Source organism: Sarcophilus harrisii, chromosome 3 (genome assembly GCF_902635505.1).
Source record: "Sarcophilus harrisii chromosome 3, mSarHar1.11, whole genome shotgun sequence".
Lineage (NCBI taxonomy): Eukaryota > Metazoa > Chordata > Mammalia > Dasyuromorphia > Dasyuridae > Sarcophilus > Sarcophilus harrisii.
Genome location: NC_045428.1, coordinates 543700988 through 543773076, shown reverse-complemented (window position 1 = coordinate 543773076; position 72089 = coordinate 543700988). Strand labels below are relative to the sequence as shown.

Genomic DNA, 72089 nt, shown 5'->3' with positions numbered 1-72089 from the left:
ATACAAACATAAAAAATAGTCCTTACCCTCAAGGAGATTATAATTTGACTGGAATCTGACTTGGAATCAGGATGATCTGAGTTTGAATCCTGCTTCAGAAACTTATTAGTTGTGTCATTCTGAGTAAATTATTACATGTTTTTCAGCCTCCAGTTTCCTCATTTGTAGAATGGGTACCTCATAGAGTTGTCATGAAGATAAAATGAGATAATAGTTATTATTAACTGAAATAATAAGCAACATAATGGTTATTATTAATATCATTAGGACTATTATGATGACAATGCAGACTACTTTCTCCTCTTTTTCCTCCTCCTCCTCCTTATGTACACCACCAACATCACCATCACTAATTTGAGGGATGTATAGTCTGTATGATATACTAGTGTAGTAATAAGAAAGTGAGAAAAGCCTCCATCCTATTGAATGGAGCTTCTATGGTGAATTCATGGGACAGCATGATGTTGCAGTGGCTAGAGTACCAAGTCTGGAAACAGGAAGACCTAAGTTCAAATTTGGTTTTAGACACTTCCTTGCTGTCATTTAATTCTGTTTGCCTCAGTTGCCTCATTTGTAAAATGAGTTGGAAAAAGAAATGGCAAACCACTTCAGTATCTTTGCCAAGAAAACCCAAACGGGATCACAAAGAATCAGACATGACTGAAATTACTAAAAAACAACAATGCATAAGTGGCTTGGTATGAGCAGGCATGGATAGGTTATAATCTTGATCATTGGAAGAAATCCTTATGTTGATGAGCTTGCAGATTTTTGACATTCTTGTGCTACTCATTTCAATTAATTCTTGTAAGGAAAGTACACTGGAAGACTAAAATTCCTATAGAAATGGTAGTTTTATGATATTTGAGTTCTACAATCAATGTGATGTAATTATAAAATATGGATTGTTTTTCATGAGGTAATTGAGATCCCTCTTCATGGAATGTCAGCATTCCCACTGGTTCCCTACTAATTGGACAGCTTCCCAAATTATAAGTGAGCAGGTAGTTCTCTCTAGCTCTTTTTTTTAGGACTTTCTCTTTGATTTTTAACCTGGAATTCAACAGTGGATAAGGAGAAGAGATTTCTTCTTTGCCTCTTCATCCAGAAGTATTACCTCTGCTTGTACTCTGCCTAATACAGATCCTGAGCATAGGCTTCCCAAGTTTAATAGATTATTGACTGACTGAATGACTGATTGACTGATAAAGAAGGAAATGCTACTGTTAGCATGGAGCTGTCCATAGATGAAGAAGCTCATGAAAAATAAGAGGGTAACAGCTTCAGGCACTAAAAGATTTCTTGCAGATAAGTTATATCCACTTTGCCTGAAAAGGGAGTTCTAGCTTTCTCATAAATCACCTCAAATTTGAAAATTTCCAAGTTTGAGAATTTGAATACCAGACTTTCTAGAACAAGATCATAGTTTAGTTTGTACTCCATGCAAAAAGAAGACGATATTCTATGCAATCCTGTTCAGTGTCCTTCTTATAGGAAAAAGTCAGTGAGCTGACCAAAACAGTGAAGACCTAATGAAGGACATTGATTGTTTAGCAGTCCCCAAAGTATGTTTACCTTTTGGGGGAGTTTAGACCACAGGGTGGCACTATGATTCTGGAAGGCACTGTATATTGGGAGAGGGTTTTCACTGGAATGTCAAGGTTTGGTCCTGATAAGCATCTCCTAATTCAATTCCTTCCTCGGGGGAGCTGATGGAATATTTGAATACACTCTTATTTGTGTATGTATTATTTGGGTCCTTTGCATCTTTGTATGTTTTTTTTATGGGGTGAAATAAAAGTTATTTTGTGCATCATCTACACATATATGTATTTATACATACATGGACACATACATATATGTATTACATTAAGTATATATATTGGAACTGAGGCTACCCTTACCCACATTTTGGAAAACCTAGACATAAGGTATACCATGATTGTGTAAAGAGATTTTCCTGTTACAACTCCAGGTGGGAGCAATGAGCTAAAAAGACAAACTGATCCTCTTGGAATCGGATCCCTAGGATCAGCCCTAGCCTCCGCCTGTATGACTCCATTGTACTGACTCATTTACATCTCTTACATCTACCATCATCATCCTCACTATCATTTTCTATTTCCACATTAAAATGTAAATCCTTTGAGAGCAGGGACTGTTTTTGTCTTTCTTTGAATACGCAGAAATTTGCACAAGTGTCTGGTACCTAAGGAGCATTTGATAAGTCCCACTGACCCATGAACTGATACAGAGAAATAATAGTGGTAGTTTGGAGCTGTCCACTGCTGAATTCATTCAGATAAGGAAGGAGGATAGTAGCATCAATGCCTGCCAAAATGTGGAAGGAGTTCATTATACAGAATGAAATACTGTAGACTCAGAAGACCTGCACACAGCTTCCAAAGGTGTCCTAACAATCTATGTCACTTAGGTCGAGTCCCATTTTACCACCTCTCTCCCCTTCCCCCCCTTCCCCGGGTTCAGTTTACTCACCTATAAAATGAATCTGTTGGATTAGATAGTCTCTAATATTTCTTTCTGCTTTAAGGATTTTGGATTCTGTATTCTAAGTCTTTAAACAACTTCATGCTTCTTTGAATACTTAGTTTGTTAATTCTTGGTTGTCATTGAATATCAGCTCTCACTACTGCCTTATTGTAATCAGTTCTTCTGGATCTTTGTCATGTCTTCTGCCCCTTTTGCATATTGGCTTGGTAATATTGGTCTGTTGCTCTGATCTCTGATCCATTTTTATGAATGAACCTACCTCTTGCCTTTAGTCTTTCCTAAATATAGCTATTACTATAACTCCTGAGCCTATAGCATAGACTCCAGTGTAGCATTCTCTGCTTTTCTTCCTCCCTCCCTTTGGAAATTAATTTATGACTTGTTTCATTTCTTTTTCATTCACACACAATTGGCTACAATCCTTTGCTAGGTCCTGTTTTTTGGGAGAGAATAGTTTGGGGATATAGATTGTAGTGGAGGGTGGCAAATTGTTGTTCAAGTGAGTCACTATTAGATTGCCATGAGTTCTGCTCATATGTGTGTAGTGAGACTAAATGAATAAAATAGGGATTTTTGTATTAAGCATATTAGAGACATGCTTTAATCAATTAATGATTAAAGATTTAATAATGAATATACATCTAAACACACATGGCTATATTCACATATTTGTACACACACATATATACATTATATATATAATATACAACACTTTTATGTGCACATATGCATTTATGAGCTTTGCATAAGATTTCGCTCTATAAGCTTCCAATCTTACTAGTTACAGTAACATCCATTTTTCAAGGTTATATAAGTGAAGCCCCACAAGGGTAAAGTGTATGACATATTTTCAAGACCAGACCTGGGCTAAGGCGCCCCTCCTCCTTATCCACTCACTTGCTTTGCTCCTTAGTCAACCAACTAACCAATCAACAAGCATTTATAAAGTGACTACTCTGTGTCAAAGCGCTGTGCTAAATACAGGTTAAAATAAGGAGATGAGAATATTTCAGAAGTTAGGAGCCCTTTTCCAAATCAGCTGTAATGCTAATGGCATTGAGAGGCAAAAGACAGAATTCCCCCAAGTTCAGGGTATAGACTGAGCCAAAGACTGAACCACTCAGAGCATTGTTTTTTTGCTACTGATGCCTCTGCTTTGCCCTGACATAGGGTTCCACAAGTCTGGAGAAGGCGTGTTCTGTTGGGAATATTAGAAAATACATGTAATGGTGGAGGGGACAAGACCATAAATCCTATTTTGAAGATTGAACACTGCAGATAACCAATGTACTGTTGAATTTAACACACACATATAGAGACAGACAGAGAGACAGAGAGAGAGAGAGAAAGAGAGAGAGAGAGAGAGAGAGAGAGAAAGAGAGAGAGAGGCAGAGACAAAGAGAACCAGAGACCCACACAGAGAGACAGAGAGACAGAGAGGAAGTAGGGAGGTAGGTTATTTCTTTGCTAAAAGGGAGCTTTAGATATGTTATGCAGAGTTTCCTTTCATTAGGGGGAAAGATCTCTAAATGGAGGAAAGGTTACTTAACATGCTGGGGAGCCTGGATGAAGAGATTCATTCTTTAGACAAGGATTGGTCTAAATGCCCTCTCAGTTCCCTCCCAGAATTGAGATTCTAGGATTCCATGATTCCTTTACTGATGTTATCCTCTCTTATTACATCATGGAAGTTACCTAGATTCCCAAAATTTCATTTCATGGAGGGCAACTTTTGGCAAATTGACTGAGGCTGGCAAAGCTTCTAGTATGTTTCAGTAACTGACTATGGGTGCTTGTGGCAAGAACTAGTTTTGCTAAATGCAAAAAAGTTCATGTTCAAAGTGTTGGTTCCCAGATGTTTATTATTATTATTATTTTGGATACAATAACTCATAAACACCATGTGTATATAAAGGGAGAAGTGACAGGGTATAGACTAGGTGATAGGGGTAAATAAATCAATATACCAATATAAAACATGAATATCTGTATATGTGGATTTTACCTACCTAGGGAATTCTTTCACATATGAAGGTTTCATCTTGGTTAGAGAGTCCAGTCATCCTGGGGAGCTGTGGGCTACACAGGGACGGCATATTCTGCCCCTAAGCCTGCTATTTCCCACTTCCTCCCCACCTCAGGAGCTCACTGAAAATCCACCTGAGCCCTGTGAGCTACTGGAGTATTCTTTCTGCATCCTAATGGAAACCTTCCTGAGGAAGAGGCACGTTTGTCTGCCTTTGCTTTACATGGGGATTACTAGAGACTAGGAAAGTGCTTTAAAATGATATAATGTCTCTGCACCTCATCAAACCCTTCCCCTTCCACCAATTTCTGCCTGATTTACAGTTAATATCACACACTCCCATCACCCTGCACTGAGAGGCTGTGATTATTTCTCCGTTGCCATAAAGAATATAAAGGAGATGGAAAAATCAGGTGAATTCAGAGAAAGTTTAGTGTAAAAAAAGTCTAGGGCAAGAGGGGCTGGTGTCAGGAAAGGCAGAGTAATGATATGAGCCAGACTATTCCTGTAAGCAGTTTTAGAGTCGAGAGATCAGTTGAAGGGACTGGGGATGTTTAGCTTGGAGAAGAGAAGACTTAGTGGGGGGATGATAGCTGTTTTCAAGCATTTCAAGGATTGTCATATGGAAGAAAGATTGGACTTGTTTTACTGGGCCCCAGAGAGCAGAACCAGGTACAATTGGAAGAAGAGATGGGAAGAGAGAGAAAGAGACCGAGAGAGAGAGAGAGACAGAGAGAGAGAGAGAGAGAGAGAGAGAGAGAGAGAGAGAGATAAAGAGAGAGAAAGTTCAGTTGGATATAAGAAAAACCTTTTTAAGAATCAAAGCTATCCAAATCAGGAATGGTCTGCCTCAGGGGGTACTGAAACCCTCTTCATTGGAAGTTTTTGAGAGGAGGCTAGAGAGCAGTATGGAGAGATGATGCAGACGGTGATTCTGACCACATAGAGATTGGACTAGATGGTCCGTGAAGTTACCAGGGAGAATTTCACAGGATCATAGATCATCATAGAGCTAGAGCTGGAAGGGGCTTTCAGAGGCCAACTAATCCTACCCTCTTATTTTATAGATGAGGAAATTCAGACCCAGGGAGTCTTAATCAGGTCAAAATCACACAGATAGAAGTGGCAGAATCTTAGCTGAGTGCCCAAAGATAGAATGTACATAGAGCGCTGGGCCTAAAATCAGAAAGATCCGAGTTCAAATGTGATTTTACATTCTTGCTAGCTATGTGACCCTGGATGAGTCAGGTAATGTTTGTCTCAATTTCCTCTGCTGTAAAATAAGGATAATAATAGTACCTGCCTCTCAAGGTTGTTGGGAGGATCAAATGAAATAATATATGTAAAATACTTAGCACAATGTCTGGCACATAGTAGACACTTTGTAAATGCTTCCCTTCCCTTCCTTTCCTATTCCTTCCCTTCCCTTTCCTTCCCTTCTCTTCCCTTCCCTTCCCTTCACTTCCTGTAACTTTCTTTTGAGATAATTTTCCATTTACACTATATAGAAGATATAGATTGTAGATATTGTAGATATCTCACTTTTGTCCCTCCCATTAGAATGTGAGCTCCTTGAATGAAGTGATTGTATTTTTACTTTTCTGTGCCAGTATTTAACCCAGTGCCCAGATTGAATGACATGGGAGATACTAACAGCATGGCGTGCCCTCCTCAGAGAAGGTTCTGTGCTCTATGAGCAAAGCAGAATTAAATTAGCTCAGAAGAAATGAAAGCTGCTCAAAGTTAAAGAATCCACCCCAGATGTTCACATAGCCTACTTGTGCCCAGCCTGTGGTAGAACCTTCCGAGCTCATGTTGGACTAATCAGCCATAGTCAGACACACTGTAACTAGACTTCCATATAGTGATGCTATTTTAATCCTCTTCGAGAAGGAAGGACAAAAGCAACAATAACAACATAGTAGGTGTGTATTTAGTACACAATTGTACTAAATACTTGTTGACTGACTTCTTTAATTTAAACAAGGCAGTGGGGTAGAGCAGAAAGAGCACTTTCTGAGTCAGAGGGTCTGCATTCAAACCTCAGCTCTTTTACATGTATATGACCTTTGACAAATCCCTTCTATAGGAATGAATTTCCTTACTGGAAAAAATAGAGGGATGAACTAGATGGTCTTTGGTGGTCTCTTGTACTCTATAAAATTATGGTCTGATGAATCCCATGATTCTGTTTCTATCTGATGGCCTAATGCTGCAATCTCTGTGAGGGTCTTTTTGTGTCTTTAAGCATCCACGTCTCTGTGATTTCTGCCTCTCTATGAGGTTCATCTAAGAGAGCATCAGTGGGAGCATGCTGACAATGTATGTCCTTCTCTAATCCCAGAGAGTTAGCTGTCTCTGAGTTCTAGTAGTCTATGAACAATGGACTCAACCCTAAGTCTCCATTATTAACTAGCAGCAATAGCTTTTCTCATTTCTCCTTTAAATCTCTCTGTTACATGCCCATTCTATATACCATGATGCTGACCTAGTTTGCAGTTCCCAGTTTTGCCACCTTTCTTGACCATGGTGTTGATAGATCTTTTCAAATACTCTTCTGACTTTCTTCAATTCTATCTTTGTTATTCTGGTTGCTATTACTTTTCTTTATGGATGAACTCTGGAGAGTGATGTGTTTTGGTCTGGACTATCTGGTGAAGGGAAAGAAGGAGGAGTTGCTGAAACTGTATTAGGCTATCATATCTACAAGACAAATATGTAGACAAAGTGTTTAATGAACATTGATTAAATGTACAGTGCTAAGCACTGGGGATAAATACAAACAAATAAGATAATCTCTGCCCTCAAGAAGCTTATGTTTTTATAAAAGGAAACAAAACATCCAGGAAAACTAGAAAGTGAGTGAGGATAGGAAGGACCAGAAAGGCTACCTACATGTGAAGGCAATACAGAAGAGGGATAGGAAACCAGGGATTAACTGTTGTTTACCCCGAGTTGTTATTCAGTCATTTCAATTTTGTTTGATTCTTCATGACCCAATTTGTAGGATTCTTGGTAAGATACTGGAATGGTTTCCTATTTCCTTCTCCAGATAATTTTACAGATGGGGAAACTGAGGCAAACAGGGTTAAGTGACTTGCCACACAGCTAAGAATTGTTTGAGGCTGGATTTAAATCAGGTCTTCCTGATCCTAACCCCACACTTCACCTAACTTGACAACTAGCTGCCTTGATTTCTGAGTACAGGAAGACAAACATGTTATGGAATATGAAGGTCAGGTACTCTCTATACCTTCAGTCAGGGACCAAAGTTCAAGAAGTAATAAAGTAAGAGAACAAAGAGTCTTGTGATCAAGGGCAAGATGACCTTGGATCTGTCCAGAGGAATTGAAGTCGCAACTTGACAAACATTTTCCAAGCCCTATTCCAAGCTCACACAAGGCTAAGGGTTATGGATAGAAAAAAAAAGAGAATGAATAAATTCCTGTCCTCAAGGAAATTATATTCTACTGGAAGCCTTCAAGAAATGGATATAGAACTGATGGAGACTGAATGCAAATTGAAACATATATATATTTTTACTTTCTTTATTTTTCTTGTTTTTTGTGTTTTTTTTTTCTGGTCTGTGTTTTCTTTCTCAACATGGCTAATATGGAAATATGTTTTGCATGACTGCACATGTATAATCTATATCAAATTGCTTGCCTTCTCAGGAAGGGGAGAGGGAAGCAAGAGAGAGGATTTGGAGCTCAAAATTTTAAAAAGCAAATGTTAAAAAATTTTAAAATACTAAAATGAAAAGAAGAAATGGATATAATCAGCAAATTTGGAATTTAGAATTGGGGACTGTATCCTACGATGCAGTCTCTTACAACATTTCTCTTTGTCCTTCATCATTTCTGGATTTCTGTCCATGAACAAAGTTCTCCACATGTGATTATTTTATTATATAGACTTCTTTTTTTTTAGTTTCCATTTAATCTCCCCGTCTGTCTCTCTCTATCTCTGTCTCTCAGCATCTCTATCTTTGAGCATATTCTCTATATGAGCATACAAGTGTCACTTTAAGCATCCCTGTTTCCATCTGTCTTTGAGTATCTTTTTCTTGAGCATCTCTTTGTTTCTGTCAGCATCTGTATGAATCTATAGCTGTCATTTTGTCTGTCTTTGTTTATGAGCCTTTCTCTCTACTTCTTTCTGTCTGAGAGTTCCTTTCTCTCTGTCTTTAAGCATCTTTCTCTCTGTCTCTGTCTGTGAGCAACTCTCTCTATGTTCATCTCACTTTCAACCTATGAATTTTTTTCTGTTGTCTTTCAGCATCTGTTTGAGTGCCACCCTGGGTGGGCATCTGTGTGTGAATCTCTGTGAGACTCTCCCTATATTTATCTTTGAACACCCCTCTCTCCATGTCTGTGAGCATATCTATCTGTCTTTGACACACATTCTCTCTCTTTTTCCTCTTTCTTTCTTAATACCATTCTGTATGAATATCTGAGTCAAAGTTTCTGTGAGCATCTCTTTACATTTGTATTTGAATATTGCTCTTTCTGCTTCTATGGGCATTTCTCCCTGAATTTGATTATCTCTTCCTTCTTCTCCCCTTTTCCCTCCTTTTTCAATGCCATTTATGAGTCAAAGTCTCTGAGCATCTTTCTGTATCTCCTTCTTTGTATTTTTCCATCTCCAACACTTCTTTTCATGAGCATCTCTGTCCATTTGTGTATATGGATCTTTGCCTCTGCTTTTGCTTTTCTGTGAGCACCTCTCTTTGCCTCTAAGCATATCTTTTACCTGTCTTCCTGTGCATGAGTGTTTTCTATTTGTCTATGACTATTTCTCTGCCTCTGTCTTTGAGCATTTCTGTGAACATCTCTCTCCATATCTCTGTTATGGAGCATCTCTCTCCTCATGACCATGAAAAACTGGATTATATTGGGGCATTGCTGGAACAAGGGGACTTCTCATCTGCCTAAATGACTTCAGTGTCTTAGTGCTTGGAAAGTGCTGTGGGCGAAATACTTAGGTAGGGAAAGAGGGATTCATCTGGAAAAAATTGCCCAAGGCACATCTTATTGGTTCTGCCTTGAGCATAGAAAGTGTTCAGACAGATTTTCTTCATTTAATCTTTATGCTTTTGTGTAATTCATAGCTTGCTAAATTGTTCTCCTGCAGCCTTTGGGTACACAAGCTCCATCATAGCTTCTCATGACCAGGCCCAGCCTCAGTGGAAAACTTGTTCACGAAGAAAGAATCAGATGCACAATCCTTACTTCAACTAGTTCAGCCCATAATGGAAGTCACCACCGCTGCTGATGAGGGATGGACCTTTCTGAGTGAAGGTGCCTTTATCTTATGACATGTAGCATTTTAAGGATAAACTTTGCATTGAGGTAATGGAAAGTCAAAAGGATGCTTTGTGGAAGACAGCTGATGGAAGAGTGTACTGGGTGGGGGAGGGCTAAAATATAAATCTATACTCCTGCTAGGATGCCAGCTGGATGGCGGCAGGCTTCCAGCATGGCTGGGATCGTAGCCCACTTGGGATAGGGCCAATGGTGGAGTCCTAGCCAATGATAATAGGGATGGGGATGGAGATTGGACCTGGATTTCATTGATATAAGAACTCCTGGATAAGAAAATAAGGACTAGATAAGGACTCTGTCAATGCAGGTTGTCACCTTCTCTGCAACTTAAGACCTTATAAAGTGACCTAGAGTATGAAGAGGTTAAGTGCCCAGGATCACATAGTTAGTATGTGTCAGCAGTGAGACTTGAAACCAGATTTATTTTTTGGCTCTAAGACCAGCTCCCTATCCATTGTACCATTTTGCCTCCCAATGGCACTTATAAAGATTTGTAATTGGATGTCTGTTCACCATGTAACTGCTCTGTAACCAAAACTCTTCTAATGTCAATTAGCATATAGCCTACCACAGGGATTTTATTGGAAATCTTTCTAGTAGGAAAGGTAGAACCTATGAGAAGTTGTACTCTGCTGGCTCAGCTTTCAAGAACCCAAGGTCTCCTGGACACAATGAGGTACAAAAAGTCTCACTACTACTATGATTATAATAATGATCTCTTTTTTCATACTTCCCCCTAATAACCTGTACAGTAGAGTATAAGTATTATAACTTCTCAGTTAATAGATGAGGATGCTAAAGACTCAATGAGGGCAATTGGTTTGCCTAAGGCAGGCTCTAAATATCAAACTTAAACCTTGTGTTATTGTTACCACGTTTCCTCTGGGAAGGTGTTTGAAAGTGAGAGCAAGACAAGATATCAATCATAGAAGGTAAAGTTGAGGGGACTTAAATCTTAGGTGCAACCTGAGTACTACCTAAGAATCTTAGTTAATTTTATGAGAGTGCTTCTCCCACCCCCAGTTTGTGAGACTTCATGGATCACAGATTCATAATGTTACATATGAGTCACTTGGATTTCAGGAGACTTTAGAAACTCATCTTGCTGAAACAACACATCTCACATCACATTCCTTTCCTCTTCTTCTCTTCCTTGACCACGACCATAGATCAGGCCTCATTACCTTTCTCCTGAATTGTAACTGTCTCCTAATTGGACTCCTAGTCTTCAAATCTTCCCCCTAATTAATCCATCTTTCATACTATTGTTAAGACCATCTTCCTAAGGTACAGATCTGTTCATGTGACTATATTGCTCAACAACATCCAATAACTCCCGATTGCCTCAGTGATAAAATACAAGGAGTCCCAAGGAGTTTATTGCTGAGTAGCTTAGCCTCTCTCACATATGGTTCCCAGAGAGCAGTTCAGCAGCCTGACTAAAACATACCTACTTAGGATATTCTCCTTCCTTCCTTTCTTAGAATTTTTTGCATCCTTCAACACTCAGGTCAGGATTCTTTCCATGAAACCTTTCCTACTTCCCCTTCCTGTACATACTGATCTGTCTATATAATATCCTCCTATATCCCCAGTAAAATATAAACTCCAAGAGGATAGGGATTGGTTTTGAACTTTTCTTTGTATTCTTACTGCTCAGTATATCACTCTGCACAAAGTTGGTATTTAATAAATGCTTGATGGATTGCACCCTATCCAGCATTATTCATTTATCTGTGAACACAGATATGTTATGAGCAAAATAATGTTTTAGGCAGCTAATGTCATAAGGACAAGATTACACATATTGTACGCTGATAATTGAAATTTCTTTTTAGGATGGGATTCAGTTATAATTGATTAATTATGTGCTTAAACAATATTGGTAAACAATAAACAATAAATGTAAAGACTGACTTCCTCCGGGTTCAAAAATTCTACTGGACTAATATAGGATTATGCTACTAGCTAGATGAGATTTCATGTTGAAAATAACTGGGGAGTCTTAGTAGACTCAATATGAAATTAATAGGGTGATAAGATAGTCAAAATTAATTTATTTTATTCATTCACAAAAAATTAATATCCAGGAAGAAGTGACAAGTTTTCTGTCCTCTGCCCTGCATTTGGAGTATAACTTTAAGTTCCTGGGGTCACATATTAGGAAAAATGATTGTAAATTGGAAGAGAATGGATGGAGGATATATTAGAGTTATATCAATATAAGTATTAATAAGCATGTTTATCCAAGAGGGAAAAAACACATAGGGGTGGGATCGAGAGGAAGGGGAAACCCAATTGCCATCTTCAACTAGGGTAAAGGTTCTTTTGTTAAAAAAGAAAGTATTTGAGTTGTTCTGTCTAGACCCAGAAGACAGAATTAGGAGCAATAGGCAGAGGTTACAGGAGGACAGCTTATGATGAAAACTTCCTGGCAGCCAGAGCTGTCTCAAAGTGGGATGGGCTTCTTGGGAGGTAGCAAGCTTTTTCCTTGTCCCTGGAGGCTGGATGACCACTCAACAGAGATATTACAGAGAGGATTCCTGCTCTGGCAAAGGCTGGCTTTGATATTTCCTCTTCTATCTTGTGTCGAAAGTCTGTGATTTTCACTTAAACCTTGAATAATTCCACTTTTGGGTCTCAGTTTCCCTATCTGTAAAATGAGGGGACTGGCTAATTGGAATCAATAATCTGATGTAGCAAAGAGAGTTTTGGCCTCTGAATTAGAAGCGGTAGGATTCAAATCCTACCTTTACCATTTATTAGCTGTGTGAGCCTAGATAAGTCAGTTCTCTTCAAGGAGCCTCAGTTTCCTCATCTGTAAAACGAAAAGTTGGATTAGATAGCCTCTACATTCTCTTCCAGATCTAGGATCTATTTTGAGCTTGTGGCTCCTCTTTCCGGCCCATCCTGACAAAGGGCTAGCTATCCGGGATGCTCTGTTTGGCTTTCGCATGCTCTCCGGTCTGTTTTTCTAAGTGCAAATGGTACAGCTGCCCAACGGCAGCCACGTCTTCCGCCTGCGGCAGATCAAACAGGACTGAACTATAACTGCCCTTTAGCATTAGCTGCCCAGCTGCCTGGCTATATGCGTAAATCATCTCCCCGACTCTCTTCAAGTAGCATTTGAAACACACCCAAGGAAGCTGAGAGGATAAATATTTCAGCATTTTTTTTTTTAAAGGAAAAGAAAAACGACACCAAACACGTAATCACTATTTTTAACTTCTCTTGCTGCAGCTCCCCAGTGATTTCAGTGGGAGCTGATGGGATAGGATGACACAGATCTCTGATGTTACAGAAAATAATAATAATAACAGCAACAATATCAGTATCAGTAACAATAATGCCCATTTCTAAAATGACTTGATAGTTCCAAAGCATCTTCCAATTGGGTAGCAAAGTAGATAGAATATGGGCCAGGGTCAGGACAGACAGGATCAAATTCAGCTGCACACATTTATTAATTGTGTGGCTCTGGGCGAGTCATTTAAGCTCTGTCTGTCTCAGTTTCCTCAATTGTAAAAATGGGGATAACAATATCCACCTCACAGAGTTGTAAGGATCAAAAGAAACAATAGTAAAGCACCTAGCACAGTACCTGCCTAGTGTACTTAGTAAATGCTTCCTCCCTCCCTCCTTCCCCCCTCCCTTCCTTCCTTCCTTCCTCCCTCTCTCCTTCTCTCCCTCCTTCCCTCCCTTTTCTCTTCCTTCCTCTCTCCCTCCCTCCCTCCCTCCCTCCCTCCCTCCCTCCCTTCCTTCCTCCCTCCCTTCCTCCTTTCCTCCTTTCCTCTCTTCCTCCCTCCCTTCCTTTCTCCTTCCTTCCTCCTTTCCTCCTTCCCTCCCTTCCTTCCTCCTTCCCTCATTCCCTCCTTCCCTTCTTTTCTCTCTCCCTCCCTCCCTTTCTTCCTTTGTTTCCACCAGAGCACAATCCCTCTGGCCCTGTCTCAGAATGCTGTTTATTCTGACTTTGTGCTGTGTGTACATTGAATTGTCTTTCTTCAGAAGCAGAGGGACTATTATAAACCCTGACACTTGAGTATGGGCATATATATTCATGTGTGATAGGGAAGTCATTGTTATAAATGCGGTTTTGTACACTGTCCCAAGACGTTACTATGTGAACTCTTCTCTATTTCTGAGGGTTGTCTTAGAAAAAGGTGTGGGAATCAGGAGTCCAGGATCTATTCCTATCCCTGCCATCAATTTTCTGTGGGCCTCAGTTTCCCCATCTGTACGATAAGGGGTTGGACAAGATGATCTTGAAAGTTTATGCTAAATAAGCAAGGATATTAATCAAGTTGACATTAAGGATTGGTGTGAGTGGCTAGATATAGGAAAGAACTCACTTTGGGTTCAAAAGAAGTCTAAGATCTCCTTGGAACCGTTACAGCCTCCTACCAACAGCCTTGGAATATTGTTACTTTTAGAAGATTGGAGGAAAGAAATCTTTAATACTGGGTCAATTTCGAGTCTTTTGCTCTACAGAGGGAAAAAATCCACTTTGCCTAAAAGTAAAGCTGGTTCTTAGTGAGCATGTGGGATGAGGCAGGAGGAGCCATTGTCACATTGAGTTAAGTTGGGGAGCAGGATGGGGATGGAGATGGTAACTGGAAGCAGTAGTAGATGAGTACTAGTTGAATAAATGAGGAACGCTGGTCCTGGAGACAATATTTTGAGGCAGAGGATTGGTATGATTTTGGACAAGTCAATAATTTATTTGATTCTCAGTTTTCTCATCTTGAATAGGGGGAGCTTAGTTTAGATGACCTTGAAGGTCCCTTCCAGCTTTTAATTTCATGACCCTATAAGATTGAGATACTATTAGCAGGGAGTTCTTTGGGGGTCAGGATGAAGGAGTAGTAGAAGAGCTTGGGGGGATGATACTTATGTGCATCCTAGGGGAGAGGGAGTTAGAAAGAAATTATAATAACAGCTCATATTCCTGTGACTCTTTATAGCTCACAACAACCCTGGGAGGAAAGTAGTGAAGGCATCATTACCTCCATTTTACTGATGAGGAAATCACAGTTCAGAAAGGTTAAGTGACTTACCTATGGTCACACAGCTAATTAATTCAGTCCTTACAACTGTGTGTGTGTGTGTGTGTGTGTGTGTGTGTGTGTGTGTGTGTAGAGAGAGAGAGATTTTATTATTATTCCTAATTTATAGAAGAGAAATCTGAGATTAACTAGTTAAATGACTAAGCATCATATGGTCAGTAAGTGTTCAAGCTGGGATTCAGCTTTTCTATCTCAAAAACTAAAGGTTATCACCTGGAAAAGGCATTAGAGATCCTTTACTTGTCCTCAAAACCAACAACAGAGACAGAGGCAGATTTAGGCTTGAAATCAATAACAACTTCTGAGCATTTAGAATTGTCCATGTCTGAAGAACTTGTTTGGAAAGAGGGGGATTCCTTCTTTCTATTGTTGTTGATATTCAACTGTTGCTGACCCTATTTGGGATTTGCTTGACAAAGAAACTGGAGAGGTTTGACATTTCCTTCTCTGGCTCATTTTACACTTGAGGAAACAGAGGCAAAAGGATTAAGTGACTTGCCCAGGGTCACCCAGCTTGGATCTTCCTGATACCTAGTCTGGTGATCTCTCTACTGAACCCCCAAACTGCTCTTTCTCTAGAGGTCTTCAATCTGAGACAGGATGCTTACTGGCCAGGAAGGGCATAGAGGGGATTCTCGAACAGGTGCAGGACGAACTAGTTAGTCATTGGGATTCTTTCTAGCTTGAAGATATTCAAGATTCCATGATTTTCAACCTGTTTGTGTTGTTGATCAGCTTAAATAGCTTAAATTCACAGGCTGAGTCAGTCCCTTTAAGCTTTGATATTATGTGAGTCTGCAACAGTATACCTGAGAGTCTTGAAATATATATGTGAAATAACTATATGGGGAACATCACATGTTTCATTCCTGAATTTAATCCCATGCTATGATCCTGTGAGGACAAAATACTGCAATTGTGAATATTTATTACGTGGGAGTGCACAGTCAACACAAAATCACAGGGCATCCTGAGTGGTGTTGACACTTGGGAGTAGAAGCAAATGAAGGGAAGGGTAAAGTGACTGAATCTGGTATGGAGATTTCCTTTTGTTCTGTGGCAAGGAGTGTAAGATCCTAGATTCAGACCTTAGATAACCATCTACTTAAACTTCCTTACTTTACAGATAAACTGTAACCCAAGAGGTTAAAGTGGTTTGCTTAACAAGGTCAGGTAGGCAGTGAGTGGTGGAGGTGAGATTTGAACTCATCTCCCTGCATTCCCCATCCTCTTTCCATTGTAGCATACCATTTGAACACTGTCTCTACCACTTACGACGTGTGGAAACAGTATAGTATAAAGGGTAGGGTGCTGAACTGGGAATCAGGAAGACCTGAATTTGAATCTTTGCTCTGAGATTTGCTATTTTGTGACTCTAGGCAAATTACTGAATTTCACTGAATCATAGTCATTCAAGGTTTAGACCTTGATTTAGGTTACTTCACTTCTCCCTAATTCTCAATTTCCCATGCTCCAATTTCTGGAATGCATTTCTATCTAATTTCTTCCTCTTAGATGCTCTAACTTCCTTTAAGGTTCAACTCTAGAGTCATTTCTTCCAGGAAGCTTTCCCAGATTCTCCCATTCGCACCTCCTCACCACCACCACCACACTCATAGGTGCTCTTGCCTTCCTTAAAATAATCATGTACACACTCATCTTTTTACATATTGTATCCTGTCAATATGGGATAAGTTTTTTGAGGGCAAGGAAGATATTAAACTTTTGTTTTCATATCCTCAGCAGCTAGCTGCACAGTGGCTGGCACATTTTGCAAATGCTTTCTGGATTGCATTAAATGGGATTGGACCCAGTGGTCTCCTTGCTCCAATTTGATGTGCATCTTTGGATTATACAAGGTCATACAGACAAGAAGGAACTAATAGAGCTGAATTCAGATCCAATTCTTTTTGAATTCACATGTAGGGCTTTCTACAATGCCTCATCTTGTAAAATTTTGGGTGCTTTTAGTATTGTTTCAGCTGTTAGAAGGAAAAGAGATACAGGCAGATTTGGTGTGAGTCAGACTCCTGTCTATTCATTTATTCAGCTTATATTTCTTAGTATATATACTAAGTGGGAGACACCAGGTTGAGAGATGATCTATGTGTGACTTTGTAGTGATATTTTGGGGGGAGAAGGTCAATTTTCTTGGAAGAATCCAATTTTTTTTGGGGGGGGGTTGTCAGAATTTTTTTTCAAAAAAGATGATGATAATACAGCTTACATGTATAGTGTATTATTTTTATTTCAGATTTGTAAAGCACTATACACGGTATCTGATTTGATCCCTACACAACATTACTGTGAGGTAGGGACTGTGATCAAGCCTAGGCCCATGCAAACAATAAAAAGCTGGGGCATATAGCTAACACACTGTATGGCAGAATCAATATCCAAAAGTGTCTTGACAAACTGGAGAATGAGGCTAACAGATGGAATTCAAAGGGATAGATGTAAAGTTTAAAATGTGGGCACAAAAAATCAACACTACAAGTATGAGTTGGGGGAAGTAGATAGAAAAGAGTCATATAGTAAAAGATCTGGAGGTTTTAGTGGATTGTAGCCCAGCGATGGGGTATAGCATCTATAATAAATTAATGCCATATTAGCTGCACTGAGAAGACCACAGCTTTTAGGCATGTGGAGGTCTTTATGCAGAGGCTTCTGGGGAATATGTGCCTGTCCAGGTGTGGGTTGGAACCAGGCATGTTGTGAAGTCCTTTCTGGCACTGAAATTCTGGTGATAATCAGGCCAGAGCTGCATCCTTCCCAGCAATGTTGTCTGGATCAGAGGCTGGGGAAGCCCTTAAATCTGAACTGCTGTCATTAAAAGTGATGGGACATTTTATTTTGAGAGCAATAAAAGTGGAAGGCTTGTCAACTGTTGGCATTTATATCTCGTGCAGGAGGTTGGTAATATAGATAGCATTTTGTCCATTGGGCAGATGAGTAAACTGAGACTTGGAGACATAAAGTGAACTGCCTTTATGTCAGTCCCCAATGCCTAGCCTGGTGCTTGGCACACAGTTTAATAAAGGCTTGTTCAATTGAATTGAGATAAATAAGCAACCTTGCTTTCTGTGTATTTTACATCAACTTATTTGTGTCTTTGGTGTAATTTAGCCCCAGTAGAATATAAGGCCCTCGATGGCAGGAGCTGCCTTTTTTCCCCTGCTCCTTTTTTTGTATCTCCAGAGCTCAGCCCTCTGCCAGGTGCACTGTAGTCACTGCATAAATGTTTGTTGCATGCATGGATGCATGAACATATGCATGCACACTGACATTTGCTGGCTGAGCAGAGGGAGAGGTGGTGGGCTGTGGGCAGCCAGGGGTTAAGCAGCGACTGGATGCCGGTTCATTACAGACACATGGTGATGTGTCCTTGCAGAACTCACCCAGAGCCGGGGGCCCTGCCAGGCAGCCTTCGAGCACAGTGTCACAGCCGTGATTTATGGCGCTGCTTAAGTGAAGGCCGGGCTGGCTCAGGCTCCCAACATGATGATTTGTTTCAACTTTTCCTCATCTTTCTTTCTTTCTCTCTCTTTCTTTCTCTCTCTTTCTCTTTCTTTCTTTCTTTCCTTTCTTTCTTTCTTTCTTTCTTTCTTTCTTTCTTTCTTTCTTTCTTTCTTTCTTTCTTTCTTTCTTTCTTTCTTTCTTTCTTTCTTTCTTTCTTTCTTTCTTTCCTTCTTTCTTTCTTCACCACTTCAGAAGTTGATTCTTTCAGGAAACTGAGATCAGAATTCTTTCCTGAATATTGTGCTCTGAAGTGGTCTGGGAATATAATCCGGATTTGAATTCAGAGGACCTGGGTCTGAATCCTGATTCTGTGGCTTATCACCTATATTAATATACAAAAATCACTTAACTCAAGCCTCGGTTTCCTCATCTGTAACATTAGGGATTGAAGTACAGACCTCCATGTTTTTTTTTTTTTTCTGAATCTATGATTTTATAATCTGGGGAGAAGGGTAATAGAGGCAAACTGTTGAAATTAGAAGATCCTTAAAATTTATTTGGCACCTGAAGGCTTGAAAAATACACACATTATTTCATGATCAAAACAGACCTCATGGTATAGTGCAATGGGAAATCTGACTTGACTGTACTTGGTGTATGACCCTAAGTAAGTCACAATCTCTCCCTATCTCAGTTTCTCATCTGTAATGTGAAACTCCCTCCCAGTAAATTACTACCTCCCAGGTACTACCTTCCAGGATCAATTAAGACAATAATTGTTAAAGCATTTGACACAGATATGTGTCAGCTATTGCTGATACTACTGAGCAAATCACTTCACTTCTATTTACCTGAAATAAGAGGATGAAACTCAATGATTTGTAGCCTTCATGATTTGTAATTGCCTTCATGATTTGTAATTTCTTTCCAGATTCAACTCTACTTTTATTATCTCCATTTTATAGATGATGAACCAGAGGTTCAGAGAGGTGACTGACGGCTGGATCACACAGTTAGCCAGAGGCTGCCTGAGGCAGGATTAAAATTCAGGTCTTCCTCAGTGCAGATGAATCTCCTACACTCTATTGTGTCTCCTCAGCTCTGGGTCTCTGGAGGGAGTTTCTCTAGTGTTTTTCTGAGGAGGGATAAGAGCAAGGGTGGAATCCAGAGGTGAAGAGCAAAGTCTCGAAGCTCTGCGTGGCTGTGTGACTTTGGGTGCCTCTGCGGCCTTCAGTCTCCATTATCTGAAAAGTTAGGGAACTAGATGGGATTTATAGTCCGGACAATGGCTCTGCAAAGGGGAGAAGGTAAAAATTATTCCTCTCGATTTATAGATGAGAAAATAGGGGCTCAAGGAGAGTGAGAGTAGAATGGAAAAAATGTCAACTCTGGAGTCAAGACTTACTGTCCCCTTCCTGAGTGACCTCTGCCAAGGCATTTCCCCCTCCAGCTCTTCATTTCCTCATCTGTTCCTCATCCTTGAAATGGAGTTGTTGGATTGGTGGTCACTGTCATCTCTTCTAGCCTCATTCGCATTATTCTGTGATTCTGTCTGTCTGTCTGTCTGTCTGTCTCTCTCTCTCTCATTCTCTCTCTGTTCCTTTCTCTGTCTCTGCCTGTCTCTCTGTGTCTCTGCTTGTCTCCTCCTCCTCCTCCCTATCTCTGTCTTTCTCTGGGTCTCTCTCTGTAGCGCTTTCTGTCCCTGTCTCTCTGTCTCTATCTATTTCTCTTTCTGTGTGTGTCTCTTCTCTATTCCTTTCTCTCTGTCTGTTTTTAATCTGTCTCTTTGACTGTCTCTTTCTGTGTCTCTGTCTCTGTTTCTGATTTTTTCTCTCGCTCTGTCTTTGTCTCTGTCCCTCTCTCTTTCTCTGTCTGTCTGTTTCTATCTCTATGCATGTCTCTGTCTCTGTTTCTGATTTTCTCTGTCTTTGTCTTTCTTGCTTTTTCTTTCTCTCTATCTGTCTCTCTCTGTCTCTCCTCACAATAATCCTGTAAAGAAAATGTTCATTCCATTTTACAGATGATGAAACTGTGGCTTAAGAGACTAACTGATTTAGTTAGATAAAATGATAAAGGAAGTGTTCAAGGAAAGATTTGAACTTACATCTCCTGGGTTGGGTGAGCACTTTTTTGAGGGGATGGGGTGGTTGAGTTGTCTCTCAGTTTGGTGTAAATATCCAATTTCATTGGTCCAGTTTGGGGTAAATGTCCAATTTCATTGGTTCTAGTCTTTAAGCTGTATTATTCAGAACTGATAAATGACAGGATTGAAGACCATTTTCTGATCCCAAATCTGGACTGAGGGATTGGGGAGAAATCACTCTTGCTAGTCCTTTGTCCTCTTCTTGCTTTTTTTCCTCCCCAGATTCCTTGTTGTCCCCAGAAAGCCAGCCCTGACCTTCCTCTCTGACTGTGGATAGAAAGGACATGTGAGCCAGGCTTTTCTTCTAGGAACAAGGATGCCTTCGATTTGGTCAGTAATTCAGGGCATAAACAGATACATAAAACTATCCATCCTGAGAAAGCAGGTTGTACTGAAAGGAAGAATAATGGTGATAATATGAGGCAGGGCAAGCGTACTTTCTGGGCTGGTTCGCGCCTTTTAGCTATAAAGTGAGCCTCTATGAGGACCCTGTCACATCTAATGTGGGCTACAAAGAGAGTTAAATTTATTATGCCCCATGTACCTCCCTTCTCATCTCCACCTAGAGCGACCTTCCTGTTCTCGAGGTCAGACGTCTGAGTTCTTTCAAGACTTCTTGTCTGGTCTGTGGCTCAGATGTGTTTCGAAGGTTCTGGGCCCCTCTTCACTGGGGAAGGCCAGCCTGGCCTGTGGCAGGTCACTGGAGCAGCCAAGCCCTCTATTGTGTTAATAAGGCCAGTAGGGAGGTGAGCCTATTCATCAGGCAGGCTGGCTCAGGGGGAGCTATCCATGAATAAGTGATTGGTGATCAGCTCTTGGAGCTGGAGGGAATAACTCAAGGGATCCCTCTGTGTGGCCATGGGGCCGGCCTGCCTGCCTGGGGTCTATGCCTGGAATTAAATGTGAAAGGGGAGGGGTATGGGAGGTCAGCAGGAAAAAAGAATGCATTAGATAAGCATTGGAAATTAGAGTTATTGAAACCATGCCATGAAAGATCTTGGAACAGAGAATGTTGGAGCTGGGAGGAATCTTAGAACATAAAATGTCAGAACTGGGAGGGCCCTTAGAACACAGAGTGTCAGAGCTGAGAGGGGTCTTAGAACATAAAATGTCAGAGCTGGGAGTGACTTAAAGATTAATAAATTTTAACATAGGAGAAAACAGACCCAGATAGAGTTGTCCCTGCTCAGACCATATCTGGGTTATTGTGTTAGGTTCTGAGTAGCACATTTTAAGAGGGTCAATGATAAAACGGTGATTATCCAGAGGAGAGACCAGGATGGTTAGGGGTCTATATTTATGCTAAGATTCACTGAGATGAAGATATGGAGAGAAGGGAATGATTGCCTGTCCTGGCATCCCATAGGAACTCTCTACTGGTTCCTCTATGAGGATGGACCTAAGGTTCAAGGCTCTCTGTAGATCTGCATCTGTTTAAAGCCATTGCTAACGAGCCTCCAGTAATGTATTTACTTTTTCTAGTCACCCAGTGGAAATAATTTTCTCAACAAAAGAGCATTTAATGAAATGGTGTAAAAAGAAAAGAAACAAAAAAATATTTTCCACTAACCCTTGGTCACACTCTTCTTCAATTACACACACCACCAGAGAAAAGAAGGGACACTCCAATCTTCAATCACTGGTAATTATTTACATTTTTGGTGGTATCTTTTGTTTTCACATTATCTAAATTTCTCCACATATCCCTTCCATTCCTCCTCTCACAAAGTCATTCCATATATCAAATAATTTTTCCAAAAGAAAAAAAATGAAAAAGAGAAAGATGAGAAAAGCAATGATCAAAGTCAATCAACATACTCTCCCAAATCTGAAAAGCTGAGTAGTAATTTAAACCTTTGTGGACTTCCAAACTCTGGAAAATAGTTTCAGGAAGGGGGGAGTCTTCTCATATCTCTTCTTTGGAGCTAAGCTTATATATTACAATTCTTCAACATTCTTTTTTAAAAGTATGTTTTATGGTTATTCTTTCCTACATTGTTGCAGTTGTGTTTATTGTTTTCTTAGCTCTGTTTACTTCAAATTGCCTCAGTTCATGTAAGTCTTCTCAAGTTTCTCTGTCTACATCCTATTTATCATTTCTTACATCACAGCAATGTCCTAATACATTCATGTACCATAAATAGTTTATCCATTTCCCTATTAATGGACATTTACGGTTTCAATAAATAGTTTTTAAGCATCAATATGTCCAAGCACTTTGTACATATAGGAAACACACATGGAAAGACATAAATTTAGAGACCGTGTGTAATTAAAGAATATATTTGAAGGGGCTACATACACAAGGAATATATGTAGCCAGGGCACATATGTGTCAACCCATCTCTTCAGGGCTACAGGGCTACCAGTGTCGTCTTCTGGTGATGTCATCTTACTGACCTCACTGAGATCACTCCTCACTAGTCTAGCTGGTCTACATTCTCTACCAAGCATGAAATCTCTGCTGGAAAGTGTTCTTTCCTGGTCTTGTCTTACCACACCATTCTTTGCGGGTTTTGTGGTCACTGCTAGATGTGGATCTCTTGGGTGTGGGATTGTGAAAGATTTGGACTAACTGGTCTCTAAGTCACTTCCAGGTCTAAATCTTAGGAGCCTCTTTTTCTAAATCCCATTCAAAACAGCAAAGTGTATCTAATCTGCTGAGCATCCTGTGTGCAGGGTCCTATGCAAAGGCTGGATAAGACAAGATATGAAGTTTAGGAATAGTCCCTGATCTCTAGGTGATAAAGCTCAAACATGTAATAAATAACAATATGATAAGTAAGTATACAAAAAGGTTCAAAACAGAAAATCATATAACATGAGGTCTCACTGGCAATTTAGTATCCCATAAGGATTCTTGGAAATTGTAACATTTGAGTTAAGATTCATACGGTGGGTAAGGAATTTTGCAGGTGAAGAGGTGGAAGAGAAAAATCTCAGGAAAAGGGAATAGCGGTTGAGCAAAGGCACAGGAGCAAAGAGTCCTATATATCTGGGGTATTTGGAGGTAGGAGGAGAGAATAGACAATTTTGGTCAGTCTAGCATGCATGGAGAGTAATGATAGAAGGCAATGGAGAGATGGGGTGGACCAAATTATAGAAAGTTTTGAATGCTAATCAAACGAGATCGAATGTTATTCAGCAGGCAATAGAGAGCCACGGAAGAATTTTTAGCAGAGGAGGAATATTTTCCATCAGTATGCAGCAGCTATAGAGAAGGAATAGATAAATCTGCTCTGTCATAGACATTGGAATGCTAGAAAAAAAGAGAGGTAAGGGTTTTGGAGGAGTTAACCAGTGAACCGTGAATGTGGCTGATCTTGTATGTGGTTAAATTATTGCATTGAAAATCACATTATTGAGCTATGGCTCTCTAACAGGTACAAAGAATGTTCACATCTCCATCATCTTACTGGATTCACAACTTGATCCCTCCTTGAAGAAAGTGAAAATGTTCTTTATCACACAACCTCCATAATCCTGAGAAGAGACTCAAGCTTACCAAGAGAGTTAATGGCAGATCTGGGATTAAAAACAATCAAACAACAAGCATTTCTTAAGCATTCACTGTGTCCAGCATTATTATCAGTTACTGGGGGTACACAGGCACGCCTTCTGCCCTCATTTGTTACCAAGACAAAGACTATATAACCCCAAAGTGTCTCCTTCTATAAATAGAACCTCAACTCAGAACTTCCATTAAGTCTGAGAAGAGTTAATCTTTTCTCTCATTCTTTGACTCATTAGGCATCCTGAAATTATTAGGTATATATAGAACTTCTGGTCTAGCACAATCAGGGAAGGCTTCCTGTACAAGATGAGTTGAGTGTTGGAGGAAGCCAAGAATCATTCAACATGGAGATGAACACTATAAATATATGAGTAAAGGCATGAAGGAAGGAGAAAGATAACTAAGTTTGAAAAATAACCAATTTTTAGATCAACTGAAACATAAGAATGCGTGGAAGGAGAATCATGGGATGTAAGTCTGGAAAGGCTGACCAGAACCAGTTGATGAATCTCTGAACCTCTTCATTTTGCAGCTAAAACTAAGGTTCAAAGGAGTAGTTAGCCCAATATTATAGAATGAGTTTTTTTTTTAAAGAAATATACATTGAAACTAATTTTCCTTGTATAAAGATATTTTTGTACAATCAATTACATGACAAATATGTATTCAACATTTACTGTTTGTCAAACACTGTCAGTTAATAATAAACAGCTAATAAACATTTATTAAGTGCCTACTATGTTCCAATGGAGATTATATTGAAGATACAAATATCATAAAAAGAAAAAACAATCCCTGTCCCCAAGGAGCTTACAATGTAATGGGGGAGGACATTATACAAAAAGGAAGTTGAACATTGCTGTCTATGGGGCAAGGGGAAGAAAGGGGATTGGGGGGGGGGGAAGTACTTGGTACATGATGGAGCACTCCAAGAAAGTAAAAAGCAGTGCTGTTGGCAGGAAAAGGGAAGAAGACTGTGTCCTCCTCCTATGGAGGTTTTAGACCTCATGCATCTGCCTTTTAGGCAGAGGGTTCAGTCAGAGGGGCAGGGGACATTGATGAGATATGAGGACCATGAGTGACTCAATCTTGCAGGATAATAATAAGAATGGAAAGAGATGGGGAGAGATATATGAAAAAGGAAAGTTAAGTTAGAGGAAATTATCCCAAATAATCAAGGTGTTCAAGTAGACATTTATACAAACAAGGAGAATGGAGTAGGAGAAATAGCTGATACTTGCTGTCCTTCATCAGAAATGGACAAAGGAGGAAAGAATACACACATATATGTACACATGATTGGTCCAGAAATACATTTGACTCAAAAAGAAAAAATAAGGGAGGAGAGGGAATTGCAGGGGAGTAGATTAAGGAAGGGATTAGTCTTAAGCAAAGCAAACTCTAACTAAGGAGATACAAAAATATTTGTAGTTTTTTTGGTGAGGTGACAAATAATAAGAATGCAAGGGGAATACCCATAAATTGGAAATGACTAAACAAGTTATGTGTCATGGAATAAATAAATAAATAGCAAATGGTTGCTGTTGCTTGTCCTTTGTTCTCAAAGAATACCAATGGTGCAAGGCAAATAAATACTATAGTGCTCTGAGAAATGACGAAGAGGGTAGTTTCAGGGAAACCTGAAAAGACTTGTGTGAACTGATGCAGAGTGAAGTGAGTGGAATCAGGAGAACAATTTATACAATGACAGCAAAATGGTAAAGCCAAGAAACTTTGAAAGAATTAGAATTTCCAAGCAGGATATCATAATTCCAGAAGAATAATGATGAAACATGCTACCCATCTCCTGATGGACCTCAGGGTACATAATCTTTTGAACATGACCAGAACAAAAATGTGCTTTGCTTGCCTATACATGTTTGCAGCAGGATTTTTAATTTTCTTTTGTACTCAATTTCTTTTTTGGAAGGGGTGAGATCAGAGTGGGAATGAGAAAAGGGAATATGTACTGATTGAAAAAAGTGCCATTAAAAAATAAAATGGGAATAATAATAGCACTTATCTCTCAGAGTTGTTGTGAGGATAAAGAGATATTTGGAAATGCTTTGCAAATCTTGAAAGTACCATCAGTTGTCATTATTATTGTGATCATTATTTTGGTACAGACACAGATCCCATTAGATTGAAGTGAATAATAAAGGGTGATCAAGACCTGGGACTTAAGTTAAGGCAGAGATGGTTTCTAGGGGGTAGCATGTTGGGCTAGGTGGGAGGTAGAAAGGTCAGCCATCACACAATAGGCTGAGATTCCAAGAAGCTGCACCATTAAAGCAACCCTCTGGCTCACTTAACCTATTTCTGCTTCCAGGAGGCTGAGCCATTCATTCTCCTTTCCCCTTTCTTTTTCTGTTTGATGAACCATGGATGAAGTGCAATATCCTCTTATGTGGTGGGGCTCAAGGAACCTCCCCTGTAGATAGATCTACCTTAAATCTATCACTGTGATATCTAACCATTATCCTAGAATTCAGGGTTCCTTTAGAAGATGGATGCCTCAAGACTCTGCATCTGATACCTCCTTTAGAGGGTTTGGTAATTATTGAAGCCTTGTGGCAGGGAATTGGGAGCAGCCATGACACTACATCTGAATTAGCAACACTTGGAGTGGAAGGCAGTGGGGCTAATCTCCTGTGAGACGTGGAAGTTGTTGGCAATCTGGGGCGATCACATCCCTCCAATGACATAGAAATTCAGGACACCGTGGAGCAAGGAAACAAATGTGTAGACATGACAGAAGCTCCAACAAGCCCCCAGGATCCACTTCTTCCAATCTCTTTCTGACAGCAGTAACACTTGAACATAGACCTAGATAATGAGAGTTTCAGAATGTTTCCTGAGGCTGGTGATGTTGGGACTGACCATTTTATTCTGGCTGTTGTCATAGTATCTTCCCACAGATAGATGTCATAGTGATCCCCCTTCACCTGACAGATATTTCAGTGGCTATCCACCTGACAGACACTACAGCGCCTATCCATGGTGCAGATGCTGCAATGCCCATCCACATGGCAGATGTCTCAGTGCCCATCTATTCTCTAGCTAACCCAGTAGTCTTTTATAGAAGGCAGAAGTCATAGTACCTGTATATGTTACCAACACAAGAGTCCGTGCACACACCAATTCTCACCATGCCTGTCGACATAACCTCAGTTAGAGTGCCTGTCCATACTGCAGATATCACAGCGCCCTTGCTTAAAGCAGATGTCACAGTACCCATCAGCACAGTAGAGCTCATGGTACCTATCCAGAGAAGAACCAACCTGACAATATACACCCGGGAGACACCGCAGCTGCCAATTGTACAGCGGGTCTTACAGCGCTTGTCCAAATGTCAGGGTCAAATTATAGAAAAATCTCAGAGGTCCAGTCAATCTTGCGGAAGACAGACATTCTCAGTTCAGAAAATCCACCAAGAGCGAGACTTCACTGTGCCCCTTCACACGGTTGACGTCAAGGTGCCTTTCAAAAGAATATTGTCCACCCCTGCCTGGAAACCATCACCTGGGTGCAGTAATCTCAAGATCCATCCACAGACAGACATTGTCGTTCCCCTCCATACTGTGGATGTCACTGTACCTGTCCACACAGCAGGTATCAAGCCTCCTGCCCACAGCGCAGATGATGCAAAGCCCATCCACATGTCAGATGTCACAGTGACCCTCCACAGAGAGACACCACCAAACCTACACAGTGTCAGGGGCAATTGTCAGGACCCAATTTTGAAACATCATGATCAACATAAATTCCCTTCAAGTATTCAGTTAAGGTTTCGAAGTCCCCACGTTCGATATACCTGCTAAAGACACTAGAGATACTGCAAATAAGGACTATGCTGCTGGAGAAAAGATTGGTCACATATCTATGAAAATACAACAAACAGTTCAAGGAATTGTGGACACATGAAACAAAAGTACAGGTATGATCATACAACAGTGCTCAGACCTTGCGGCTTCTATCCATCTTTTCCCGAAGGGATGGAAAACAGAAATAAGGCAGCGTCAGAACCTGATGCTAGTGATCTTTGAAGATTAGCCATTTTATGGGGATAGGCATTGTGACACGTTCTATGTGGTCGAGTGCTGTGACAGCAGTCAGTGAACTCAGCACTTAGGAGGTAGATTAGATATGCAGATGATGTGCTTACAGACCCCATGCTGTGTTTCTCCACATTCACAGTGGTCTTAAGCATCCATTCTACTATGTGCACGAGTTGACGTCACTCCAGTGGTTTCATTCTGTGACCTTTAGACACCAGGGGGTTGATGTTAGCTATATGTGATCCAGGACAGCAGAGATTCAGTGGTTAAGGCCCCATTTGTCTTATCTGCATCAGATCTGAACCCACTCTGATTGCCACCCATGATGAGTACATTGGGTTCCATTGAATAGGGTTTTCTCTCCCTACCCATGAAACACCATCATGGAGAGGAGAGGCTATCTATAGTTGGACATCCCGGAGCCCATGCACAGTCAGCACATCCCAGGTCACATGTAGTGCCTGCCCATTCAAAGGAAAGCAGTCACGGTGCCGGTCCAAAGGACTGATGTCATAGTGTCTGTCTCATGGCTGATGTCACAGTGTTTGTCTACATGGCTGATGTAAAAGTGTCTATCCAAGGGACAGCAGTCACAGTGCCCACTCACCTGGCAAAGCATCTCAAAGGCACTTGCTCCCAAGGCAGACCCCAAAGTGTCCAGACACAAGGCAGATGTCACAGAGTCTACCCTCATGGCAAGTATTATTGTGGCCAACCCCACAACATCCAGCAAGAAGGCAAGCACAGAGACCACTCACACTGCGGCCAACTTCTGGGGCTCTACTTACATAGCAGCCCAGAACACAGTGACCATTCGCTCTTCGGATTTCACAATGCCCATATACACAGACAACCATGTAGGCCCTATCCATACAACCCATCTCAGAGTTCCTGTCCACATTGCTGATATCATGGTGCCCATTCATGGAGCAGATGTCACTGTGCCCATCCACACAGAGGATATCACAGTGCCTGTCCACACAGCAGACATCACTGTCCCCATCCACAGAACCAATTGTGTGGGCTCTTTGTACTTTTCAGAAATCACAGAGTCCATACAAGTGCCCAGTCTCCCAGTTCCTGTCCACACATCCAATTTCTCAAGCCCTCTGCACACAGAAGATATCATAGAGACTATCCAAGACCTTATGGAGCCTGGCCACTCCCACTTCACAGGCCCTGTCCACACCTCAGACCTCACTGTGCCTGTGCACATGGCAGATATGACCGTACCTATTGTCATGGCAGATGTTATGGTGCCCATCTGCACAGCAGACATTACACTGCCAGTCCATCGGGCAGACATCACAATGCCCAGCAATACATCAATTCACCCCAGTTTCCAGAAGCTGATGGGCAATCTTCTGAGTGAATCCTTCAACATGCTGAAACCTGTTGGTTCAGTCCATTGTAAGTTGTTGATTCAGGTATAAATTTATAATATCACAGGGTAATAAGAATTTGAAAGGGACTTTAAAGATAATCTAGTGACAGATAAGTCTTAGTCCAGTTGTGGAAGTGAGACATAGGGGTGGGAAGGCAACAGGTTGTAGTCAATACTGAGGTAGGCAATACTTGAGTATCTTTCCCAGTTCAGGGGTGGCTGTTTCTAGAATGTATAAAGCCATAAGAAGCACAGATGTTAGAAAGAAGTTATAAAGAAGATAGACACATGTAGACAGAAGATGATACCTCCTAGTGCTTAGAGAAAGAAGTTAAGAAGGAAACTAGTACATAGTTGACTAACATGGCCTTTGTGGTCTAGCATCCCTGGGTATTTTTTTCTCTTTTTGTCTGTGGGCATGTTGTGTCTGTTTTAAGTATTCCCCTAGAGTTCTTGTAAGCTGAGTGACACTGCTGACCCGTCCAAGGTTTGGGTATGGAGAAACCCAGAAAGGTGATGGATTGAGCTCTCCTGAATGGGTCGGTGTCCTAAGGTCAATGTCAGCTGCTTTTTCCATATTCAAGGAATATTCTGGGCACCTCTGTGTCAGTGATCACATGTCAATGACACAATGGTTTGAAGTCTTCTTACACTGATATAGTCCCAGAAGAGGCTAAAATACCTGGGGAGCATTCTGGAAAGATTATGAATGGTACACTCAGCTGTGGCCATGGCTCTATCTGTACATATTACAGAGAAACAGCTTTACTTGCCTCTTTTGAAGCAATGGTGCTAAAATGGCTTCAAGGCTCATCATGGGAAACTGAAGCTGGCTGTTGAATTTGACTCTGATTATCTCTCCCACTCTCCTGTCCCCTTTCTTTCTTGCTTTGTGGATGAATCTGAGATTTTTGGCTTCCTACTTATTAGAGGATTATTTGCAGAGCTGCATTGCCCCCTAAACTCTTTGAACTCGTGCTAGGGATCTTGTGTGGGATCTGTTCTGTCAAGAAACCCCATCTTTCCAAACCCAGCCTCCAGTGGCTAGGTCCTCTAATCTTTAATCTGTGATGTCCCCTATTTCTTTCTGAGATCAGCTTCTTGCTCACTGGCAACTAGTGAAGGGGAGAGAGATGATCATGGTTCTGGTTTGTTTTCCACAGGACAGTGGAGATTTGTTATTGGGGGGAATCTGCATTTCTGAATGAATCTTGTTTAAGGGTTGGAGGGATTTGGGAGAAGAGAGCCTCTCTAGTCTCACTAGTCTGGAGGACTCGGGTGTTACTGATAATGGCTCATCATAGGGTAAGACAAAGACCCTTCTTAAACCCTTCTCTTTGCAGCTTTCCAACCCATGTCTAGTATTGGGGGAGCAAGTAGGAAAAAAACTAGCAATCTTCCATAGAAAATCACAGGAGTTCAAGGTCTAAAGGGATTTCAGAGATTCTGGGTTCAAAACCCTTCAACTCTCTGAGCCATATCTCTGTCAGTCAATAACATTAATGATAGAGAAAAAGCATTTTGTGAAGTTAGGATACCTGGATATTTTAGAAATATAAGTTGTTACTGTCATCATACTCATTTATCTTTTTACATGTTGTTTAGTTGTTGCAATCATGCCCAATTCCTCATGACTACTTTTGTGGTTTTCTTTGTAGCATTTTGCATTTCCTTCTTCAACTCACTTTACATATGAGGAAACTGAAGAAAAAGGGTGAAATGACTTACCCAGGTATAAACATCTAGTAATCTCTTGAGGTCTGATTTGAATTCAATAAGATGAATCTTTCTGACTCCAGGCTCAGTATTCTCTCCACTGTGACACTTAGCTGCCCCATCTTTTTAGATAGCATCACCATTACAACCATTGTCATTATGATGTTATTACTATTCTTCATCTCTCTGAGCCTCAGTTTCCTTGCATGTAAATGGGAGTGGATGATGGTAGTTGTCTTGCTTCCTCGATGGAGGAAAGGGGATATGGTGTGGGACTTAAATAAGACAATGGTCTTGAAAAGTAATTGAAAGAGATTTTGTAACCTGGAAAACAGGACACAAATGGGAAAAGGGAACATTATAAACTTAGAGAGTTAGTTGGGACCATCTCATTTCATAGATGAAATAACTGAGACATGGTGGGGGGGTTAAGGGGAGCCAATTACCGAACACAAGTTTGGATGGAGCAGATGGGAGAAGGGAGTGGCAAAGAGTCAGTAGCAGAGGTAGGTTTGAATTGAGGTCTTTTAATTCCAAATCCAATGTGTTTTTCCTATTGTACATGGTACTTCTAATTCCCTCTCCATCTTGCCTCTCTGCCCCCATACACATGTACAAAGTCTCCAGATTCAACTTTTACTATCCTTGTCCCCTAATCCCTGTCTACCTGCCTCTGGGATGCTGAATACCTTGTGGTAGGATTACATCTATTTGAACCTGACATTGGCAATTGATTTGCTTTTTCATTGATGTTGTTTCCTTCCCCCATCTCTTGACTCCAAAAGTTGTGTTAAAAGTAGGAAGCCAAAAATCTCAGATTCATCCACAAAGCAAGAAAGAGAGGGAAGCACTATTTATTCCTCTAGCAAAAGTCCAGGCCAGGTCCCAAGAGAGACATAATTGAGGTTGACAGTTTAGAGGAGATGGGCTGGTATATGTGTTTGGGGGGAGAGGGAGTTGGAGGGCACTTCCTTTGGTTAGAATTCTAAAAGATTCACTGCTGATCAAAGGAGTTAACAGCAAAAGGTTTGGCCTCCAAAACTTGTCTAATTTCATTTTTTAAAAGTTGGGCAAAGCTGTCTTGTAACTGTGGGTGATGTGACCCCAGGAGGGCTGCAGGATAGACTTCAAAATAAATGATTCCTGACATGTACTTCCGAAAGTCTGCCAGAGAGGCTCACGTGTGGGATCTTGTGGCTATCAGAACAGCAGGAAGAGACCTTGCAGAAGGGTCAGATTTGGGTGGCAGGGACACATGAGGGCTCTGATGAGCCTGGAGGCTGCTACCAATAACAACAACTAGCTCTGCTTTTTGATTATACTTTACCATCAATGAGACACTTTCCTCCAATGAGAGGAAAACATGCTGAAGTAGAAAAAGTACTAGGTTTGGAATTGGGGACCTGAGTTCCAATCCATATTCTGACACTTGGGAACTGTGAGATCTTGAGGAAATCTTTTAAAGTCTATGGATTTCAGTTTTCTCATGTACAAAATGATGGGAGTGGGATTAGATGTCTTTTTAGCTCTTTCCTTTCCTTTCCAACTCTAAATCTAACACCTTGTGATGGAAGTGGTACAAGGGTTATCTCCATTTCACAGATCAAGAAACTGAGGTGGTGAGCAATAAAGTAACTTACCTGTGGCCACATAAATAGCCTATGTGAGAGGTGAGAATTGAACTGGAATCTCTTGGGTCCCACCAAATTCAGTTTTCTTTTGGCTCTATCATGATGACTTTCTTTGCTACACCAAATGGCTGGAAGAAATAGGAGAACTTCAAAGACTGTAAGTCTGTGGAGAGACTCTCCTCTGAAAGACATACATTTGTTCATGGGGAAAGAATATTCTGTCATATGATAGTATGGCATGGATGTCACATTCCTGATAATATTTTTAAAGCAATGAATTTGATAGTTTTGTGAGTTATTCTTGTGGACAAAGTAGAGAGATAATGTACAGTTGGGCAAAGTGAGAACTGTTTGAATGTCCAGGTACAAAAAAAACACTCATTAGTGGTTCAATGTCAACTTGGAATGAGATTTCCAGGGGGATATCTCAGAGGTTTGAGCTTAGCTGCCACTCTGCCACTTAACCTTCTTTTCAGGGACTTGGATCAAAACATATAATACAGTAGATGACATACTTGTGTGAAATGTGCTGATGGCATGAAGCTGGGAAAAATTAGTTAATGCATTGAATGGCAAACCCGAGATCCCAAAGAATCATTGGCAGAACCCAAGAGGATGAAACTTAATAGAAATAAATGCAAAGTTTGAAGTTCAAACTAATGAACTTCATAGGCACAAGATAGGGAAAGTATTTAACACTGGGTAACGGTTTTTCTGAAAACAATTTGTGAGCCTTTCTAGACTATATGCCCAATAAGTTGACTTGAGCGCCCACTCCCCAACAAGCAAACAAACAAAAACAACAGTAAACAAAGAACGAGAAAATCTCTCAGAATCAGTGGTAGGGCTGGAAACTTTGCCCATTCTCTTTGGCAAACCATGTTTCCTCTCTGTGCCTCAGTTTCCTCATCTGTTAAATGAGAGAGTTGAATTGGCATTTTTTGGGAATTCCCTCATTCCTTTGTTCTTTTGGCAAATTAAGAGATATGTAGTAAGGGAGAAAAAAAACTCTGAGCTGAGACTTAGGAGGAAACCTAGCCTGTGGTTCCCAGCTGTGGTTCTCAACTGTGGCATTAATTCATTCATTAAGTCACTTTCCTTTTCTGGATCTCTGTATTTTCAAATGTGAAATATAGGGATTGGACACAATGCCTCCATAAGGTTCCTTTTGAATCTGACACTTGTTTTTAGCAAATGTTCATTGCAGGCCTGTCACATTGAAAGACCCTGTACCAGAAATGACGATGATGAAGATGATGACAATGATAATAACTTGCCTCCAGCAGACCCTGTGTTCTTTATTCCAGCTCTGGAACTAAATAGCTGTGTGACTTTAGGCAAGTCCCTTCCCTTTCTGACCCTCAGTTTTCTGATGGGTATACTAACACCTGTATTCTCTACCTGCTTTGTAAACTGAGAAATAGTTTATTAATAAATTGCTTAGATTTCTGCAGCATTTCACCTAGTAATCCCTTGCTTTTAATAACTTGTCATTATTCAGTAGTTTTAGTCACTTCTGATTCTTTGTGATTCCTTTTAAAGTTTTTTGTTTCGGCAGAGATACTGGAATAATTTGCTATTTCCTTCTTCAGGTCATCTCACAGATGAGGAAATGGAAGCAAACAGGGTTGCTTAGGTTGACACAGCTAGTATGTATCTGAGGTCATATTTGAATTCAGGTCTTCCTAACTTCAGGCACCACTGTACTACCTAGCATTTATATAGCTAGCATTTATATAGCAGATAAATGTTTGCAAGGGGCTTTAGAAATTTTATCTGATTTTACCCTAACAACCACCCTGGATGGGGGAGGAATAGGTATTATTAATCTCTCCCCATTTTTTAGATAAACTAAGGCACAACTAAGGCACACAGGATCAATGTAAGTAAGTATCTAAGACAGATTGAACTTAAACCTTTTTTACTCCACTCCCAGAACTCTCTACTGTGCTCCTTTATACTGTGCTTTATAAATATTCATTTGCTCATTTGATTTCTACAGCTGTGGCTGAGGCAGTCAGGTGGAATAGTGAAGAAATTGCTGGAGTTGAAGTCAGGAAGATCTGAGTTTCAATCCTGCCTCAGATACTTACTAGCTGTTTAACCCTAAACAAGTCATTTGAACTTTTTAAATCTTAGTTTCTTTGTTGATAAAATGGGGATAATAACCCCTTCCTCATAGGTTGTTGTAAGGATATCAAATGAGATATTTCAAAAAGGATTTTGAAAACCTTAAAAGTTCTACGTAAATATTAATTAGATCACCTCCATATTACAGAAAAGGCAACTGAAGAGAAGGGACATGCCCAAAATCATGCAGTATAAGACTTCATAGATGTAGCTCTAGAAGGTGCTTTAGGAATCATTTTGTCCAAGTTTCTTAACCTGGGTTTTATGCGATGAAGCACCAGGTTCTGGGAGAGCAGCTTGGAATGTGAAAAACTCATAAAAGGTATTATCATAGCCACAAGAAGTCCTTTTATTTCATAAAAAGGGTATAACAGGCTGATCAAGATGTCCTAGCAGCCAGCTGAGAGTGAAAGGGAGCATTTAAAAATCAGAAGCAAAGAGGGAGGGGGGGGGGGAGTAAGGGCGGGATCTAGAAAGTTAGAAAGGAATTAGGGAGGTTCCTAGTTGAGAACAAACTTGCAAGCACATAATATCTAAATCAGCAAATGCATGATGGGAACACAGGAAGAAGGATATGCTAATACAGGATAATGAGGATGCTTTGGTGACCAAGGTTACTTGTAGGACAAGAATATTTCTAGTGTTCTTTCTCAGGAAAAAGAAGGGTCCCTTATCTGCAGGGTCCTTACTGATTTGGTGGTTTGAATAGACAAGATAAAACAGTCCCAGGAATGTGGCCTCCCTTTGTGTGGAATAAGGTTGACAATGGGAACAGGGTGGGCTTAGTTAGAATTCACATTATTCCTGGCAATGGCAGTGGCTGTACCACATCATGTGAACTTGTTTTAAAAAAGATTTTGATAACTATATTTCAATTGGTTTCCTTTGTTATGCATTTGAAAAACTTATTCTGAAAAGGGTTTCCACAGGTTTAGCTAAACTGCCCAAGGAATCTATGATATTTAAAAAAATTAAGATCTGATAAAACTGAGCCTCAGAGAGATGGCTTGCCCCAAATTACTCAGTAATAGGGGTAGAGCTACAGTTAGAAGCTATGCTCTTCCCTCTCTGTCATGTCATCATGGTGGTGGTCCCAAGTCCAGGGCTTTTTACAGCCAGTTACCATGATGCTGTTGGCTCAGCGTTTAGGCTACTGTGTCCTGTGAGGAGGCCCAGGTATGCTTGTGTTGGACCAGAGTCTTTGGAACTTACTCTGGGAAGAAAGTGACATTATGGACTGAGCTCTCTCAACCCCCTGTCCTTTTCTTCTTCACTGGCTGGAATCTGCCTTGCTGAAATCATCTCCTCAGGCCTGATTTCTGTTCTCTATTTAGAGCTTTGGCAGCTCAATAATGGCAGTATTTTCTTTTGCAGAACTACCACTCACCCGTTTCATGTGATGGCACCATTTAATATGCAGTGGAGAAACAGGCTACCAAGACGAAGCTAAGGTGGGAATGTTGAATATTCATTTTCCATGGTTAGAGGGTGTTTTTCCCAGGGTTCTGTTATTCAAATGAGCTTGGGATTTTTAAGTTCCACTTTGCCAACAAAAGCTTAAAGAGAAATTAACAGGCAAGTACCAGCCTTCAAGAGGTCCCCAGGCATGTGATGGGTCCTCAGGAAACAGAGATTGAAAGCCACAGCCCAAACATCCTATAGTAATTGAATTGAAAAGATACTGAATCTAGAGTGGAGGTATGGGTTTCAATACCCTGCATCTAACCACTTGGGGTGTGTGTGGGGCGGTCAGGGTTAGACTAAAGGATCTTAGGAACCCTTCAGCTCTAAACTTAGAATCCTATGAATTCACTAGCTGTGGAAATTTCATCAAATAAATCCCCTCTCCCTAACCTCAGCTTCCTCACTTGAAAAAAAAAAAAAAAAAAAAAAAGGAAGAGCTTGGTTTAGATAGTATCTATGATGCCTCCCCAGTTTTAAAATTCTGTTTCACTTATTGGTAGATATGGATTCAGGCAAATAAATAAGGAAAGGTATGAGCATTTATTAACTATTTGCTATATGACAGACGTTATGCTAAGTGCTAGGAATACAAATACTAGAAAAAAGAGAATGCCTGCCTTCAAAGAGCTTACATTCTAATAGGCAAGACAACATACAAAAGAGAGCTAAAAAGGGAGAGGCAAAGGTATAGTTGTGAGGTCTAGAAAATCAGGTAGAGAGCTGGGAAAAGAACAGAGGCAGGCTAGTTTAGGCTCTTCCACAAAAATGGAAGATCTAGGAAGAAATCGCCAATGGAAAAAGATGAATGGTCCAGAGTACGAAGGCTATAAGGGTGGTAAAGAGTAGTAGAGGAAAACAGTGAGGAAACCCTGGGCACTGGGGAATTTTAGGCTGAATTTAAGAGGAGCAGAACATGGTTTGGAGGGTTTAAAAAGTCAGGAGGAACTGAGTTCAAATCTGTCTCAGACACTTAACATGTCCTAGCTGTGCGACCCTGGGCAAGTCACTTAACCCCAATAGCCTCGGGGTGGGGTGGGGAAGTTAGGAACAGGACTGGGAAGAGAAAGTCCAGGGAACCTGGATGAGATGACCAGCTCTTTTATTTGCTATCTATGTTGTTTATTAGGGCAACAATTTCATCATCTGAAAATGAAGACTTTGGATCTGCTAGTTTTCTGATAGTATATAAGCACCTTTGGGGCAAAGACTGTGTTACTTTCATCTTTGCAATTCCATTGCATATTGCCTGACACCGAGATATGTAATAAATACTTGGCTAATTGATTAATCAACTGCTCTTCAAAGATATTTCCAGATCAAAACTAATGAGTCTTTGTTTTTATGTCTTTCCCTGCTTTATATTTTGTTTTGTAAGGTCTTTTCTAGTTTCAAAAATTTAGCAATTTGTTTATATTTCATCTGTGGGAGAAAATAGGGCTCAGCAAAATGTACAGATTTGGGCAAAATTACAAAGGCTGTTTAGAATCTGCCCATTTTACTTGGGAATGGTGCTATATATCATTGAGCCCAATTTCAAGCAAAAAAAAAATTTATCTGTGACAATGACCGGTTGAAAGTAACTAAAATTGTTGCCCATGAGAGCGTTGTTGGACATGGCACCGAAGATATGTAGACTTCCATCTGGACTGATTCTACTTTAATGCAGCATTTTTAAAAAAAGGATCTGATAAGATCTGATAAGAAGACATTGGAAGAAGCGCCTTAGGAATCATCTCATTCAATCTCTTCCTTTTATTGATGGGAAAACTGGGGTCCAGAGGAGGGAAAGAATTAGCCTGAGATCACATTGCTGGTATACTAAGTAGGAGGTTTTAAAACCAGGTATTCTGATTCTAAATTCTTTTCCATTCTAACCATGAACCTTATTTTTCTTTGGAGGATATTTAAGTGACTTGCCTAGGATCACATAGATAATAAGTGGCTGAGGTCACATTTGAATGCAGGTCCTACTGACTCCAGGGCTGATGCTCTGTCCATTGTGCTACTTAGCTGCCTGCAGCAGAGAGCCTGAAGCCTTATGATAACAATTCCCATTCCTATTAGGGAGGCCTGCAGTCTTCAGATCTCATTTTTAACACTTAGTAGCAGTTCTCTCTTTTTTTTTTTTACTGTCAGGCAGTGTTTAGATTTTGTTATTGTTTCCATTTACATTATAGCCATTTAAAAATGTTGTTTCCCTGGGTCTAATTGCTTTATTTTGCATCAAAGCTTGTAAATCTTCTCATGATTCTCTATTTTCTTGATATTTATCATTTTTTTTGCACATTATTCCATTATATTAGCTTAATTAGCTTAGCCATTCTCTAGCTGAAGGGTATCCACTAAGTTCTCTGTTATTTAAAAAAAAACCCAACACTGCTATTATAAAAATTTCTAGCATTGTGAACATTTATTTCAATCTTTGATCCCTTTGGTATATAATCCTAGCAGAATCTCTGCATCAAAGCATCTGGACATTTTAATCATTTTTTAAAGCATAATTCTGAATTGCTTTCTGGAAGGGTTGGACACATTTATAACTCCAGCGTTGCATATCTTTGTAACTGTATTTCCCTAATCCTCCTAAGTTTGACTATTCCCATCTCTTATCATCGTGCAAATTTGTTCAATGTGAGGTAAAAACTTAAGAGTTGTTTGATTTTCATATCTCATTATTAGTAACTTGGAACACCATTTCAAGTAGTTGTAATGGTTTACTTTTTTTCTTTATTCTTTTGAGAACTGCTTGTTCATATCCTTTTGATTGCTCATGTTTTGGGAAATAGATCTTGGTTTTATATATTTGTGTTAGTTTCCTGTATATCTTGGATATCAAACTCTTAGCAGAATATTTGATGCAAGATTTCCCCCAATTAGCAGTTTCCTTTCTTTTCTTGCTTGCATTGATTTTGCTTGCACAAAGTTTCTCTTTAATTTAAGTAAAATTAATTTCTATTTTATGTTTGAACCCACTTCTGTGAATTTTGTGATCAAGAACCCTACAAACTTCTTTCTTCATAATGACCCTATGAGGAATAAGTAGTACAAGTGTTATTATTTCTACTTGAAAAAGATTAGGATTCTGACATTCAGAGAGGTTCAAGTGCCTGGAAAGCATAGTTGGAGCTGATATTTGAAGACAAAGACTTCTAGATTGTCAATTTAGAATGGTTTCTACTATTTTATTATGCTATTAAAATAGCATTTTATTATGCTGTCTCTCATAGGTGCTTTTGTCTCTGCTAGGTAGTTCTCCAATCAGTCCCTTTTAAAATGGGCCTTTGATATGCTCTATCTGGGTGCTAATGGGAGACTGGAATCTCCTTTCTTAATATGGTCCTTGTTCTGGGGCTAATTCTGCTAGGATGCATAAAAAGCTGGTTGCTGGTATTCCCAAAGCAACAGTTCATTTAAATTCAATTCAATGGACAATTATTAAGCTACTCTGTGCCATGGTCTGTGTTCTGGATACTGGGAATACAGAGATGAAAACAAAACAGACAACCCTCAAGGAACTCACATTTTACTGAGAAGGTTATAATATGCATATAGAAGATAAAGCAATACATTATACAAGATGTCCCAAAAGTTTTAGTGCAGCTTTAAGCTAGGAAAGCTTGTTGTAAGCTTGCTGAAAGCTTTCCTATCTTAGAATTGCTCTAAGACTTTTGGGGACTCCCTTTTAAAAATAATTTCCCTTTCCCAAAGATTAAGCTTAATAGCATCTCTTCTCCCACTCCTCATTGTCTCGTTCTCTTCCTATGTCTACCTTTCTGTACTTTATATCTGTCTATATTGTCTTTCTCTGTCTTTTTATGCATGCTCTCCCCATCAGCCTTGTTCTGTTTCCTTTGGTCTGTGTCTGTCTCTCTGTAAGTCTGTCTCATCTGCCCCCTGTGTCTTTTCCTTTGTGTGGGTGCCTGTCTCCCCTCCATATGCCCTCTCCTCCCCAGCCTCCCTTTTGTGCTGATCTGTCATTTGATCCATCAGGGAAGGTCAAGGCCAAGGGGCACGGGCAGCCGTCTATTTTGTCTTGTCAGCCTGCTCCTGGTGGGAAAGGTGTCTGGCAAAGTAAATTAGAGGCGGGCTGTGTAGGGAACTGTGAGTCAGGCAGGGGCTCCAAGGTGCCCTGCCCCGACTCCTCCAGCCTGGGAGTAGCTTGCATAAAGGCTCTTGGATATGCACAGATCACTCACTCCCAGAGCGTCTTTGCATTTGTACTTGACTTTGAAGATCAGCATTTCTGTAAAGACTGCTCCCAACAGAAAGCTACTCCCCAAAGGTCTCTTGCCATGTATTTCAGTGAAGAAAAAAAAATGTTTTCTTTCCCTTTTCTATTCTTCCTAAACAGAAATGAAATAATTATGTGCTACCCTCTCCTACGTTAAGTGACAACACTTGGCCCAGACTGTTAGTGATCTGGTCCAGTGGGAAAAAAGAACATGAGAATTGGGAGCCAGGAGACCAGAGTTCTAATCTTGGCTCTTGTGACCTTAGTCAAGTCACTCTCTGAGCCAGGGTCAGTTTCCTCTTTTGTAAAGTGAGGGGGAAAGATGAAATACTTGCTTTGTCTTTCAGGTCCCTTCTGGCTTTGGCAGTCTATTTTCTTTGTAAGCTTTCTCTAAAGAGAACATATTGTAGACTTATATAGGATTTGGTCTCTGGGTTTCTTTCTGTGATTAACCTGTTCTCTGCTTCATTTTCTCTCCCATTAGCCCCCTTCTATATTATCAAGGAAAGAATGTTATTGTCATTTGAAATCACCTTGTTAATCGTAGGAGCCTATTGTTGGATGATAGATCATCTAGTTTCCCTCCAAAGGGAAAGGAATTCTTTCTCTGGTGTCCCCAACAAAGAGTTCTCTTTCTGATCATCTCCTAGTAACGAGGAGTTTACTACCTCATGAATCATCAGTATGTTCCACTTGTAGAGCTCTCATTTCTTGTTAAGGTACTTTTGCTTTTGAACTAGAATCTGTCCTATAGCAGCTTTTCCTATTGGTCTTAATTCTGTCTCCTGGGACCAAGCATAAAGAGTCAAATCTCTTGTTCATTTTTCCTGTGCTTTCAGTCATTTGAAGGTATCATTTGAGTTGTCCCTAAATCAATAGTTAATAAGCATTAATTAAGCATTTATTATGTGCCAGGAACTATGATTAGTGCCGGAGAAATGACAAATAAAGACAGTCCCTGCTCTCAAAGAGTTTACAATTTATTGGGGGAAGAAATTTTTCTCTTTTCTAGATTAAGCATTGCAATGTAGTTAACCATGACTCAAAACTAGAGGAGAGAGAGTTTCTTTAGACTTTATATGGGCCTAAGTTCAGTTTTGTAGACTTCACAATAAGTAATATTCATGAGAATCTCTATGACTCAATTCCTCCTGTTTCATTGGAAACATCTGAATTTGGCTTACTTTTGTCTTTATTCGGGGTATCCTTAGTTCCCTTGCAAACACAAAGCTAATACAGTATGAAACATTACAACAACCTTGTTTTTCACAGTAAATAAAGATGGATGGCATGGTAAATAGTGTGCCAGGACTGAAGTCAGAAATATTCATCTTCCTGAGTTCAAACCTGTCCTCAGACACTTACTAGTTATGACCTGAGCAAGTCACTAAGTCACTTATTTGCCTCAGTTCCTTATCTGTAAATGAATTGCAGATCGAAATGGCAAACCACTATAGTATCTTTGCCAAGAAAACCCACAAAATGGCATCATGAAGAATTGGGCATGACTGAAATGACTGAATAACAAAATAAAGAAACTAGCTTACCCAAGCCCCAAAGATAGTAAAAAAAAAAAAAACAAAACCAAAAAACAAGATCCTTTTCAAATTGTCGTCTACCCATTCCTTCACCATTCTGCATATGTGAGGAACTGAAGTATGTAAAACTTTGATTTTAATGTTAATGACTTTCATCTTATTTTAGCTTGTTTGAAGTCTTTTGAAATCTGAATTCTATCATCCAACATATTAGTCACAACTCCAGGTTTCATATCATTGGAAAATCTGATAATCATTTGTATTCAAATCACTGATAAACATGTGGAACAGCACAGGTACAAAGACAAATATGTGGGGCACTCTACTACAGACTTCCCTCAAGTTAATGTTGACCCCTTCATTAATGACTGCTTCTTGAGTCTAATTATTGGTCTAGTTTCAGACTCATCTAAATATACTCTCATATAGCTTATCTATTTCCAACTTAGCTATAAGCAAATCAATGAGAAACTTTGTCCATTGCTTTGCTGATGAAATCTAAGAATATTATGTTTATGTCTAATTACTCTATAGTAAATTCTGACTACAGCATTCTCTTGAACTTTCTGGCTATTTATCTTGTTTTCTCTGACCCTACTTCCCTAAGAAAAAAGAAAGAAAGAAATAAAAAGGAAGAAAAAAAAGGATAAATAAATGAATTTAGAATTATCATGAGCTATACTTTTTAATGTTTAATTTGATTTAAAAAAATCAACAATTATTTTTTCTTCTCTCATCTGTCTATGTCCAAAAAATAAATGATATAATATGTTCTTGATGAAGCATTGTTGGTTCTTTGTGATAATGACTTCCTTTTAATAATAGTTTCAGAACCTTGTCAAGAATTAAAACCAATCCCATTGTTCTATAGTTTGTAGACTTCACCTTTTTATACTCCCCACCATTTTTTTGGGGGGTGGTGGGGAAGATTGATACAAGAGTTGCCCTGAAGTCCTGAAGGTCCTTTTGTATTCATTACAATTTTCTAAAGATCACTGTCAGTGGCTCAAGTAATCATATTGGACAGTTCTCTCAGTCTTCTAGAATGTAATTAATCTATACATGGTGATTTGAACTCATGGAGGGTAGCCAGATGTTGACTGAATTTCATTTATCTCTGCTCCCTACTCAACATTTTTATTTTCTTCCCAGTCCAGTGATCACTCTTTGGAATAAAAAAAGGAAATAAAATACATAGGAGTTGAGTATTTCAACTTTCACATCATTATTCATTAGCATCATTCCATCTTTTTCAATTAGTGGTTGATCTTCCCTCTTGTTCTAATATACTTAACAACAATTCTCATCCATTTTGTAATTATTAGCACCTCATATCACTCTAGATTTTCATATCTTAGACAATAATAATGCTTCTGTCATAGAAAATTACTCATTTGTATTTGTGACCTGTATTTATTCACCTTTGAATGTGTTGTTGATCACCCCTATCTCTCTCTATCCCCAGTAGAATGTAAGCTAGGTTTTTAGCCCAGAGATGGTCTCAATTGTGTATTTCTATCTCTAGCAACTTGCACAATGCCTTGTACAATGCCTGGTGCAAAATGTACACACTTAAAAATGTGTATTTGTTTCTTGTTTCCTCCATTACTTATCCTAGTTTCCATCATTTGAGCATTTAAAATAAATTATCTGAGATTGGGATTGAGTTTTCTATGCCCCCAAATAATTTTCTTTATCTCCCTCACTGCCATGGTTTTATAGAATAATATGCTGGAAGAAACTTAAGAAATCATTTAGTTTAACTCTCCTTATTTTCCAATGAGGAAACGAAAGTGAAGAAAGTTACGTGACTTTTTCTACATTGCTATAATAGTTTAAGAGTGTAAGGCATTTTTATATGTTTTTTAATGAGTATTATCATCTAAATTTTATAGATGATAAAACTGAAGTTAAGAGAAGGGAAGTGACTTGTGACTTAGGTTATAGAGTTAGTAAGTTTAAGAGTGAGGATGTGACCTCAGGTTTCCTCACTCTCCAGGTCCAGTGTTTTTGTTACTGTGCCATGTTCTCTCTTGTTGAACTTGGCTATTGACATTGCCTTTGGTGAAAGTGCTGAAGCTTTAAAAAAATGCACATGTTCCAGTACTGCCAAACTGACCTTTTGGCTCTTCTTTACACAAGACATTTCATTTTCTGTCTCAACCCCTGAAATGTCCTCACCCCCCTGGACTCAAAGAATTCTTCTTGTAATAGTTCAGTCGCTTTTCAGTCATGTCTGACTCTGTGACTCCTTGGGGAGGGGGTGGTTTCTTGGCAAAGATAGTGGAGTGATTTGACATTTCCTTCTCTAATTTGTTTTTGCAGATGAGGAAACTGAGACAAATATAGTTAAGTGACTTTTCTGGGGTCACAAAACTACTAAGTGTCAGAGGCCTTGAAGTTGAGTCATCTGACTTCAGATATAACCCTCTATCCACTGTGTCATCTGGAATTCTTAGTCTTCTTTAAATATCATCTTCCTTCTCTTCCCACTCCCCACCATTATTTGTGTTTCTCTCTCTCTCTCTCTCTCTCTCTCTCTCTCTCTCTCTCTCTCTCTGTCTGTCTCTCTCTATTGTTTCCTCTAATAGAATGTAAAGTTCTTGAGGGAAATGACTATTTCTTTTCTAGTTCCAGGGATACTAGGGGATAGTTAGGGGATAGAGCACTGGACCTAGAGTGTGGAAGAAATGAGTTCAAATCTGACTTCAGACATTCACTGTGTGACACTGGATAAGTCATTTAATCCCTATTTACCTCAGTTCCTCATCTGTAAAATGGGGACACAATGAAATGGCAACCCACTCCAGTATCATTGACAGGAAGATTTCCTGGACAATTTTGAAGAATTGGACATGACTGGATGATGGAACAACAAAATCCTTGATAGCTGGGGCACAACTGACATTTAAGTAAAAGCTTCTTTATTATCTATTCCATCCCTGCTGAAGTAACAGAACTCAGAACCCAGCCCATTGCATCTTCATTTGGGTGTGGACAAGAGAATTGCTGATATTTCTTCTGTAATTTATAGTTATAAAGCACCTACATATTTTCTTCTGCCTTCATAGTAGTCTTTGGAATTAGGTTGTGGAGAGATTATTAACTCTATTTTTTTTTTTAACAATTGAGGAAAGTAAGACTCATAGAACGGAACTGCCTTTCCCAAGAACATACCTAGTAGTGGTAGCATAGGGATTAGAACCATTTACCTTAGAAAAGAGAAGGTGAAAAAGTAACATTAATTATTTATTGAAAGGGTTTTAAGGAGGATGACAACTGGTTGTTCTTCCTCTAGACTAGAGTCCAGGGGAAATGGGGTCTAATGGACATTTAAAATTATTATTAATGTTTCTTTTGTTTCTATATAACTTTTTTTTTTACTATATTCCAATTTACCTCCCTAGACAGTGTGTCCTGCGTGTTGAAGAAGAATAATAAAGAAAGGAAAAAGGCAGTTTATCAAAGCCAACTAATACAATCTATTCTTCTGACAGTATATATAGCATTTTGTACCCAAAGTCCATTACTTTAAGGTGTGTACAGAGACAAAGACAGAGAGAGAGACACACAGAGAGAGGCAGAAACACACACGGAGAAACAGAGAGACACACAGAAAGACAGAGACATACACACACACAGAGACAGAGACAGACATGGAGAGAGGCAGAGACACAGAGACAAAGATGAACAGAGAGACAGAGAGAGAGGCAGAAACACACACAGAGAAACAGAGAGACACACAGAGAAAGACAGAGACATGTAGAGAGGCAGAGACACAGAGAGAAACAGAGACACAGAGACAAAGATAGAGACAGAAGGAAGGCAGAAAAGAGACAGAAAGAAGACAAGGGAGACAGAGACAGAGGAGGCATATTAGGTGAACTCTTTTCAGACCAAGTCTGGTCATTCTAATCATGTTGCATTTCCTTTTGTGTTATTTTCTTTCCATTGACAATGCAGCCATTGTGCACCTTGTTTTCCTGGCTTCACTTCTTCTTCAGTTAATATTTGCCTTCACAGGCTTCTCCATATTTGTCCTACTCATCATTTCTTACAGCTCAGTAATATCCTGTTCCATTCATACACCACAATTTGTTTATCCATTTCCTCATTCTATTGTGGGAAAACAATAAATAAAACAAATAAATGCAGAATAATTCCAGGAGGAGGGAGTTTTAAAATGGCTCCAAGATTTAGTCTGGTGAAGGGAAAACTTTTGGAGCGGTAGCTATCATTGTTTGTATAGTATAGGGATGTGTGTGTTATGTATGTTTGCATATGTGTATGTGTGGGTGATATGTATGTGTTTGCTTATGTGAAAGTGTGTATGTGTTATGAATGTGTGCGTGTATGCAGATCTGAAAGATTGTTCTGTGGAAGGGGGATTAACTGTATTTTCCTTGGCCCCAGAAGGCAGAAACTGAGTGTAATGGTTGGAAGCTCAAGGAGATAGATTCGTTTCCTCTAAGAAAGAACATCTTAATGATAGGAACTCCCTCAAATGGTCCAAGTGGAGCCTAGATGATCCCTAGTCAGGGATGCTGAGAAGGGTGATAGACTGGACAATGGTACCTCCAGAGATCCCTTCTTGCTTTGGAGTCCAATGCCTGGGACTCAGTGACATTGGTGGCAGTTCCCCTCCCCAGGGTGCCCCACTGCTGGCCTAGCTTCTGCCTCCAGCGGAGCTGTCTCTCCTGCTTTGAGCCCCTTCCTCTTGTCCCTGGTGAGATGGATGACTCCCTCAATTCCAGAGGCTGCTTGTGTCTATGGGCATAAATCTTGCCTTGTGTTCCCTCCCCCAGCTTACTTTGCTTCAGGCAGCGTGAGACAGCAGGAAGGGAAGCAGGGCAGGGCCCAGCTTGTCTCGGGTACAGCCGGGTGTCATGGCAAATGGATTTATGAAAACCTACGACATGCTTCTCAGAGCAGGGCTTATATTTGGGAGCTGGCCCAGACCCCAGAGAAGAAATATCACACAGTAGTTCTTTCCAATTCTTTGTGAAGGAGGGATGTATTTCTAGCATACCTATGATAGTACCTGACACATAGTAGGCAGAGCTACATGGAAGGACGTAAGAACATCTTGAGTTTAAATCTAGCCCTTAGATATTTACTAGCTATATGACCCTGGGCAAGTCACTTAATCCTAATAGACTATCTGTAAAATGGAATTAATAATAGTGCCCATCTCCCAAGGTGATGTTGTGAGGACCAAATAAGATAATACTTGTAAAGTGCTTTGTAAATCTTAAAGTGCTATATAAATAAAAGGTATTATTATTGTTAATAATTATTGTTTAACAAATGCTTGTTGATTGAGGGATATGTGTCATAATGTAGAGATTTTCTCTGTACCTTCCCATTTGAAAGAAAAACCTGATGAGGATCAAAGATCTATAACTGGATAGGATCTTAGAGCTCATCCAATTTAACTCATTCATTTTTTAAAATGTTGCATTTTCTTCTTTAAATTAGGAAATTGTCATCTGTAATTTTGATATTATCATTTTCTAACATGAGCCTTCCCTATTCCCCATCCATCCCCTGTAACAGAGGGAGATTACAAAACAATTCAGCACAACTAACCAATGCACTGACTGCTGAAGGTTGGCTATGCAATACTCCACCCCCAACTTTGCCCCCTTCTTCAAAGAAAGGGGAATATGGTATAATTTTCTCACCTCTTCTAGCTTCAAGGACAAGCTTGGACATTATGATTAAAGTAATGCTGAGTTTCCCCAATGACTTCATTTTATAAATGCTTCATGTAAGGCTGGCTAGGCAATATTCCACCCCCATGATGGTCCACTTCTACAAAGAAAGGGAAAGGAGGTACATTTTCTCACCTCATCTAGCTTCAAGGACAAGCTTGGACATTATGATTAGAGTAATGCTTGATTCTCTCAATTGCCTTCATTTTATAAATGCTTCATGTTTCATAAGTGAAGTGATTTGCCCATACAGTCATACGGATAGCAAAGCCAAGATTCAAATCTGACTTTTCTGCCACCAGAGCTGGTGGGAATGGGGTGGGAGAGTCGGTTTGAATTTAATACTGCACCATGGTGTCTCCTAAAGATTCTCTTGGGACCATTTCTGCCTGAGACAGGGATTTTCTGGTCCAGAGATCTTTTGGATTCATTTCTACATGAAAGAGGTTTTGTTTGCAATCCCACAAAAATTTTATGGGGGCTAATGAAGACATAGACCTTGGAACATTCCTTCGGCCAAGGATTAGAGTAAACCCGTGATCCATAGATTCCATAGAGGCCATTGGAAGCAGGGACCATATTGTGCTTCTTTATTTGGGGATAGGTTTTTGGAAGTCTGAGAGTGGAGCCAGCTGGCACCATTTTAGGCTTCAGTCTCCCTTATGCTTATGGGTAGGTCTTTGCGTGTATGCTATCAAAGTCATACTATTTGTCTCCTTCCACTCCTCCTCTCTGAACCAATCCTCAAATCCTTCAGCTTGAAATTAGGACTCTGCTTCTTTCCAGGACCTTTCTTAGATCTAGGTATAAATCTTGGGCTTTATTTCTATCACTGCTAATATGGAATTCTATCTTGGGTTCTTGTGTGTCATTGACCTTGAACAATCCCATCCTGGTAATGTCTTATTCCCCAGCTATTGCCTCCATCTGCATATCTAACCATAAGATTTTCTCCAGTGACACTGATAGTAAGTCCTGGGCTGGAGTTCCAGCTGTTCCAGTTGAAAGAGCCATCCAGGGTCATGCAACCAGGCCATAAAAGGTAGTTTTGGGGGATAGAGACAATGGCAACTTGGATCGGGAAAGTTCTTAGGTAGAAGATAAAATTTGAATTGAGTTCTGAAGGAAACTAGAAATTCCAAGAAGTAGAGATGAGAAGATAAGAGACAGGATCAGATTTGTCCTTTAGGAAAATGGATCTCTGATAGCTGAGTAGAGAATGGAGGGGAATAAGAGGAAACTTCAAATAGAAGGTTCTTGCAATAATCCAGATGAGGGTTTGTACCACAATCTATAATTATGTTTCCTAATTCTTATTGCAGAGACCAGGCCAACATGAACCATGGAAAAGCTTTTCTTCTATATCCTCTGAAGAATCTGGAGGCAACTGAGGAAAACATGGAGACCAGTCCCATTAAATCTTCCACTTGGATACCCTAGGACCCAGTCCTTAAGCTGGTCAGGTGAAAAGGTTGTCAACCTGAAGGGGCAGCACTCATTCCTTATGCTTGAAAGTAATCACTTGAATGAATGACTTGAAAACAATTTGTAAGACCAAAAGATAAGAGAACATAATAAAAACGAAAACAAGAAACTTGTTTCTGGTCTGGGAGCTTTGGGGAGGGGGGTGTATAGAGGCTGGTAGAGAGAAATGGGACACTAGTTTTTTGCCTAAAAGTTATTAGAGTAAAAAAGAGCTGAGTTCAATTTCTAACTCAGGTAAATGAAAGAATGAATGAAAAAGCACTTACCAAATGATTGCTATATTCCAGATGGGAGTATATACAAATACAGAAGCCAAAGAGTTCCTAACTTAAGGATCTTACATTCTAATGAGAAAGCCAATACTTATAGGGGAGTAGATAGCTAAGGACAAGATTTTCTGGGGAGACACAGGGATGGTAGTTTAGTTGATCAATAAGGCAGTCAATTAACATGCCCTATCCAAGAACAATGGTAGTATGGTGGCCACTTAACATGTTCCATCCAAGATAATGGAAATATGGCCATATGTGATTACCGATCCAGAGTCAGAAGTAGAAGGGGGAAATGGAGAGTGAGAAGAGGGGCAGATGGCATTTTCAAGGCAGCTGGGGATTTCATGTTCATCTACTGATCAAGTTGGTATTCCTTATGCTGTCTAGCATAACATTAATATATTCTTTGAACACTAATTTCTACCACCTTTCTATGAGTGGTATTGACCATTTCTTGGGTGGTGTTGGCTAGGCAGAGAGGCTAATTGAGAGCTGATTAGTCCTGGCAGACATCCTTTGTCCTTGGAGATAATTTTTAAGTGTGTGACAATTATTGGGGGAATAGGAGTTGAGAATATTTAGTACTTTCATGGGGATATAGCTGAGAGAAGTGATTCTCAAGTTGAAAATGGGGCTTGCTGTGTAGACATGCATAAGATTTGGGATTTACAATCTTCAGGGGAGTCTCGTTGTCTAATAATAATAATATTTAGCATTTACATAGCATTTTAAGGCGTGCAGAGTTCCTTATTTTAAGGTGTGCAAAGTTCTTTCTATTTGTTAACTCATTCAAGCCTTGCAACAATTCGGTGAGGCAGGTGATGGTATTATCTCCATTTTAGAGATCTGAAAACTGAGGAAGGCAGGCAGGCAAATGAGCATTTATTAAGTGGCTAATATATACCCGTCACTATGGTAATCACTTACTAATATTATTTCAGTGTATCCTCACAACGGTCTTAAGAGTTTAGGAGTATTTGCTATCCCTCTTTTAGAATTTCAGGAAACTGAGAAAAACAGATTCAGTGACTTGTCCAAAGTCACTCAGCAAGTGGATTTGAAGTTGAATCTTCTTGACCCCAAGTCCAGAACTCTGTCTATTGTACCCCCTCGCTATGTAGTTGGGCAATAGTAATAAATTCACTCCATACACAAGTTCCAACCAAATGGTACTCTGAGGGCCAAGGAGAGAAAGGTACCGTTACCCTGGACAATGGTGGGAAGCCCATTCAATGACTTCTGGACCTTCAGTCTATCCTTCAGGCACTTGCCATTCAATTTAGTTTAACAAACATTTTAAAAATGCCTCTTTAACCTACTTATCATGTATTATCATGTAATAGAAAGAACCTTGACTTGGAGTCAACAATCTGATTTAATTCAATGAGCATTTTTGAAATGTTTCCCATGAGCAAGGAACTGTTCCAGGCACTGGAGTAGGGTTGTTGATCCTGTGTGTGTGTGTGTGTGTGTGTGTGTGTGTATCTGTGGATCTCCTTTTGGCAGGTTGGTGAAACCCATAGACCCCTGCTCAGAACTATGTTCTTAGATGCATAAAATAAAATATATAGGATTAACAAAGGAAATAAATTATATGGAAATAAAGATGTATTTTTTCTAGTTCATAGACCCTTTGAAATGTGTCCATGAATTGCACATATTTAACATATATTGGATCACTTGCCGATGGGGGTAGGGAGGAAGGGAAAGAAAAAAATTAAAACAGGGTTTTGTAGGAGTGAATGTCAAAAATTATTCATGTGTATGTTTTGAAAATAAAAAGCTATAATTAAAAAAATAATATTCTTGTAAAAAAAAAAAAGAAATCTATCTGTGGACCATAGGTTAAAAACTCCCATCCTGATAATGTCTTGTTCCTCAATTAATGCCTCCATCTGCATATCTGACCATACAATTTTCCCCAAAGCCACACTGATAGTAAGTCCTGGGCTGAGTATCCCTGTTCCTGCAGAAAGGGCCACCCAGAATCATGCAACCAGACCATAAAAGGTAATTTTTGGGGGATAGAAACAGTGGCAACTTGGGATTTACTGGTGATGGGGATAAATAATCCTTTCTTTCAAAAAGTTTACATTCTTCTGGAAATAAGATTTGAATTCTGGCATTGAAACTCCCTTGTGTGCTTGCTGATAAAATCGGCTAGCCTTCCTAACACTCAGTTTTCTCATCAGCAAAATGGATATATAAGAAGGCTGCCCTCCTTTGTGGGGTTAGATTTTTAAAATTCAATCCTGCACTATGACTTTTGGGTCTGCTTGTATGATAAAAACTTATAATCTTATAAGTGTGGGGAGGAGATCCAGAACCCAATTCATTTCAATGGACATTTATTAAGTGCTTATCATGATCAAAACACTGACAATAGGAACTGGATCTGGGATTTAATAATAATAGTTACTAATACTAACTAGTTACCAATACTAGTACTAGCTAGAAATTAGCAATAACTAATTAATGTTAGTAGCTAATAATTACTAATACTAATAGTTAACATTTATATAGTACTTACTAAATGCCAGTCATTGTACTATATACGTCCTTTACAATTATTATCTCATTTGATTCTCACAAATGTAAGAAAAAGTGGTAGTATGATACCCATTTTACATATATGGAAAATGAGACAAACAGAGATTAAGCAGGACTTGCTCAGGGTCACACAGCTAGTGTCTGAGGTCAGATTTAAATTCAGGTCTTCCTGACTCCAGGCTTGATTAATTGCTCCTAAGGAAGTTTTATGTGAGGAAACTCCCTATAACAATGGAGGTCAGTACTTTCTCTATAATTAGTAGTCTTAAAGAAGTATCCAGAGTCCCTGAGAGGTTACCTGCCCTGCCCAGGGTCACACAGACTAGTGGGTCAAAGGTGGGCCTTGCACCCAAGTTTTCCTGGTTTTGAGGGTCATCTCTAATCATTACGCCATGCTTCCTCTCATCCCCAGGCACAGGGGATACAAAGATGGTAGTCCCTCCCCTCATTGCTTAGAGTCTATTGAGACTTCATGGGAGATACAAGGAAGGAGAGGTCAGTTCTAGCTCAGGCCTCTAGTAGTAGTCCTCAGAGAAAGCAGAATCTGAGCTGAGTCCCGGTAAGGCAAGAATGTCCACAGGAAGAGTGATGATGGAAGGAGTGACACATCCCTGTCATTGGTGGGTGGTGAGAGGGAGTGACTGAGTGTGAGTTCAAAAGAAAGCTTGGGGAACCATCCAGTTGGACAAGAATGCCAGAAGAAAATCCTAATAAGGTTCTTTAGGGCAAGCTCTCTGGGGCCCATCTCTGGTTTAGATTAGAATTCTGGGACACAGTCAGTGCTACAATCCATAAATGAGTCGAGCCCCTGCTCTGCCCCATGGGTATACTTGGACTGGGATCTTGTTCAGGCTTGAGTTCCTCATCTGTGCAATGGGAATGATCAGTCTTGCCCTGCTGCCTCCATGATAGGGCCGTTGAGAGACTCACCTGAGATCAAGGATGGGAAAGTGTTTTGTAACTGCATAGTTTAAGCAAGCATGAGCTATTATCATACCAATACTTGAATGGCTTAAGCAGGTAACAACCTGTCTGAAATTTATAATCTTAGAAATCTTCCTGAGGCTCAGAGAGGTTAATTGATTTTTTCTAGGTTTTATAAATCCAATGTCAGAAGTGGGATTTGAATCCAGGCCATCCTGGCTATGTGACAATTTCTCTCTGAGTAACTGTTATTATCAGACAGGAAATTGCTGTGAAGCAGGAGTAACAAAGTATGGGGTTCAAATCCGACCTCTAAGATATGCTATACTTGTGACACCTGGCAAGTAATTTCATATTTCAGGGCCCTAAGAATCTCTAAGATTATAATTGCAGACCAAATGTCTGTCTGAATTGATAGGGGGAGTTCTCTCTGTATGCTGGTAAAATCACAAGTCCAAAAGATCCCATATATGCTATTATTATGTATTCATCATTTCTATCTCTTTTGAGCTAAAGCCCCAATTAAATGAATTTAATAGAATATTCATCATTACCATCAATAAGCATTTATTAAAGCCCTACTATATGCCAGATATTGTGCAAAAAGCTGGAGATATGGTGTTTTTTTTTTTTTTTCATTTCCGTGGTGCCAAGTCTTTGTGACCCCATTTGGGGTTTTCTTGGCAAAGATACTGGAGTAGTTTGACATTTCCTTCTCCAGCTCATTTTACAGATGGGGAAACTGAGACAAACAGGGTTAAAAGGCTTTCCCAGGATCATCTGATCTGAGACTAGAGTTGAACTCAGGGAGATGAGATTTCCTGATTCTAGGCAGAGCACTCTATCCATTGTACCATCAACTTGCTCTCTGAAGTTGTTAAAAAAAAAAGGCTGGTGGCAAAAGACCGTCCCTGTCCTCCTTGTGAGAATTCACAGTCTAATGGGAAGACAACATGCAAACTACTCTGCAGTGTAAATGGGAGATAACCTCAGAGAAAAACCATATATTACTTAGCAATAGAGATTTATAATAGTGCTTTATTTTACAAAGTGCTATATATATGTGATATCTCTTGATTTCCACAATGCCCCTGTGGACCAAGTGCTATGGGAACTGTGAATGGATCCACCAATTCTGGAGAGCAATTTGGAACTATGCTTCATCCCTATTTTATCCTGTCATTATCCCTATATGGGAAAATTGAGGCTTGAGGAGTCAGATAGCAAGATCCATGGAATCATGGATCTAGAGCTGAAAGAGGTATCAATGGTCATTTAATCCAACCTCCTCATTTTACAGATGAGGAACCTGAGGCTCAGATGGGTAAAATGAATAGCAAAGGTCAGTTTTCCCTCTGATGTACTAAGTAAATGTTAGAGGCAGAATTTGAACATACATTTCTACTGACTCTAAGACTATCTCTTTCTTTTCTTTCTGTCTTTTAGTTGAACATTAAATAATAATAACATTATTATTTATATATTTAGTATTATTAATATTAAATCATAATAATAGTATTGTGTGCAAAGTTGAGAATTTTTGTTTTTGTTTTTGGTATTGGTAGTGGGGAAGTTCTCTTTCCCATAGCTATAAGGTAGATGAATTGAACAAATATTCAGTAGTATATATTTATAGAAAAGCAAAAAATAGAGAGCAAGTGAGTGTTCTCTAGGGGAAGAAATCACCCTTATCTGTGGAAATGAAGAAAATTCATGGAGGAAAATGATATTAAGTGGGCCTTGAAGGATGGTTGGAATTTTCAAAAGGCAGAGATTAGTTAAGGAATAGGCCTTGGGGAAAGCAGAGATACCATTTCATATGGAGGGAGCAAACTATACAAATAAAGGTACCCAAAAATGATTGCTCATTGATTGGGAAATTGCTAAGCAACCTATAGTTTATGAATTTAATGTCTATTATTACTATGTAGGAAGACATGACAAATATGGAGAATTCAGTAAAACATGGTAAGATTATGAATTAATGTAGAATGGAAAATATACTGATGTAGAAGAAACATAAAATGCCTAGAATATGAAAATGAGAACTTTGGGAAAGAGTTGCGGTGAGCCCAGGGGATGACTAGTTGTCTGCTCTGGCTAGAGCATATAGTACAGAAATAAACTGGAAAAGGACTATTGGGAAAGCTGAAAGTCAATTTGGCAGAAATCAGGGATGAACCAGCATCTAACACTATATATCATCATAATCTCCATATGAAAATTAGAGGAGAATAGAAAGAAGTAGATTTCAAACTATGGCTAGGAGGAGAATTCTTAACCAAAAACAGGATACAGAATGATCAGAGAGGCAAAAAAGACCATTTTGATTATATCAAATTAAAAAGCTTTTTCATGAACAAAATCAATGCAAATAGAATAAGAGGAGAAACTATCCACTACAGGGAACAATCTTTGCCTCCAATATCATTGTTACAAGTCTGAATAGGGAATTAATACAAATATGTAAGTTTAAGAGCCATTTTCTAATATGTAAGTGGTCAAAGGGGCTGAACAGTTTTCAAATGGAGAACAGCATGCTACTAACCAATGACCATGTAAAATAATGCTTCAAGTCGTGATTGATAAGATAGATGCAAGTTAAAGAAACTCTAAGGTTTTACTTCACACTCAGAAAATTAGCAAAGATGAGAAAGAACTGGAATCGGTAAAAATTAGGAGAGCTGAGGAAAGGCAGGAGTGCTCATAATCTGATTTGCAGTTGGTAGAATTGTGAATTGGTCCAATAATTCTGGATAAGAACTTGGAGTTATTCTAGACAAATGACTAAACTTAGTAAATCCCAGGGTCCTATAAATTGGTATCTAGTCCAAGGAGGATAAAGTCAGAAATGTCTCATATATACCACACTATTCCTAAAGTTTTTTGGGGGGCAGTAGAAACAAAATACTGGCTCATTGACTGGGAAATTGCTAAAGCACCTGTAGCATGTGCATTTAATATCCATTATTATAAACAGGAAGAAATAGCAAATATGGAGAATTCAGAGAAATATGGCCAGACAATGAATTAATGCAGAATGAAGACTATACAGATGTAAAAGAAAAATATACACAATGCAAATGAAAACATCAAAAGGAAAGCAAATTCTGGGCAAATGTGGTAACTATTCTAAAACAACTGATATTGGTCCCTGAATACAAATAATGAACCAGACTTCCCTGCTCTTGGCTGAGAGGTGGGGGACTACAGGGACAGAATGATGCATATATTACCTTGCTGACATCCTTGCTGATATAGGTGGTTTATTTTTCTGCTTAAGTGCTCTTTTGTTATAAAAGAACATTCAATTCTTGGCTAAAAGTATTGCTGTTATGTTAAAATCAAAAACAAGAAGAAATCTCATTAAAAAGAAAAGGAAATCAAGATCTGTTTCCCTTAATGATTTGACCACAGACAAATCAATTTCTCTGGGTGATAATCATTCTGGTATCCTCCTTTTGGCCAATAATTTGGGGCCTGAGTTAAACAGAGTTCCATATGAGGAAACTACTGGAAGACTCTTGCATAGAGTCCTTGCTTAGTTATTCCCTCATGACCCTGTTTGTCTCTCCCAAGAGAACATTTTCTCATTTCACCCAAGATTTACAATTAAATACAAATGTCTTAAAGGACCTGAGTCAAGTTATAGAAACAGAAACCTGCCTCAGGCACCAAGTGGTTTCATAATTTTTTTTTCCTTTCAATCCTCCCATTTCTCCAGGGACTTGTCACTGACAGATGAGGCTGGGAAAGAACACTCACTACCTTCTGAATGCTGAGATAGGTTGAAGCCCTCTTCCACCCCCCAGGCCAATGGGGGTACCCCTCTCCCTCCCCAACTCTAGGCAGGCTCTGACAGGAATGAGGGATCAGACTTGGATAAGAGGCAACTGTGGCATGGTGGAGAGAGGGCTGGGCTTGGAATCAGGAAAACCTGGCTTTAGCTCCCACTTCTGACACTTCACTAGGTTTGAGATTCTGGGCAAATCCAGTGAACTTCTGCAAGTCTCAGATCTACATCTGTAAGATGGGGCTAATGGAACCTGTAGACCCTACCTCACACGGGTCATTGTGCAAGCAGGCTAACATATGTGCGGATTTTTAGAACCTGAAAATGTTATGTAAAATTCAGTTACCAATCATGAGAGAGGCCCATAGCCATTCAAAGGTGTCTGTACCAGTGAGCTGTGGGAAGAAAACAGTAGTAATATCTCACATGTCTACAGTGCTTTAAGGTTTGCAAAACTGTTTCTTTGAAATAGCCCTGTTAATCAATCAATAAACATTTAAGTTTCATCTACTATATGCCAGATATTACTGGTTGCTGAAGATATATGTACAAAAGTGGAATAGTCAGTGCCCTGTGATTCTATGGAAAGGGCGTAGGACTCAAAAATCACCAGACCTGAATTACTTAACTACATGAGTGTGAGCAAGTCATTTACACTCTATTTGCTTCATCTAAAAGATGGAGACAATTCTATCACTAATATCTAAGGCATATCAACCTTATCTATGGAATTTAATTATTATAAGGCATTTTTGTGGGAAATACTTTCCTTCCCATCTCACCTTCCAACTACTTTGAAGAAAGGGAAAATGTCAGCCACAGAATTACAGAATCTATTTGGCCACCCAGTTCAATCAGAGTCTGAAAAGGATTCTTAACTACAACATTGAAGACCTCCAATGTATCCCATCCCAGATTGGGGTAGCTCTAACTGGGAAGAAGTATTTTTCAGACACCAAACTTAAATTTATCTTTTGGGACTGCCCTGCCCTTCATTCTTGGTTCTATTTTCTGGGACAAAATGGAAAAAAGTCTTAATTCCTCTTCCATATGACAGCCTTTTGGATACCTGAAGACAGCCATCATATGCCCCTAAGTTTTCTCTTCTCCATATTAAATTGCTAACAGAACACACACACACACACACACACACACACACACACTCACACCTTCTCTCCCTCTAGTTCCTTTAATCAATCCTTGTGTGATACAACCCAAAGCCCTTTACCATATTGATTGTTCTCCTCCTAACAATGGATACAGGCTAGAGGGATTCCCATTTTATCCATGGAAACTTTTAGCTGTTCTTAAGGAAGTTCAAGATTGAAATAACTATAAACTTCTGATCAAAGATGTCTAAAAGAGAATAGGTCATCTTGTCTGTTATCCTCATTCTCCAGTGAAGGGGAGTGATTTGTTCAAGATTTCAGATGGTAAGTGATAGATTGAAACCCAAGCTTTTTGATTTCAGAGCCAGGGAATTCTCACTACACCATGATGTTTGTTTGAGAATTGGTCAAGTGACAGATTCAATCTGTCTTCTTAGGTCCAACCCAGTTAAGTGTGGAATGGTTCATTACCAGTGTTGGGCCACTAGAGACTGGGTTATTATTATTGTAATTATTGTCATTAGTTTGTAACTCCTCATGAAGACCATCTACTTAAGCTTAGAAAAGCAGGAATCTGCTTTCTTCTGGGAAGAGCTCCACTGATGAGATCACAGATATTGAAGTGTTGGAAAAGTATATGAGAAGTACTAAGCCAGTGCGGTGAGAATTTAGTGCTTGGATAGTCCATGAGATCAACTCCAGCCTCAGGAATTGAGAGTCTAGGACTCCTGGAAGGAACTGGCTCTGGAAGAGGGTCCTCAAAGGAAGGTATTGTTTTATTTTTCTTTATAAATTGAGATGTTTATGCTTGTTCATGATAAGCTCATAGTGAAAAAGGAATTCTTTTAAGTGAGAAAAAAAGGGAAGAGATTTCAAAAAGTAGAGATAAAGTGGTGGTAGTGGTCATTCTAGGTGGGGAAAGACAAGTGAAAGATGACTAGTCCCATTTCTCTGGAATTGAGAGAGCCTGGGTAATTGTATTTAGTAGAGATAAGGTACAATCTTATCTCTTTCAGTCTGGAGAGAGAGAGGAAGGGGGAGGGAGAGGAGAGAGGAAGAGAGAGAAAAAGAGAGGGAGACAGAAAGACACACACAGAGAGACAAAGAGAGAGAGGGAGAGAGAAAGAAAGAGAGGAGAGGGAGAGAAAGAGGAAAGAGAGAAAGAGAGAAGAAAGAAGAATGGATGGGAGAGAGAGAAAGAGGAAGTAAAAGAGAGGGAGGAAGGGAAGAGGAGGGAGTGAAAAAGGGAGAAAGAGAGGGAGGAATGGAGAGAGAGAGAAAGAGAGAGAAGAGAGAGGAGAGAGAGGGAGAGAGAGAGGAAAGAGAAAGAGAGAAGAAAGAAGAAGGGATGGGAGAGAGACAGAGGAAGGAAGAAAGAGGGAGTAAAAGAGAGGGAGAAAGGGAAAGGGAGGGAGGGAAAAAGAGAGAAAGAGAGGGAGGAATGGAGAGAGAGAGAGAGAGGAAGAGAGAGAGAGAGAGAATGAGAGTGTGTTTTGTTAGAAATAAAGCTTTACAGAGAGTTTAAACCTTTCTTCTGACAGTCCATGCCTTGGGCTTGACACAGGCTGTGCAGAACATGTGTGGCTGGAAGGGAGATCTCCAGAAGCTTCAGAAGCCACAGCCTTCTTTCCATAGGGGCCTTCCCTCCAGGACCTCCCAACAAACAGACTTTTCTTTTCTTTTTGCCATAAAACAGCTTCAATGTTTAATGTAAATTTGTAAAACAGCTCCTGGAGGAAGATGAGAAAGGGTATGTGTGTGTGTGTGTGTGTGTGTGTGTTCATGCATGTATCTTTTCAGAAAAACAGCCAGAGAGGAAGGATTTTCTGGTGATTCATCTATGATTCTGCTTTTCAAAGCCTAAGGATGTAATTCAGAGATAAAGCTACGAGGGACTCCTGACCCTCTTCTTTTTCTTTCTGAAGAAATGATGCAAACCATAAACTTAGCTGTTTGACGTTGGGCAGATCAAATTTCCTGTCTGGAATTCAGTTTTTATATTTCCAAAATGTAGCAGTGAAAGTGTAAAAATTGTAAATTTGAAGATACTGTTTACTGTTTTGAAGATACTGTTTTGATATTGTATGTCCTATATTCCAAGATCCCTCTTAGGTCTAATGTTCTCTACTTTAAGAGTCCTCCATGCTCTGGGATACCATGTTCCAAAGTTGCTTCTAGCTCCGACCTCTATTCTTTAATATTCTCTGTTTTCTCCTCTACAAAATATCAGAGTTAAACCATATAGCTCCCTTATAGCTCTAATAATGATGATATTGTCCTCTTTCAGCTCTGACATTTTATGTTCTCTATCCAGTTCTGACATCCGATGTTCTAAGGTCCCTCCAAGTTAGGTGAGTGCTGGTAAGTGATTAACAACCAACTCTCCAAAAAATCCCCAAAGCAGTGATGGAAAACTTTAAAGCTTAATTTTCATCGTTAACATTTTCTTTAACACTTCCTTAAGTCTAGACAATCAGCAAAAGAATAAATCAAGCCTTGATTTGTAGCATTTTCTGATTTCCAAGGTGAAAATGCTCACACTAAAAATTTAACAATCAGCCCGGGAGACAGGTTAAATAGTTCTCTGTTCAGTCCATCCCTACTCCAAGCTCTAACATTGTGTTCTAGAGTATCTCCTCCAATTTTCCTCCTTGCCTCGAGTTTCGTATTCTGTCTTCTGAGTCTCTTTCAACTCTGATATTCTATATTTTGACCCTCTTAAAGGCATACTCTAGTCCTAGTAGCTTTCTTTTCTTTAACATTTTCCCCCAAATCAGCAAGCATTAATTAAAATGCATACCATGTACCATGTATTATGGCATGGATAGTGATGGAAAGGAAGACTAAAGGAGATAAAGTAACCTAGAGGTTGTTAAAAAGGCAGCAACCAGCATCTGGAGACTGTGATGGATAGAAATGAATTCAGAGTGAAATTTATGGGAGGACACTTAAGCAGAATGTTGGTGCAGAGGAGGCTTCTGCTAGCGGCAGGCAGGGTCTCCCGTGGGTGGATCCTCCTCAGGGGGTTGTAGTAAACGTTGATGGCAAAGGCAGTAAGGACTATAGTGAAAGAGGTCTCAGCATTTCCTATTTCTGTGGTTTTGGGCTCTCTCTGTACTAGATGTTTGGAGCAGGGTGGAGGGGATCAATTGGAAGAGTAGTTGAGGAAGGGATCAAGATAAAGAAGACCTTAGTAGTTTCTGCCTCTGGACAGGGCCTATTCCTTTGTAAAAAACAGTATTCAGAGGCAGATGGCCTAGAACTTGGCATAGCCAGCCTATTCATATCTCCCACTAGTCTCTGGAGGGAACTCCCCTCTCATATTCTCCTGGTCCCTGCAGAAGGGTTCATCCCAATAGTGATGGCCACAGTTCTGGTAGAAGAGAAGTACTGGGCCACTCAAATCTTCTCCTCCTTCACTACTACTTCCTCTCCCCAGAAACTCTCCCTTCCCTTTCCTTCCCTTCCCTTCATTTCCCTCTCCTCCCTTCTCCTCCATCCCTTCCTCTCCCTTCACTTCCACTTCCCCTTTTCTCCCTTCCCCTTTCTTCCCTTCCCTTCCCTTCCCCTTCTCTCCGCTCCCTTTTCCTCCCCTCTCCTCCCTTCTCCTTCCCTCCTTTTCCCTTCCTTCTCTTCCCCTTGACTCTCCTTCATTCCCCTTCTTTCCCCTCCCCTCCTTTCCTCTCCTTTCCCTTTCCCTTCCCTTTACTTTCCTTCTCTTCCCTCCCCTTCCTCTCCCTTCCCCTTTCCTTCCCTTCCCCTTCCTTCCTTTCCTTTCTTTTCCCTCTCTTCCCTTCTCTTTCCCTCCCCCCTCTTTTCCTTTCCCTTTCCTTCCCTTCCTTTCCCTCTCCTCCTTTTACTTCCCCTTCCCTCCCCTTCCCTTCTCTTCCCTTCCTTGCCCACTTCTCTTACCACTAGATCCCATGTACAGTTTTCAATAATTCCATAAAGAGAAAAGGGATAAAGCACATCCAAAAATATCATTTTTCCATAGCTGTCATAACAACATTTGGGCTAATTGATTCTCAATAGAATAATGACATCCAGTATGTAGTGAGAAATATTCATGAAGGGATCTGTGAAAACCTAGAGGTGCCTTATAGCGTTAGCAAAACAGGAAATTCATTGCAGCCCACGTGTGTGAGAGGGTGAGGTGGGTGGTGGGTTTGCCCATGTGTCTGTGTGTCTATGCTGCTGGTGTCTATGTATTGGTTTGTGGATTGACTTTCTTGTGTCTGTGTCTTAAATCACTAGATCTCTGATCTAGAGCTAAAAGGGACTCCAGGGACCAAGTAGTCCAACCTCATTTGACCAACGAGGAAATAGAGCCCTAAAGAAGAAGATAATTTGTCCAAGAGAGTAAGATGCAGAAGCAGGATTTGAATCCAATGCCTCAGACTCCAAGTCTTATTTTCTTTCTATCAAACCATTCTGTTTGTGCGTCTATTTGTTCATTAGTTTATTGTGGGTGAAGGGGGAGCATTTTTTAAAACTTAGAGAGGGAAATATGAGTTACTATTAATATTATTCTCAATCTTTTTGTCTTATTCAATGATGTTTGGATAAAAATTACCCCAGAACAAGCCTTCTAGAGATATCCTCTATGGCTTCTTGCCTGGTAGATAAAATGATTGCTGTTTATAACTAATAAAACCACGTAGATGAAAGCTTGTCTTCTCTAACATCTGAGGGCCAATCCCAATTATTATTACTATATTTTCTAAGGGCGTGCTTATGTTTTTATGTTTTGATGTACCAATGTAAACGTGCCATGTTTCTACATATGTGCATGTCAGCATGGGCTTCTGGGCTCCTACATCTGTAAATGGTGGCGTGTATACATGTTGCCATCTCTATGTGGCTATTCACACACTGTGTGTGTGCCCGGTTGTGAAATCAGGGAATGAAGCTTGATTTCATGGACAGCTCTGCTCCCAGCATGACAGAATCTGGACCTCCAAGCCTTCCAGCCACAGCAGATTGCAGTCCGTGCACTCCCGAGAGGCTGTTTGAATCAAAGGAAGGTGATGAAAAGATTAGAGGCTATGATTTATGGAGAGAGATTAGCATCAGAGAAGTCAAGGGGGAAGCTATAATAACTCTCTAAAAGTGGTTGAGATAACAACAAAAAGACGAAAGAGGAGGAGAGGAGAAGGAAAAAAGGGAGACGGAAGGAGGGAAGGAGAAAAGGAGGGAGGGAGGGAGAGAGAGACAGAGAGACAGAAAGAGAGAGAAACAGAGACAGAGAGAGACTGAGAGACTGAAAGATATTGAGAGAAAGACAAACACACACACACAGAAAGAGAGAGAGACAGAAAGACAGAGAAAGAGAGATAGAGGGAGGGAGGGAGAGAAAGACAGAGAAACACACAAATAGAGAGAGAAAGAGAAAGACACACACACACAGAAAGAGAGAGAGAGAGAGAAAGAGAGAGAGACAGAGAGAGAGAGAGAGACAAAGAGAGACAGAGACCAGGAGACAGAGAAAAAGACAGACAGAGAAAGAGACAGAAAGACAGAGTCAGAGAGAGAGAGAGAGAGAGAGAGAGAGAGAGAGAGAGAGAGAGAGGGAGACAAAAGGTGCTGAAATCCCAGGCATGAAATGAACCAGTCTGAAACAGTAATTTTCATATCAAAGATTCCCAGGGCTCCAAACCCCAGATACTGCAGCCTCTGCAGACTTGGGTGAGCCACGTTGGCCATGTCATAAATTTTAGTGCAGGAAGACATCCTTGCAACCACTGAACCCAACCTTTTTTTTTTTTTTTTTTTTGTGAAGAAGGGAAAAGTGAAATTTGGAGAGGATCAGAGATCTGTTCAAGATCACATTGCTGGGTAGTACATCTTATAGCTTTATTGAGAACCAATGTATGCTTTTCCCAGTCTGAGGGGAGATCAGTGCAAAGTCACATGTGCCTCTATCAACGGTTTCTCAGGAGCCTCCATTGAGATTCAGACAACCAGGCTCTGCTGGTTCTTCTGTGTGGGAAGCCTGAGGGAGAGTGAGAAGACTGTCCTGGATGGAGAGAATGTCCCAATCTCAAGCATACTTCTTTATGTGGTGTTGTCCCTGGCAGGGAAGAAGGCTGAAGGGATTGAATGTACAGACATTTGCACATCTGTGAGTTTTCTTTTTCTTTCTCTCTCTCTGTCTCCCTGTCTCTCTGTCTCTGTCTGTTTCTCTCTCTCTCTCTCTCTCTCTCTCTCTCTCTCTCTCTCTCTCTCTCATCTACATAGAGAACACATCTCAAAACCCAGCTTCTGGGGAAGTCTTTCCTCCTTATTTCTCCCACTGGGACTGCCTATGAAGAAATTATAAGTGTATATAAATGTATATGTGTGGTATATACCACACACATACACAGGATATATACACAATGCACAAACACATATACACATATGTATTTATATCTGACATATACATAGGCGATTTCATGTTTTTGCCCATCAAACTGTGAGTTGTTTTTTTTTTTTTTTGTATCTCTAGCATTAGCACAGTGCCTGGCTTAGAGTAAGCATTTGTTGAGTAATTGTGTATATTTAGTTCAGGGATTCTCAACTTGGGATATATAATCCCCGTGGGTCTATGTATAGATTTCAGGAGGTTGGTCTTTGAACCTGGATGGTGAAATGCTGTCTTTATTTCCATATTTGTAATCCTGTGTATTTTCTTACATATCTAAAAAGATCATTGTGAAAAGAGGTCCATAGGCTTCCTTAGCCTGACAACTACTATGCACAATATAAAAACAGTTGCGATCTCCTGCTGACTAGTGTGAATGCATTTGTTGGCTGGAAGGCTGGTGACAATGTTGCCTGGAGTAGTAAAATTGCTCGTTGTCCCAGCTGGTCATACTCAGGAACTCAAGCCCTTCACCCTCACTCTGAAATGATTCCCACAGTCATGCAAGGTGGAGTCAGCTCCCTTCTTTTTCCTCCAGTGGATCCTGTTTGCGTCTCTTTAAAACTTATGTTCTGACACCACTCCCTTGTTTTCAGTCCCCAAGCTGGCTCTGAGCTCCTCCTGGCCTCTCACCTTATGTTGTAAGAAGTTCAGACTTCTTATTGGGAACCATCAGAAAAAAGAAGGGAAACAGTTCTGCCCAGCACTGCTTGGACCAGGGAGTGGGCAGTCCATGGTGTGGACCACATAGTAATTATGTGAATAGACCTATAGAACCTCAGGGGTGGGAAAGGATCTAACCCAGAAACCTTCTACCTCAAGCCATACCTTAGGGACATCCTCTTGATGACTATTGGCATGTGGTCTTCTAACCTTTGCTTGAAGAATTTCCAATAAGGAGGAAACTGAGGTATCCCATTCTCTTTTGGGACAACTCTCACAGCTAGGGAGGCTTTCCCTTCATCAAGCTGAGATCTGCCTTTTTGCAGCTTCCAAACTTTGTTCCTAATTCTGCCCTCAGGGCCTAAACAGAGTAATCTCTCTGTTCGTAATCCCTCATTCGTAAAACAGCCCTTCAAATATAGGAAAATTTATCCCTCCTCACTTCAGCCCCAAAGCTCTTCCTCTTTCTTCACCTCTTCTCTGGGCTAATTCCTGCCCATTTGGTATGAACATGAAGCCTTCATCATCCGATGAATGCCTTTTTTGTTCTCCAGTGTATATTCTTCAGTATATTAAGATCCATCCTAAAATATGGCATCCAGAACTTGAAACAATAACTCAAGATTTGGCCTGGCCAGACAGAGAAAAGTGAGACTCTTACCTCTTTCATTCTGTATGCCATGATTTTCTCAATGCATTCCAAGATCACATTAGTCACATTTTGACTCATAGTAAGCTTGTAGTCCATTAAAACCTCCATATTTTTTCCAGATGAACTGTTCTGTAGGCACATCTCCCATTTTTCCCACTTAAGTTGATTTTTGAACCTGTATAAGACAGTATCTTTATCATCATTCTATTTCTTCTTATTTAATTTAGCCTAGTGTTCTCATCTCTAGAGATGTCTTTGAATACCAATTTGTTCATCTAACTTTTTTTTTTGATTTGTTTATTAATTTGTTCATTATTTCTGTAGGAATTGTGCTACATATAAATTTGATAAACATGTCTTGTATGTATTCTAAATTACTGATAAAAACTTGAAATAGTACAAGGAGAAGGAAGAACCCTGGGATGCAGCCTTGGAGATCCATTTCCAATTTGACATAAAAACAATAATGACTAACTACTGTTTGGGTCCTGTCATTTGTTTAGGACTCCAAATTGGATTGCTGGACTATCGTTTAGTCTTTACCTTCCCCTTTCATTCACAGGAATAGTTCATGCAATCAATCGATCAGGTAACCAACAAATATCTAAGTACCCACAGGTATCCTACCAGGCAGAGAGAATACAAATATAGAAAATGAAATAATTTCTATGAGAGCCTTTGTCAAGTTCTTTGCTAAAATCTAGATAAATTTTACCTATGTTCCCTTCTCCTCCATCTACCAGTCTCATTAATGCTGTCAAAATCAGGTTAGTCCAGTATCATCTGTTCTTGATGAAATCATGTTGATTCTTTGTGATCATCACTGCTTCCCTTTTTAATGTTCCCTAGCCTTTTAAAAATAATACATCTGAAATTTTTCTAGGAATTACTGTCAAGTTCATTATTGTGTTGTTTGCAGTTTCTACCATTTCCCCCTTTTTGAAAACTGGCACTTTTCTAGTTCTCTCAGACTTTCACTGATTACTATGAATGGTTCTGTAAGATCATCTACCAATTGTCTCAGTAGCTTGGGATGTCACTCATCTGGTCTTAGTGACTTAAACCCCAGAGCAGCAAGGTGGTCTTTTGTTTTCTCTGTATGGTCTTAGATTTCACCTCCATGTTAGCTGTTAGTTGTTTTTATTCTGGTTTTTTTCCCCTCTAGGTTAAAGATCATTCTCCTTGGTGAAGGAGATAAAAGTAAAAACAGGTTGATTAGTTTTTTCTTCTCTCCGGAAGCTTGTCACCACATCTTATGTATCCTGAACAGCAGGCAGTAACCTCTTTTGATCATCTTCCCCTTTTCTCAGGAAATCTTAAAGACTCCTCCTCCTTCTGTTGTTCTTAGCTTTTTTCTCCTCCTGGGCTTTAAATGCTCCCAATGCTGCTATTCTTACCAGACTTGGCAAGTTTGGGTAGTCATCCTCTGCCCACTCCCATAGCCTCTTATGATGTCATTGTTGCTAATGATGAGGCTGCTGACATTGTGCTCCTGAGGTCCAGAAGCCAGCCTCTTTCCTCCCAGGAGATGGAGGAGGCCATGGTCCCTTAGCACCAGGACTCTGGGAGCTCATGGCCTGGAGCTGAATCACTTGGCAGTGATGAAGGCTGGTCCAGCAGGAAATCTTGGATATGGGCCAAGGCAGCTGGAGACATGGAGGCCCTCCCTGATCTCTTTCTTATAGACACACTGGCTCTTCTCTCTTCCACCGCCTTCTCATCCTGTGTGGCTGTACTCTAGGGAGAATTCAAATATGGCTTTTCTCTCCCTAACCCAGGCAAAAGCTTAGCTGGACCAGCAGAAGAGAACTGCCTATTCTCCTAGTTTTGTGTCAACTTCTTGGGTTTTAAAAATGAACTTTTGACTCATTACTGAATTATACGATGGCTGGTGTTCTCCTTCATTCTCAAAGAGGACCAAAATGGAATTCCTATGTTAAAATCAAATTAATGTGTGTCTGATTGACTGATCAGACAACATGAACTCAGAATGTTCTACCACTGGTTGAGGACATGCAAATATGCAAATCTATGCAAATACTTGGAGCAGATTATCTATTATGTGCACTTTTCATGTTTCTTTTGAGCTACTTCAATTCTGCTTTGCTCATAGAGCATAGCATCTTATTCGATGAGGGCACACTGGGCTGGGGAAGCTTGTGCCCGTGTCTCCCATGTCATACGTTAAACCCAAAGTTCTTAAGAGAGACCTTGTGAATGTCCTTGTATGACTTGGACTGACTCTATAGGTATCAGTGATGTTGAGGAAATTGAGAGAACCATTACATTTTAAAGAAGAGAGCACCACAAGAGTAGAAGCAAGAGAGAGCTTAGCATAAACAAGGAGGGTCCTGAGGCCTGAGACTGGTAGGCATTGTAATTCCCATTATCCTTATAAAGCAGGTAGGTGGACTTGAAGTTAGGAAGATCAGAATTTGATTTCTGTCTTGCCCCCTTCCTGTACCTCAGTTTCCTCATCTGTAAAATGGAAATAATAACAGTACTTATTTCATACAGCTATTGTAAGGAGCAAATAAGACAGTATATATAAAGTCTGGAGGATAAGACTGAAAAATCTATCCATAAAACGGGGGCTTTAGAACAATGGATTAAAGTCTTTATGCTTTAATACCTTGAGTATTATTTTATTTCCTCTCTTAGATTAATTTGAGACCCAGTCATCAAGAGCAGTGCAGACTAATTAACTTGGTGGTGATGGGAACCAGGATGGGATTGGGTTATCATGTAGACAATTTCAAGACGAGTGCCCTCTGGTGACCAAAAGGGAAAGTTCAGTTTTGAAAGAAAACTATATTGCCCATGAGTCAGAGAGACTCTCATGAGACCCCTGGGATGACTGCTCAGAGAAAGCTCCACTTGACAGACAACATGGATAAGGGATACAGTGACGTGTAGGTTTTCTGTCGGCTTGAGGAAGGTAGCATTTGATGTGTACGATCTCAGGGTGTTGGGGAAAGGGCCATAGAAATTACAGGGATCACACCATTACTGTTCCTATCACTATCATTACATTATTATTATGGCATGCTGGAGTTGGAAGGGATCTCGCACATTGCTCCAAACTGGATATAGAATCAGCGCTTGCACAGTGCCTGGCATGTAGGAGATACTTTGTAAATGTTTGCTGACTCGATGTAGAACAGAATGTCAACGAGCTGGAAAACCTAGCCCATCTTCTCAGCTTGTTGTTTATTTGTTTTTCAGTTGTGTTTGATTATTCCTGACACCATTTGAGGTTTTTTTTTTTTTTGGCAAAGATATTGGTGGTTTGCCGTTTCCTTCTCCAGCTCATTTCACCGCTGAGGAACTGAGATAAATGGGGTAAAGTGACTTGCCCAGGTTCACACAACTAGTAAGTTTCTGAGACCAGATTTGAACTCAGGAAGATGAGTCTTCTGATGCAAGGTCCATTATTCTGTCTAATCTATCCACCTAGCCGCCCCTATCTTATAGAAAGGGAAACTTAAACCTGGATAGAAAAAAATAATTTCTCAAGGTCACATAACAAGTAGATCTAGAATTTCTGACTCCCAGTTCAGAGCCCTTTCCATGAATCCTCATGTTGTATCACTCCATTTTTGAATTCTGTGAAACTGGCATTCAGGAAAATGGAAGGCACCAAAATCCTTAACCCAGCTGTTCTTATGTGATCTTTTATTGGACGTACTTATGAGTTACCCCACAGGCTTCAGCTCCCACTGTCTTTGCAAATGGCCCCACTTCAGGTGAGAGCCAGAAAAGATCAGCTGCCAGCTTCCTGCTGAATTAAACATCAGCTTGCTCTAAATGGTCCTTTGGATGCAATAATGATATTGCCATGTTTTTGTAGAACCACTGTCATTAGGGAGAATGGGGTCGCTGATGTTAGTCCTGTGACCTAGATCAAAGAGGAACGAATGAGAGAGGGAGGAGTAAGCTCCATGCAGGGCAAAGAATACTAGTCTGAGAGGCAGGATCCTTGCATCTGAATCCCAGTTCCAGTGGGCAGCAAGAGATAGTTGAAAACATATTGGATTTGCAGTCAGAACCTACCTCTGTTCCCTACTAGCTCTGTAACCTAGGCAAGTATCTTTATCTCTCTGGTTCTCATTTTCCACATTCATTCAATAAACATTTATCCAGCACTTAATATATTCCAGGACCAAGGGATACAGAGAAAGACAAAAATAAAGCATTCTTTCCCCTCAAGGGGTTGATAGTCTCTCTTTTTAACAAATTTGTATTGATGTTTTTGGTCTTTCCATCACATTTATTTCCAGCATGACCCTTTTTGCCACCAGCATATCTTCCCTTGTAATGAAGATTTTTAAAATCCAACAAAATCTATTGACACATCAATCTGTCTGATAGCTACGCAAAGGTTACATGCTCATAATCATCTATAACAATAGTGAAAGGAGAGAGGTCCATTTAGTCATTTCTTAGAGGCTTATATTCTACTGGAGTGGGGGGGAAGGAGGACACAAGGAGCAAACACATCAGAATTAAGCATTTTGAGAGGAGAGATCATGTGTCAAATGAAGCATTTGAATTGAACATTTTCTAAATCTCTTCACTCTTTAAATCCTATGATCCTATTTACTGGCTATGGACCTTGGACAGCTCCCTTACCTTCTCCAGAACTCAGTTTGTCCCTCTATAAAATGGGGACAAATTTGCTTACATTACTTGCCTCCTAGGATGAAGATCAGGAAAGGACAAAATGGGGTTTGCTAATTCCCCTTATAATCTCTGCTGGCAGAGAGATAGGGACCATGTGCTCTTGAACTCTGAAGTTTTCAGTTTCAAGGAAATAAGTCAAATCAGAGATCTTATGAAGTCTGAATCAGTATAGTAATTCCTCTGGAAATGAGAGCCACTGGGGAGGGTGCAACTGACTCAGATTGTAAACAGAGGAAGTCAAAAGTCCCAAGCCCTAATAAAATTGCACATGGACTCTTCCTACCTGGGAGAGATAAGAAGACCTAGTTTTAAAAAACAAACAAACAAACCAAAATAGATCATCTAATGCAAGATTTTTCAGTCTTTTCTATGCTATAAATTCCTCTGGTGAAATCTATGAATACCTTCGCACAATCATGTTTTAAAATGGACAAAATATATAGGATTACAAAAGATACAAATTATAATAAAAGGCAATTATCTGTCTCTCTATGTTTTTAAAAATTCATGAATCTGAAGTTGAGAACTTTAAAACTAGCTACTAATTCAGTGCCTTAAAACTCAGGCCCAGAGAAGGGAAAGGATTTGTCTAAACAGATGTACAGAAGGACCAGTTTTTAGATGTGAATTTATGTTTGCTGACTCCAAAGCCAGTGTGTGCTCTTTCTTCTATATCACTGGGAGGAAAGTAAGTGGTAAGCTTGAAGACATTAGAGAAATATGTAATTACTGTTGTTTGAACCAGGCTGAAAGTGAAAAGAGAAGGGCCCAGAAGCATCAGACTACATGAATAAACCCCACTGGCAGGCCAGGGGAATTAGGAAGTACTATCAAAGCTAATAGTATTGAGTGCAATGAAACACAGCTCTTTCTTATAGGATCATAAAATTCCTACGTTGGAGACCATTGAAAATCATTTATCTAACCTATTAAGCATGTCCAGTAGCAGCTCTCTCAGTCAGCCATTCTCTCAGCAAACATGTCCAGTGATAGGAAATGTGGGAACATTACAATATGGCAGTAGATATAGGTTCAATATAAGGAAGTAATTTTTTAAAACAATCTGAGCTTTTCAACAATGTAATGGATTATCTTGGGAGGGTATACCCCAAACTAGAGGTATTTGAACTCAGGCTGGATGAGTACTTGTTAGTAATTGTTGTTCAGAAATCATGTGGATTAGATATCCTCTGAGATCTCTCAACTATTTATAGGAGACAGAAAGGAGGTAGAGAAACGAAAACATTCAGGTTCTTGTCTTGTCTCTGACACATATTGGCTTGGTGACATGAATACTTAATTTGTTAGTGCTCTAGGTTACTTTTTAAGACCTTAAATTTCAGAGAAAGCACTAATCTGCATTGGTAGAGAGACCTTTTAGAATATGAGAACCCCTAAGAAATCAAAGGTCCAGATGCTATCCCTATGCCTATCCCAAGGATATTTGGGTCTGCATATGGAAGAGATGAGAGTCACAATCAATGAACACTGCCCACTTTCTAGCTGGAGGACCAGGCATTGAGCAATGAGGATGGAGCTGTCTCTTGGAGGTGAGACTGGTGAGTGTGTGTGTGGGGGGTCAGATTTGCTGTGGTGATTCCCAAAAGAGCTTTACATAATCAATGCTGCATCTATTACAAAAACATCAC

The 72089-nt window shown here is 39.9% G+C and overlaps 1 protein-coding gene across 4 annotated transcripts; it reads left to right on the top strand.

Annotated features, from left to right (window-relative positions):
• The first annotated feature begins 27026 nt into the window (after positions 1-27026).
• Positions 27027-49500, top strand: LOC100931837. Of its 4 annotated transcripts, none has more exons than XR_004233317.1 (3): positions 27027-27977; positions 36334-36410; positions 49229-49500. XR_004233317.1 is itself a non-coding variant. In XM_031962189.1 (2 exons), coding segments are annotated over exons 1-2 (720 nt in total). In that variant the 5' UTR covers positions 28030-28790; the 3' UTR covers positions 36336-36361. The 4 variants fall into 4 exon arrangements, 1 of the variants encoding a protein (XP_031818049.1); XR_004233316.1 differs by lacking the exon at positions 27027-27977 and adding an exon at positions 28032-29508; XR_004233318.1 differs by lacking the exon at positions 27027-27977 and adding an exon at positions 31449-31704.
• The last annotated feature ends 22589 nt before the right edge of the window (positions 49501-72089 follow it).

Coding starts and splice junctions, on each gene's coding strand:
- LOC100931837 (XM_031962189.1), top strand. CDS start 28,791: ATGGCAAGTATTATTGTGGCCAACCCCACAACATCCAGCAAGAAGGCA.